Source organism: Arvicanthis niloticus, chromosome X (assembly GCF_011762505.2).
Source record: "Arvicanthis niloticus isolate mArvNil1 chromosome X, mArvNil1.pat.X, whole genome shotgun sequence".
NCBI classification, from domain to species: domain Eukaryota; kingdom Metazoa; phylum Chordata; class Mammalia; order Rodentia; family Muridae; genus Arvicanthis; species Arvicanthis niloticus.
The window spans coordinates 105,132,591-105,204,679 of record NC_047679.1 but is presented as its reverse complement, the minus strand read 5'-3'; the positions used below and the strand labels follow the sequence as shown (position 1 = coordinate 105,204,679).

At 35.6% G+C, this 72,089-nt stretch overlaps 1 protein-coding gene and 1 pseudogene across 1 annotated transcript; one reads left to right on the top strand and one right to left on the bottom strand.

Annotated features, from left to right (window-relative positions):
* Window positions 1-21,870: 21,870 nt before the first annotated feature.
* Window positions 21,871-22,823, bottom strand: LOC117695419 (protein SEC13 homolog pseudogene; annotated as a pseudogene).
* A 37,692-nt stretch (window positions 22,824-60,515) lies between these two features.
* LOC117694052 (DDB1- and CUL4-associated factor 12-like protein 1) lies at window positions 60,516-64,005 on the top strand. The gene is made up of 2 exons (XM_034484783.2): window positions 60,516-62,178; window positions 62,282-64,005. The coding sequence occupies exon 1, from the start codon at window positions 60,650-60,652 to the stop codon at window positions 62,153-62,155; it is 1,506 nt and encodes a 501-aa protein (XP_034340674.1). The 5' UTR covers window positions 60,516-60,649; the 3' UTR covers window positions 62,156-62,178; window positions 62,282-64,005.
* The last annotated feature ends 8,084 nt before the right edge of the window (window positions 64,006-72,089 follow it).

Here is a 72,089-nt window from a genome sequence, read left to right as displayed (position 1 = left end):
CCATATGATCTAAACTTCCAAACAAAAAGATCCAATATGACTTCTCTTGGCTTCTTCCTGAATATCCCTGCTTAGTCTCATTCTAACTTTGGCAATATGTTTTAATCTTCTAGGTCCTTCTCATTATCTAGCTCATTCTGTCATGTGTGTCTAGCTTGTTCTCTCTGCATCCTGTGTCTGTAAAACTGCCATACACACATACCATACCATACCATACCATACCATACCACATACCTTTCTTTCTCCCTCTCCTTCTCTTAAGTAACCTCCCTTTCCTGTGTTGTTGTCATATGAGTTAGATTTATCCTATCTCCGTCTCAGTCTGTCTAATATTTCTCTGATTTGTCATTTTGTCTGACCCTCAATTAGATGTTACTTTCTTGTCTTTTTTATTTTATTTTTTACTTTTTCTTTTTGTAATCAATTATTTTATTTATTTTAAACTTCAAATTTTATTACCCTAACTGTCCACCCTGTCCAGACTTTTCCACATCCCATACTTCCTCCCAGCCCTCCTGTCTCCACCAGGATGTCCCCACCCCCAATCCAACCTCACCAGAACTCTATATTCCCTGGGTCCTCCAGTCTCTTGAGGGTTAGGTGCATCTTCTCTGACTAAACAAAGACCCAGCAGTCCTCCATGTATATGTGTTGGGAGCCTCACATCAGCTGGTGTATGCTGTCTGGTCGGGGATCCAGATTGAGACTACTGGTCCTCCTACAGGGTCACCCTCCTCCTCAACTTCTTCCAGCTTTTCCCTAATTCAACCACAGAGGTCAGCAGCTTCTGTCGATTGGTTGAGGGCTAATATTTGCATTTGACTGTTTCAACTGCTTATTGGGTCTTCCAGAGTGAAGTCATGATAGGGCCCTTTTTGTGAGTGCTCCATAGCCTCAGTAATAGTGTCAAGCCTTGGAATCTCCCATTGAGCTGGATCCCAATTTGGGCCTGTTGCTGAACCTATTTTCCTCAGGCTTCTCTCCATTTTTATCCTTGCAATTCTTTCAGACAGGAACAATTATGGGGCCGAATTTTGACTGTGGGATGGCAACTCCCTCCCTCACTTGATGCCATGTCTTCCTGTTGGAGGTGGGCTCTATAACTCACTCTCCCTACCATTGAACATTTCATCTAGGGTCCATCCCTTTGATCCTTGAGAGGCTAAACCTCAGGAGACTGCACACGTTGGTGAGGATGTGGAGAAAGAGGAACACTCCTCTATTGCTGATGGGATTACAGTTACAACCACTCTGGAAATCAATCTGAAGTCTCCTCAGAACATTGGAAATGGATCTACCTGACGATCCAGCAATACCATTCTTGGAAATATACTCAAAAGATGTCCCATCATGCCACAGGGGCACATGTTCAACTATGTTCATAGCATCCTTGTTTGTGATAGCCAGAAGCTAGAAACAAACCAGATGTTCCACGACAGAAAAATGGATACAGAAAATGTAGTTCATCTACAAAATGGAATACAACTCAGCTATTAAGAATGAGGACATCCTGAGTTTTGTAGGCAAATGGGTGGAACTAGAAAATATCACTCTGAGTGAGATAACTCAGATCCAAAAGGACATGTATGGTATATACTCACTAGTTAATAGATATTAGCCCATAAAAAAGTACAGAATACTCAAGATACACTCCACAGAACTCAAAAGGATCAGCAAGATGAAGGGCCCAAATGAGGATACCTCAGTCCCACTTGAGAGGGAGAAGAAAACAATTACAGTGAGAGAGAGAAGAAAGGACCAGGGAGGGAAAGTGGACAGGGATGGGAAGAGGGGAACCTCATCAGGTATTAGGTGAGGGAAAAGGACTGAAGCGCTGAGGACCAGCAGAATGAATGGAAACAGGCAACTTCAGGAGGTAGGATGTTGAGTGGGGGTTGGGAGCTGGCCTCCAGAATGCACTAGATGTCACTTTCAAACATGGCTGCTTCTTTTACAAACTAAACTTACCTTCATTGTTAAGGATTAAAGGTGAGTACTGAGAGCATGTCTGTATTCCAGCCAGAACTCATGGACCTTGAAAGTCTTTGGGTGTGATCCCTTGCATAATAGCCATGTTGCTGGATTAAAATTCATCTACATACATACAATGGTTTAACATATGCATATGACCTAAACTAAGGAACCTAATATACAGTTAATAACTAAACTCATTTCCATGCATTATTGCTCCTGTATATTCACCATACTTTATCCAATCACCAGAAGTACACATTTGAAACTACAGGATTCCTTATCAAGTTTTAATAAACAATGGCAGTTATTTTCCTCCATAAGATTTTCCTCAAAATTCAAGTGATTCAAAAATAGCATTCAGAACAGGCACAAGATTGGTCACCTTCAATAATGCATTTTAAATAACTGAGTGTTTTGTTAGGCCCCAGCCTTCCCTGAGGATCCAAAAAGTTGCTGCAGAGAGGGGTGTCATTTTTTTTTTTCAGTAGTGTTGCCAGTGGTTAATTTTCCATGTTATAGTAAATAACCTTTCTCTCATTCTGGGGGTAATCTGATTTAAACTCTGTAGATCTCACAGGAAAAAAAAGACATGAAAGTAATAGGAAGAAGCTGAAGACTTTCAGTTAGATGGAAGAAGAAAGACAAAAAATGGCGATTGTGGCTGAATATGATACCATATACACATACAATATTGTTAACTAAAAACAGAATTTTCAAGTACATATTTACTTTCTCCACAGACTCAGAAACCCAGGAACCACATAGTTTATAGGGGAGAAAACATCCCAATGGAAGAGTATCCCGAGACATAGGGCCCAGGAACTCCTCTGGGGTGGGACAGTGTCCTAGTGGAAAGGCATACTGAGACATAGGAGACTAAGCACCACATAGCTCTGAGAGGAAGCCTCCTCAGCAGACCTGTTACAGCTCCCAGGTGAGAGTATTCCCAGATGAGCTCAGAATTCAGGAGCCTCAGCCCTGCTCTTTCTCTTCACTTATTCTCTTCTCTTTATTGCTTCTTGGTTTCCTCTAATGAGAGTCATACCAGATAGCAAAATAAAAGAGATTTATTAGAGAGTCCAGGGATAGGAGGGAAGAATACAGGAGTGGCTGTCTCTGCTAACAGGACAGAACAGACATGGCAGGAAATTACACAATGCATAATACTTATATATAGGTTCTTGGGTGGAGCTATCTGAGATGGAGATTTTCACATTGAGAATTGGTGACATTTCAAGGCCCGAGCTTGGAGGAACCCAGAAATTGATCCCTTTTTCTGTTCAGGGATTGGTGGGTTATTGCACTCAGGGATTGATATGTTTCTGTAGGAAGTTCTGGGATTGGTGGGTTTCCCTGTCTAGGGATTGGTAGCTTTTGTTCATGCTTTCCACCAAAGATTAGCATAATCTTCAGAGGGTACTGTTGAGGAGCTGGAGATGAACTTTGTGACAGTTATGACAGTTAGGGAGGTTTTGAGGAGGAGCCTGGCTCCTGGAGCTCCTTAGGCCTGGTCCTGGGCACTTTTCTACCTTGAGGGTTTACAATTTACACAAGTTCAGCACTAGGAAAGCCTTTCCTGCCACCTGAGAAGTGTGAATATCTAACATAAGAATTTGTTTTTTAACATATATGTCAAGAAGCATAATTTACTGTGTTTTAGAGAGTTTCTATTGGTATGAAGAGAGAATGACCACAACAACTCTTATAAGAAACAACATTTAATTGTACAGAGGTCCAGTCCATTATCATCATGGCAGTATGCATAGCAGCATCCAGGCAGGCATGCTGCTAAAGAAGGAGCTGAGATTTCTGCATCTTGTTCAGAATATAGCCAGGAGAAGACTGTCTTCTAGGTAGCCAGGAGGAGGGTCTCCAAGAACACTACTACAATGACACATTTCCCCCATCAAGGCCACACATACTTTAATAAGGCCATACCTCCTAATAGTGACAAGCATATTCAAACCACCACATTTCCCTCCCTGGTCACAATAGGATTGTTCAAACACATGAGACTATGGGAGCCATACCTATCAATAGCATAAGGAAAAATATATTTAGTCTAACTTCATAAGTCCCATAGTCTGTAGCAGTCTCAACAATGTTTAAAGTCCAAAGTTGAAAGTCTCTTCTGAGATTCAGCCAATCACTTAACTGTAATCTCCTATAAAATCAAAATAAAAAATGCAGATCACATACCTCTAACATCACCAGATTCTAAATTTTACATTACCATTCTAAAACATTATAGTGAGGAAACACTGGAACAAACCAAGATGAAAAAATCAGCTAGGGAAACTCCAAACTCTGCATCTCCGTGAAAGGGTCTTTCATATATCCAACTACCTTCATCTTTTTTGACTGCAACAATTTCTTTCTTTTCGGCTGGTTCCACTGAATGTCAACATCTTTCCTCAGCAGGTATCCCATGGTTCTGACATGTCTAACATCTTAGGGTATCTAAGACAACTTCAACTTCACAGTTTCTTGTTCCAGTTTCCAGGATCCACACTTGATCTTTTCGACTCTTCTAAAGGGCTTGGATCGTATCTCAGGCTCTGGCCTCTATAGCACTCTCTAGCCTCTAGTTGACTCCACTCTACTGCTGCCCTTGTTCTTGATGATCTTACCATAGTACTGGTATCTCCAGTACTGTGGTCTTCCATTGTAACTGGGCTTCACCAGTAGCTTCTCATAGGCTCTCTTCATGGTGCCAGACCTCAACTTCTTTGCATGACCCCTTCAGTCTCGGGTCAGCAACTGCAACTAATCCTGTACCTTCAACAATGACCTTTCCTGGCTTCTCACAAAGTCAAGCTTCAGCTGCTCTCCATGACCCCTTCATGCCTTCAAACCCAGTACCACCTGGGTGATTCTTACATGTTATCAAACCTAGCTGCAGCATGAGGTACAACCTTGGTTATCTCTGAAACAGCTTTTTTTGTGATTTCAGGAAACACTTTACAGAAGATCTCACCTCAGTAACACTGGTCTCTTCTTAATCACTACAAATTTCTTAGCTCCAGCTAACAAGTATCAATTGTCCAAGTAATCTCTTCTACTATTGACTCTAAAGCCAGGGACACAGTGCTGATGCTGCAGAGTTCTGACACTTGCTGGAACTGGAACAAGACCCCCTTTGTTCTATTATATTTTTCACTTCCTAAGCTCGACTGTTCTGGAACTTGCTCTGTAAACTGACAGAGATCTGTTTGCCTCTGTCTCTTAAGATTAAAGGTTTGCACCACCATGCCTGAGGCTAAACTTTTCATGGCCACAATTCCTCAAAATCCTAATCAATAGCCTGTGTCTTCCAGGCTTAAGATCTGTATCACAAGTGTGCCCTTCATTACTGAATTGTTGTTTTGTTCAGATTTTAAAAATCCAAATAAAAACAATAACCAAGTAATAATGACACCTAACATGATATACTCATTCCTTGTTCAATGGCAAATGCATAAACAATAAGTTTAGCTCGGTGGAATCTTTCCCCAATGTCACAACTTCCTTAATCTGTTAGTCTCCTCAAACATAGGATTTAGCATCGTTGTAGTTCCTGGTGCCCTTTTATTAGTTGAACCATACATTTTGTATTTTTCCTTCATAAGCTTGCTATGCTTGATCAGAATGCTCTTTATGAGAGTAAACTAGAGGATAAAGTCTATACTGGACTTTTCTGATAATGCCTTCGTCAATGCAATTAATTATAATCTGTTTACTTTCACCTCAGATAGACTCTTAAGATAAAGGCAAAAAGCAGCCACAACACATTCATCACCAAAATCTCACATGAACACTACATACTAGAATTCTTCTTTGAAACATCTTGAACCAGCAGGCTTCCACAGTTCAAATCACCATCAGCACCACTATCTTCCATATTCCTACAAGGATTGCCCATTAAGCCCCACTTAAACCAATCCATTTCTTTCCAAATTCAAAGTCCCCAAATTCACATTCTTCCAAATTAAAAAAAAAATCGTCAGGCCTATCACAACAATACCCTAGTCCCTGCTACCAACTTCTGTCTTAGGGTTTCCATTGCTGTGAAGAAACATTGACCAAGGCAACTCTTATAAGGGGCAACATTGAATCAGAGCTCGCTTACAGTTTCAGAAGTTCTGCCCACTATCATCATGTCAGGATGCATGACAGCATCCAGTCATGTCCAGGAAGACATAGTGCTGGAGAAGGAGATGAGAGTTTTGCATCTTAATCAGAAGGCAACCCAGAGAAGACTATCTTCCAGGCAGGATGGTCTCAAAGCCCAACCCCATAGTAACATACTTCCTCCAACAAGGCTACAAATACGGCACCAAAGCCATACCTCCAAATAGTGCCACTCAGTCCTTGGGCCAGGCATACTGAAGCCACCATGTACAGTTAATAAAAGGTTTAAACTGTATTTCTTACAGTCATATTAAGAGAGACATATTTTATGCAACTTTCAAATAAACACTGTATCTACTATTGTGTACAGTATACAATAGTAATTAGAGAAAGAATAACAAACCCTGTAATGAATATTTGTTCCCCCCAAAATGTTATTTTGGTACCTTAAGCAAACCCTTTCACCTTTGAGTCTTCTACATACTAAATTCATTACCTGTTTTACATTTTCCAATGGTTATTTTTAAAGTAATATTTTCACAGTTATATTCATTTTTTCCTTTAGCCTATGGAAGTGTGAGGTGAATAATAACTTGGTTGATTAATGTGGTATTTGGGAGACTGTATTATCATATGTTTAAAGATCACCCTTATTAAAAGAAGATTGAAAAGCTCATTGTGGTCTATGATGTCAGCTTCCTGTGTTTTTGATATTTTGCTGTTTCTAGTTAGTGCATGTTATGGAAATTAACAGAGCAATAAGTAAATAATAATCAAAAGTTCTGCCATATTATTTTTCAAATAATCAACAAGATGTCCCAACATTTTATACCTGGTAATTGGTTATAAATTGCTATTTTTGTGACATTGCTTTTACTATATGCTGAAATCTTTGGAAAATGTGTATCTATCTAGCTGCTCCTTTAAAAAGAATCATTCCATTAAAATATTTATTACATTAGGGGTTTTCTAGGGAGGTGAAATGGGGAAATGGGATGGCATCTGAAACGTAAATAAGATATAAAAAATTATTACATTTAAAAACATGGTAGGTTAAATTGTTCTTCATTAATACAATTTATTATTTGAAATGCTTCATCTATTTTGTTTCATAGTATGAGTCATCAAATCTAGAGTTTTATGCCTGATAGCCAATGATTGTCATATTGAGCTCCATATTCAACTTTTTATTTAATTGGTCCGTAACAATGCACCAACAAATCTATAATTTTAAGTATCTGTGTGGCATGTGTTCTTAGAATATTACAAATATATAGTCGTATGGTCTACTTGAGTCAAATGTTATTAGTCTTCAAGTTTTCATGGGGGATTTTTGTTATTGTTTTGGATTGGTTTGGTTTTGGAACATCTGCAATAACTGAAATTCTTGATTAAATCAGTCATCCTTTATTCTCTCACAGAAAATCAGGGTGCATCTTATATTGAAATCAGTATTTCTTGGTGTTTGATTCACTAAGGATACCCTTTCTGACTCAGTTGAAAATAAATCTCAAGACACTTCTAATTTGGGTTTTCTTGATGTATAAAAATGTCAGACTTTGTGTATCCTCTCTCCAGTTTCTTTTTGTGGTACTTAGAGCTATGAGTTTTCGTCTTAGCACTGCTTTCATGGAGTCCCACAAGTTTTGATATGATGTGTCCTCATTTTCATTAAGTCATCATTGTGTAGAGCATTTTTCAGTTTCCACGTGTATGTGGGCTTTCCATTGTTTTTGTCATTATTGAAGACCATCCTTAGTCCATAGTGATCTGACAGGATGCAAGGAATTATTTCAATCTTTTTATACCAAATAATCCTATTTAAAAATGGGGTACAGAGATAAACAAAGAATTCTCAACTGAGGAAACTTGGATGGCCCAAAAGCACCTAAGGAAATGCTCAACATCCTTAGTCATCAGGGAAATGCAAATCAAAACAATCCTGATATTCCACCTCACAACAGTCAGAATGGCCAAGAACAAAAACTCAGGTGATAGCAGATGCTGGTGAGGATATGGAGAAAGAGGAACACTCCTCCATTGTTGGTGAGATTGCAAGCTGGTACAACCAGTCTGGCGGTTCCTCAGAAAATTGGACATAGCATTACCTGCGGACCCAGCTATACTACTCCTGGGCATATACCCAGAAGATGCTCCAACATATAACAAGGACACATGCTCCACTATGTTTATAGCAGACTTATTTATAATAGCCAGAAGCTAGAAAGAATCCAGTTGTCCTTCAATAGAGGAATGAATATAGAAAATATGGTAAATTTACACAATTTACTCAGCTATTAAATTTACTATTAAATTTACTCAGCTATTAAAAAAAATAAATAAGAGAAGTTCTTATGCAAATGGATAAAACTAGAAAATATCATCCTGAGTGAGGTAACCCAATCACAAAAGAACACAGATGGTATGCACTCACTGATAATTGGATATTAACCCCAAAGCTAACAATATCCAAGACACAAATCACAGACCACATGAAGCTCATAAACAAGGAAGACCAAAGTATGGGTGCTTTGGCCCTTCTTAATAGGGGTAACAAAATACTCATGGGAGCAAATATGGAGACAAAGCGTGGGACAGAAACTAAAGGAGGGGCCATCCAGATACTGCTCCACCTGGGTATCCATCCCTTGTGCAGTCACCAAAGGTAGACACTGATGTGGATGCCAGGAAGTGCATGCTGACAGGAGCCTGATATAGCTGTCTTCTTAGAGGTCTGCCAGAGCCTGACATATACAGAGGCAGATGCTCACAGCTAACCATTGAACTGATCATGGGGTTCCCAATAAAGAAGTGAGAGAGAAGACTAAAGATGCTGAAAGGATTTGTGGCCCTTGAAGAGAGCAACAATACCAACCAATCAGAGCTCCCAGGGTCTAAACCACCAGCCTGGGAGCACACAGGGAGGGACACATGGCTCCAGCTGTATATGTAGGGGAGGATGACAGTGTCAGGCAAAGGTGGGTGAGGAAGTCCTTGGTTCAGTGAATGCTGGACATCCCAGTGAGGGGAAAATCACAGGTGGGGAGGTAGGAATGAGAGTGTAGGTGGGGGCATATTCATAGAAGCAGGAGGAGGGGGATAGAATAGGGAGTTTCTGGGTGGGGGGAAGGGGATTACATCTGAAATGTAAATAAAATATCCAATAAAACATTTTAAAAATGCCAGACATTTTACAAATCCTAATTTATCATTAATATTTTTCTTTTTAGAAATATATGTTTAATATACTAGTCCATTTACTTACCTAGATTGTGACATTTTTACATTTCAATTTGTGGTACTCTATATAATGAGGATAATAATCCTCTGTCTGAATATAGTTTGTAAAGACTTTCTCTTTATTCTGCAGGCTGTTTCTTCACTTCGGAGATTATTTGCTAGTCTTTGAAAGGTTTTCTTGTAACCCTTACTTTGAATATAGGGAACAATTTAGTGTGCTCCTCTTCAGATATATAAAAAAGCTACATCTTCAAGTGGTCATCTAACAATTGCAAAATTTCAAGTTTTATATTAATGTCACTGTCAAAAGTTAGGTATCTGTACATTTTAGGCTGCTAATTGCATCCTCTATTTCATCCCATTGGGCAACATACCTGTTTGTGCCAATACCATCTTGTGCATTATTACAGATCTGTGGTATAATTTGAGAATAGATATTGGGATACATCCACCAATATTCTATCTGCTTATGTCAACCTTGGCTCTTCCTTCCTTCCTTCCTTCCTTCCTTCCTTCCTTCCTTCCTTCCTTCCTTCCTTTCTTTCCTTCCTTCCTTCCTTATTTTGTTTCAAAATTAAATTTTCTAATTGATTTTATTCTAGTTCTGTAAAGAGCATGATTGGATCTTAATGGGGATTTCATTCAATGCATACAGCATTTTGTATAATATAGACAAGTTTAGAGTACTTAATTTGTCACACTATGAATAATACTATCTCTTTTCTTTATCAGAGATGTAGGTTTTTGACTGTATTGTTCTTTAAATCTCCATCCAATTAATTTTTGTCCTCTTTTTTATTTGATCTTTTTGGATATTGTTGGTTTTTCTTAATCCTAGTTTGTTAAGAATTTAAAGTTATTGAATGCATTATTTATTTTTATTTTTTTGAATAGAATCACTCATAACTACAAACCTTCCTATTGGATTTTTTTTTAGCTGTATCCCAGTGGTACTATTTATTGGCTTTTGTTTTCATTTGGTTCTAATAACTTTTCATTTTTCTTCCAGAATTCTTCAGTGACACTCTGTTCATTCAGAGGTAAATTGCTCAATCTTCAACTATTTGTATTGTTTCACTGGTTTTATTGGCATTGGTCTCTAGTATTATTCCCTCATGTCCTGATATAGTACAAGAAACAAATTCAGTTCTTTGTATTTATTATGACTTGCTTTGTGACCTAGTATGAACTTTATTTTAGAGAAAATAGCATAATTTTCTCTAATTTTGTACTCTATATCTGTTGGATGGAGTATAAATCTCTAATTTTACTTACTGGTGTAGTATTTTTATTTTAATAATGTATTTATGCTTTGAAAATTTTAAATTTAGTTTATTTTCTATTTTTATGATAAAACATTGACCAAAAGCAACTTAGGAAAAAAAGGATTAATTTGTTTTACATTCTGTTCACTACTGATCAATAAGGAAATTCAGGATAGAAATTCAAGCATGAACAGAGGCAAGAACCATGGAGGAAAGCTGCTTTGTGGCTTCTTCTTCCTGGCTTGCTTAGCATTGTTGCTTACATAACCTAAGACATCCTGAACAAGGTGGAACAACAATGTGTTGGGTCTTCCCACATAAATAACTAATCTCTCTTAATGTTTTGGCTTTAAAGCCCACAAAGCCACTTTTATATTGCCATGTTTGACTGAGAGATTAATGTGCAGTCTTATTAGTAATAGTCATAAACTGGAAACAGTCCAGACTTTCCTCAACTGAAGAATAGATATAGAAAATGAGGTCCATTTACACAATGGAATACTATTCATGTATTAAAAACAAGAACACCATGAATTTTCAGGCAAATGGATGGACCTAGGAAATACCATTCTGAGTGAAGAACTTGAGACTCTAAAGGACATGAATGGTATATACACATAAGTGGATATAAGCCATAAAATACAGGATATACATGCTACACTCCACAGAACCAAAGAAGCTAAAAGAGAAGGAAGGCCCAAGGGAGGATGCTTGAATCTAACTTAGAAGGGGTAATAAAATACATACTTCTACTTTGTAGATTCTCAGGTTGATTCTTTTATTTTTATTATTTTAAAAATATACTAGAGATCAGGAAAGCTTGAGTCCTATATATATATATATATATATATGTACATATATATATACATATATATATGTGTGTGTATGTGTGTATATATATACACACACATACATATGTATATATACATATATATACATATATATATACATATGTATATGTGTGTATATATATATACATACATACATATAATCTCGGAGATATATGTGTACACACACACACACACATATATTGTATTGTCTTCCATCCAATATTTTTCTTTTTCTCTTTGTTTTAATTTCTTTTTGTGATGTTTTTATATGTAGCTAGGGCTGCATTTGGCTTAACTTTTTCTACGTATTTGGATGTCATTGTCTTTGTACTTTTTAAAGTATCCTAGCATTACAACATTGAGTTCCTGAAACCCTTATACTTTCTTTGAAATAATTACTTTTGTCTTACTCTGATTTTATGTAGGTTTTGGATAGGATAATGCTGGTATGTCTACATTATTATCATAGCTTTTCCATATCTAAAAGACATCTTCCCCTCAGATTTCCAGCACAGTTCAGTTCTAATTGAATTGAATAAATATTGGTAAAGGAAACATCAAATATTTACCTAATTATCACAATATTTGCCTAATAATGCCTAATACATTATTTTAAGGATTGCAGTCTAAGTTAAAAATATAAACATATTGTGAAGTGCCTTTATTTGCTATGGCATCTTTATTCTTGTGTGTTTTATTTTGGGAAAGCTGTTTATCATGTCTTAGAAAAATCTCCTAATGATATAAAATGTTATATATGTTATTTAATGACTTTAGAGATTAAATGAGATGTTATATATGAATTTACCACAATGCTAAAAACAATGAATAAATAAAACCTTCATGGTCATCAGTGCACATGATTATTCTGTGAATGATTATTCTGCTTGAAATCAATCCATCCTGTTCAGTAGATATATAGTGAAATTTTTAGATTAATAATAAGTTATTTTTCTTTTTTCTTTTACTTGGCAGTTTAAAACAGAGACCTCTTTTGAGTTTATCTTTTAATTTTATATGTAATTGTTACAAGTTACCTTGTTTATATTTGTTAGCATTAAAATTTTACCATTTCTGGAAACCATACCTTACAACTAAAAGTTAATTAACATTGGGATTGGTAGACTACAAAATTTATAAATTGACTATCTTGTGAGCAGAAAGATATGAGATTTATATCCCAAACTCAAATAATAATGTTGGCTATGGTGATGTGTACTTGTAGTGACAGCATTAGGGAGGCAATTCTGAAGTTCAGGTAAATGAGATGCTCTCTCTAAAAAGGTAGATGGACTTCAGAAGTCCATAGAATTGACGTTACAAACATTTCTATATTAATGTTCATTTTGATTAGAGACCTGTCTACTCCTGACAGCTTTCTGTCTTGGATTCTAAGAAGAAATTGAACATCCTTGGAGTTACTCCAGTTGTGGGGAGATAGCCACTAGGCAGGAATTGCCTCTTTCCATCTACAGACAAATTACTGTCCAGAAAAGGACACACTTGCAGAATAGTCGACTGATTACATCTGAATAGACAGAGTAATCAGCCCTTAATAATTCTGCATCACTAAGGTCTGTCAGATGATTCTGGGCCAGAAGGCTGAAGATTTGATCCTCCAACATTCGTTAGTATAGGGACTATCCAGGTATTCAGTGGTCTCTATAAATTGGCTAAGTTTTAGAAGCTATGCTTAGGGCTTCCCATAATTTCAGTTAACTCAGTCATTTTGGATTTCTGATAGGGTTGAAAACTTATAGTCTCATAGCCAATCCTTGCTATTTACTTTGAGAGAAAAGATTTGAGTGGATGGTTTTCAGCTGACATTCATTCTAAAGCCAAGAAAAAGCCAGGTTCAAAACTAAGTGTTTTAGTTAGGAGAGATGACAGAGGTTCTGGTTAGTCAACATAATGATGAACTAGGTATTAGGACTATCTTGTACCTCACTGGTACAAAATGGTATAATTATGCTCTAATTGTATTTTTGAGAGAAAAGTTTTATTTTAACAGAAAGGGTGATATGTAGGAGGAGCTAAGGTGAGAGGAAGAGAAGGAGTAAGGAGAGGAGGAGAAGAAGGGGAGGAGAAGCTAGGTGATGAGAGAGAGAAAGAGAGGGAGGACATGGAGGCAGATGTTCATGTGTCTCCAGCAGTCAAAGATAGTTGATATATCTAGGTTGGGTATTGGGTTACACTTCTGATTGAGCATTACAAAACTAATAAAGCCTTTGATTAACATTTAAAAAATGTATAAAAGCAAAAAGGAAAAGGGGGCATGGGATAGAGATTTTCTAGGGAGGGGAAATGGGGAAAGGGGATGGCATCTGAAATGTAAATAAAATATCCAATAAAAAAAGAGGTAGATGGAATTCCTAAGTACAATATCTGACCCTCTCTTCTGGACTCCATACTCACATGTACACATATCTACTAAAAGGATTACTTAAGGTCAGTGACATGACTCAAACAGGATAAAAAGGTCATACAAGCTTGATAATATTCTCTGGCCACCAGAACCCACAAAAGCGTAAATAATGTTTAATAATGGTAATCCTAATGCTCAGATGAGAGTTGGACACAAGAGAAGAGAATTGGCTAGAAGTTTATGGGCTAGCTCAAATGAATATACATAATGGTTGAAACATTAAAATAGATTGCATCATTAAGGTAGAAGGAAACATCCTATGTTTTCTAACATCCACCCCCATCTTTCTCTCACTTGCTCACTCTCAGTCACACACAAGCACACACACTTACATATACACAAACATACACACACATACACACAGACACATACAGAGGAAAAATCTATAACCATTTTAAAGAGTAATTTGATCTATATCTATATAATCTATATCTATATATCTATATATGTATGTCTATATTTATATATGTCTTGTTTTGTTATAGATTAAATCTGTTACCCTCAATTTTAAGATTAAATAGGGCTGTGGAAATGGCTCAGAGTTCTCCTTCTGAAGTTCAGAGTTCCATTCTCAGTACCCATATTGTGAGTTACAGCTATCCTTATCTCTGGATCTAGGGGATCAAGTGAACTTTTTTGACTTTTGCAGGCTCTGCACATGCACCCAGAATATTAACATGCATGAAGTCAAATGATTCATACACATAAAATAAAGATAAATTAATCTTTAAATATAAAGCGGATAATGTACTATTAAACCTCTCTATATATGGATCTTGCACCCTGACGTATATTAAGCACACACATGCCCACTGATAATAGAACATATTCAGCAAAGCATTATTTATAGAGAAGCTTTTTTATAACATTGTACATGAAACTAAGAAAACAAAATACTTACCTAATTTATATGCATAGTGTAAATACTTTAAAGGTAATTTTCATGTAGTCTCAACTAAAATTTTACTGCTTTTTCAGTTTTGATGATTTATGCACAATGGTTAAAAAATATTACAGCTTACTCTTATTACTCAAGTGAAAGCTTATGTCATTCTTTCCTGTATGAGTGGATATAAAAATCCTAAGTTTATAAAGTAAGACAATTTCTTTCTCAGTGACTAGAGATTTTGTGTATCTGAATGAGCTCAAAATGTAAAATATTTCCACTGGTCTTCCTAAATTAACAACCTTCCAGGCAATGACCTTCCACTCCCATGTTCCTGATCTTACACTAAAAAACTGAGAGGCTTTGGAGCAAAACAGTGAGAATAATTGTCATATAACTGGTGGGATGTGTGTGTGTGTGTGTGTGTGTGTGTGTGTGTGTGAAATACATAAAGAAAAGAAGGATTAGGCTTCACTACTGGTGTTTAGCAGTTTGTTTAAATTACCATACTGTTTGTTTTCAAGTTCCAGCTATACTAGCATTTATGTAACGTACTTATATAGAAGATAAACTGAATAATACATTATAACATTCGGGCACTTGGTCCTGTGAAGGTTCAATGCCCCAGTATTGGGAAATTTGAGAGCAGGGAGGCAGGATCGGGTGGGAGGGTGGGTGAACACCCTCATAGAAGCAGGGGAGAGGGATGGAATAAGGGGTTTCATGGCAGGGGGAACCAGGAAAGGGGATAACATTTGAAATGTAAATACAAAAAAAATCCAATGAAAATAAATACAAAAAAAATAAAAAAATAACATAAATAAATATGTAGCAGAAGAGACAGACACCTGGTGTCTTCTTCAGTTGTTTTCTTCTTAATTTTAAACTTAGTTTGACTAATCCAGACAACATTGTCTCTGCCTCCTAATTTCTGAGGTTACAGATGAGTGACAGTACATCATTCTCAGTGACTAGACAATTTGTGTGTCTGAATGAGCTCAAAATGTAAAACATTCCCACAAGTCTTACTAAGTTAACAACTTAGAGGTTCAATTCTGTTGTTACAGTCTCAATCAGTATGTGTCTAAAACCCACCCCCACACATGCATGTTCACATGCACATGGAAACAAACATGTTCACACACACTCATCTTATGTGTATATATGTAACTATAAATATATTTACATATATACACATATATGTGTGTATATACATATACACACATACACACATATATATACACATGTGTATATATATACACATATATATGCATATATTGTATTTGGTTTTATGTATACATGTGTGCCTGTCTGTGTGTGTGTACACCATACATGTGCAAGTATTACAAGACTCCTCAAAATCCAAGATTTTTAAAAGAAATGTTAAACATCTATGGACAATAATAATTATAGTGACCAGAGGCTCCCTAAACAACAAAGTCAAATAACCACCATACAGTAAGACCCTATTGCACATACCCTGGAAATAAAACTTAGGGAAACCAACCTGGAACTGAGCTGGCTCATTCCAGGTGTGAGAAAGTAAAACGCTGGCTACCGGGGCACAAAGGTCAGTAACAAAACAGATGCTCATGTTTGTAGAACAAGCATTCCACAAACAGATATCTCCCCAAACTTAAGTATTTTTCATGTAAATTTACCCTGAATGTGGGGGAAATCTTAACATGGACTAGGATCTTGGCATGAAGGGAAAATAAGGAAGAAGCCAGCTGAGCACCAGTATAAAAATATAAAAATATATAATTATGGGATTTACATTTTCAAGTTGATGACATTGTTTTAAAAAAATGTCCTTTTTGTGTTTGCAAAGTGTCTATTTAAATTATCTTATTGATTGATTTATTGTGTGTGTGTATATGTGTGTGTGACAAGTAGTCCCTGTGGACATGGAACTCACTATATAGAATATGGTAGTGTCAAACTTGAATGAATTCTCTGCCTGTGCCTTCAAAATGCTGTAATTCCAGATGAACCACCATGGCTGGCTTCAATTAAGTCTTCTTATATCTTTATTATCCTTTTCTGGATATATGATTTGGAGCTACATTGTGAAACTATATATCATTTTATAATTTTAATAATGCTCTCTAATGATATATGTTTTCAAATATAGCATCAAATCAATTGATTCTTTTATATATCATATTTTTCACTTTATAACTTTTAACATCATAATTGTACTGTAATACAGTGTTAGTGATTTATTTTATGTTTCTTTCCAAAATCTTGCAGCTTTGAAAAAATCTTATTTCCATATAAAATGATCTTTTAAAAATATTGTCTTACTTTCTTATCTTATGTTTATCAGTGTTTATAATTATTTTGATGAGCAGTTCAGAATAGAAGATTGCTTTCCCTGAAACTAAATATCCAGAGGATTTTAAGCTGCCATGTGGGTGGTAGATATTGAAACCAGGTTCTCTGGAAGAATATTCAGAGCTCTTATGCACTGAGTAATTTCTGCAATCATAAATTTTTTATTGTCCTGTTTTTTTCAGATTTTTAAAAAATTAATTTGTCTGTTACTGACATTAAGAATTCTGTTATATTTTGTTACAGATTTCAAGTGAAGGAAGTATTTTTCCTAATAATTTTACTGGTTGTTGAACTTTTTTTCATGGTATAGATATCTTGTTTGTTTCCTCATTAAAACACATGCATACACACAAAATAACATAAAACAAAATACCAAAAATAGCAGACTAGCAGGAATGCAAATTGACTTCTGAAGGCTACATTCTGTTAGGCCTTATATAAACTTTTAATTCTTTATTCTATTGTTGTGAATGGTTGTGAGTCTCATTGTTTAACTGGGTGTATTTTTCTGTGTGCTTCAGAGGCTTCCCGCTTCAGTGACCAATGGCAGTTATTGCAAATATATTTGCTAATTGTGTGTAGTAAATATAGTTAATCACTATATACTAATAACATCAATTTCATGTACAGAAAATTAATTTTGTTTAAAAATTTTATTTTGATCATTGGATGGTTAGAATTCATTTTGTTTTTCTTTGTAACAAATGCTTATGTTAAATAATCCTTAGTAAAATGCCTACAAATTTGTCAAAATACAGTTTCAAATGAATGGCACTTTGTGACACTGACCCAATTGTGTTTTGCCCAATTTAAACCAAATTGTACTTCTTCAAGAGAATAACTTTTTGCTTCAAAGTTAACTGAATAAAAAATTGTCCTTGAGTTTCAGAAGTCTTATCTAATTGGCATTTCAGATGAACTCAGTTTTCCTAATGTTTAAATAAAGATTTTTTTCTCTCATTTGAGTACTAGCATAGGCAAATGATTGTTGAAATCACAGAAACATCAGCAATTTATTAGTGAGAAAAATGTTCTCTTAAACTTCAATTCATTCTTTCAAATAAACACACAATCTATGTAAATTCAAACTTTCTTGCAATTCAAGTAACTTCTACAAGGGAGGAATAAGCCTCTTAACAAGATTGAATTTGCTATTGTGCATGTTACAAGCTGAACAAACAGAGATTGTGGAAGGCTCTGTTCATTCATGTGCCTCCTTTAAAAAAAACAAATACTAGTTTAATATAAATGGAAATGAGGACAACATTAGTGTGAACACAAATCTTGATCCATTGTAACCTAATAATAAAAGCCATACATTTTTTTTTGAGGTTGGATAAATGGATAACGTCATATATTTTAGAATCTGAATCATCACTGTTTTTGTTCAGAATTTCTTCTCTGCTGAATTTTGCATTGCAGGCTGAAATTATGATAAACTCTAGCTCTGTCTCTATTTAATGCTGATGGGCACAAGTAAGAGCTAATCATTACAATTTTGCAAAAAAATCCCTATTTACATAATAAAACCTGAAAGCTTATTTTGTAAAATTGTGACTTTCTACTTTTATATGAATAACAGATTATAGTTGTATGAATTTTTTTTGGATTCAAATGTGTGATCATGGAAACATTGTTTAGAAGTTAGTTTTGTAAGCAGACAGGATTGCAAAGTTTAGTTTAAATTGGAACAATAATGAATGGAAAATACATGAACATGGTTTGTGGTTTCTTTCTAACTCCCAAAGAACAGACTTATTTCCACTTTCTTCTTTTCAAACAATTTCTTAAAAAGAAAATTACAAATAAATTCTTCTATTTCTAATAGTATATATTTTATCCAATAAGACTTTCTGTAAGTTTGTCAGTTAGCCATTTCTCCCAGGTTTCTTTGAAACCTAACATTCTTCTTTATTTTCAACTCAGAAATAACATTAAGCTGAAATTTAGTAATTATAACAAAAACTTGAAAAATAAATGTTGCCAAGAATGTGAGGGAAAATGATCTTGTGTTTACTATTGGTGATAATATAACGAGTGCATACATTGTTAATATAAACATTGTGACAGGTACATTAAAATAAAATGACCCAGTTATAAAACTTCTTGCTACATATTTAAAGGAGATGAACTGAATGCTGGAGAAATGGAGTAATTGCTTAACAAGTGAAGAGCAATGGATTTGATGGCAACTTTCACAAAATAAGATCAAACCCTCATATCCTGTTCACTGCAACATTATGTTCGATGACTGAGCTATGGAATTAACTCAGTTGTATATCCAGTGATAGGATCATAAATAAAATGCTGTATATATGCAAACTGGAATACTAGTTAGGCATATAAAGTATGTAACCTCATCACATGTAATAATATTGATGGAACTGCAGGTCTTTTTGTAAAGCCAAATTGAGCATTTGAGAAATCACTGACATTCTTTTTAGTATAACTTATTCAAAAGTGTTGGCAAATTATATCTTGGTTTCTTCTTTTCTGCATACACATTCAGTAATTAATTGGGTTTGAAGATATACTATAAGTCATTCATTGTAAAATTAAAACTAAATTTTAAACTTCCCACATTTTGTGCTTGCCTTATATACTGTGAAAGTTGTTATTTTTCTTACCTTTATAATTGTGATTTAAAGACTAAGGGAAGTCTATCACACATAATGTGTGTTACACTACTATACCCTAGAGAAACATTTATTCCTGTAAATGTAGTAAAGTAATGTATAAAAAAATATAAAGAATGTGAACAATGCTTAAAGTATAAATTTATCTATGAATATATATGACATTATATATATTTGAAAAGCTCACTTTCCACATTCCAGCAACTCTAATTGGATTGAACCATAATTGAATACTAAATTTTATACCATATTGTGTGTTAAATGTGTTAAACAATTATATTTTTTAGCCGTATATATGGATAGATTCTCTTGCTATCTGTCTTAAAAGTTTGAAAAAACTCAAGGATGCTTATAGTAAAACTTAACCTAGGTTAAGGGGCTAGCAATACAATAGATGCAAATAGTCAATGAACAAGCAAGACAACAAACACAAATAGTCAAAGAAAAAGCAAGGCTACAGCCTCAACCTAGAACTTACCTTAATGCATACATATAATCAAAATGGTATAAAAGCATAAAGAAGGAGGCGGGATGGGATAGAAGGTTCTAGGGAGGTGAAATAGGTAAAGGGGATGACATCTGTATTGTAAATAAATAAAATATCCAATAAAAACAACTTAGCCTGTACTTTTGAAATGAATTACATATAACCACAGAAGTGACACATAGGAAAATGCAGTTTCAACGTTTCTGTGAAGAATCTGAATTTGATCGTTGTCTTTAGTATTCATAACTTCATTATAATTCTGCCATCAAATTAATTTATGAAATATTTAGAGTTCTAAGTTTATAAATTGAAGCTCAGAAAATTCATTAGCTGACATTATTTTCTACTCCAAGTGATGTTTGTTTAATAAGAAGGCATTTTCTACACATACTGATGAAACTTCAAAACTTATTAATAATTTAATAGTTATATGATATTTGCTTTTTCAGTTGTGGATTCCCAAAATGCTTGAGAGGAAATTAATTTTCCAAAATAAACTATTCAAGAAATATTTTACTGTTAATAAAAATCATATTTTTTTTAATTTTAAGATTTTTATACTTTCTTTTTTGTTGTTGTTTTTTGTTTGTTTGTTTTTTGATTTTTACACTTTCTATTTCCTATCTTAATCATTTCTGCCATGGCATGGTTAACTATCATCAAATGATTATCCAAGAATTTAAGAATTTAAAAAAAGTAAATTTTTTATTTACCAAATGGTATTTGAAAAGTTTTGATTGTAATATTAGCCATAGATTTTGAACCTAACTGCTATTTTTCTGTTTTCATTAGTTTATTTTCTGTTTGGATGAGATTGAGCAGTCTATCCCTGTGGTAGTAGCAAACCACAGAACTTCTAACTCTACCCAACTGCATGCCTTTGTGTCCTTTCTTTCACTCTCTTTAGAAAACAAACAGGCAAACAAACAATTAAAAATAAAAGAAAACGAAAGAAACAAACAAAGAAAAACCCACCATGCTTCATAAAAATTACAATATGGGAAACCATAATATATAAACAAAAGACCAGTAAGATAAAAAAAAAAAATGTCCTAACAAAACAACATGAGTCAAAATAAAAAAATAGGCTACTTAATTGCTTTGTGTTGCATACTTTCTGCTGGGCACGGGGCCTACACTTAAATGTGGTTAATATTGCCCATAAGACTCCATCAGAAAGAATTAATTTTTTTCTTTGCAAGCAGATAATAATTTTAGACAGCTTCTTACTTAGGGGTCAGAAGTGGTTTTGACTTCCTAGTCTTAGCTCTGAAACCCAATCTTGCCTAAAGTTGTGTAGACCCTTTGGTTGCTGCCACATCTGAGAGTTCAAATGTGCACTAGTCCTGTTTTGTCTGGACCATGTTTCCTAGGTGAATTGAATATTCCTTTTTTCTTTATGCAATATGATTTTATTAGCTTAGAAACAGCTTGAACCAAAAGATAGTTAAAAATGGCCGAAAATATTTAAAAGTAATAGTCATTTTCTCCTTACATGAATACTTTCAACTGGATATTAAATTGCTAAACACATGGAATCCCAGTAAAGGAGGTGAGCACACAGTGTTGTATGTGTGGACCCTCCTGGTTGTGGAATCCTGGTAGCACTGAGATTCTTCCTACCAGTTGTTTGGAGGTTGTTCCAAAATAGATAGCAGGGAGACCAGGCTGCCTGTGTTGTCACTGCTCATTCTGTTGGACCTCTGTGATGGAGGCTGACACAGAACCTTGGCCCTTAACATCACTGATGTACACCTACGGTCCATCCACCTACTCCTTCCTCAGGGTTGTCTTATTGTCTCCACCTGACACAGCCAGGATGTTTGCTGTGATGGACCAGCTCATGTGCCACACAAAGTCATTGAACTTGTATAGCAATTTGGGTGACCACATATTACCCGACACATCATGGCATGTCCAAATAAACACTCAACTGTCCTGAGAGTAGCTGTCATTGGTGGGCAAGCTAATGGAGGGTACCCAGGCAAAGTCTTGAACCCAGTCACTGTATGCCTCTAGCTTTAGCACCTCTTTCATCTGGCCATCCACCTCATCCCTCCACAGCTTGATGAGGTTGTCACAGCCAGCTGATGCAAACTTCTTGGTGTAATTAGATTTTTGTTCTGATGGTCTATAAGGCTTCCAGGCATAACAGCCAGAAACCAAACGGACAGCATTATAGCCAAACCCGTGAGCATAGTTAATCTTTTTTATTTCCCACTGGCCTTCCCCTGTATAGGTCAGCAGTGAGATGTCCCCATCTGAACTCCCACAGGCCAGGATCAGGACATAGTAATGAGGGGCCCAGCAAACAGGTCACTGAGGAATCATGTCCTGAGTGCTCATGTCTTCTCCTTGGTGCCATTTTTCTTCTTCCAGATAATGATTTTCCAGTCATAAAAACAGGAAGCCAGAATATTACCATACATGGGGTGGGCCCAGGCCACTTGCCACACTGGCCCCTCATGTCTTTGAGGTCTGTGATGAGGATCTGTCCTCCATTTTGCACATCAGAAATTTTGACTGACCTATGCGAGGAGCAGGTTGCTAGGCGGGTACCATAATAGTCCCATCTGTGCATCATGAATCAGGTTCTTGTGAGAGGTGTCCACGGTGTTAATTACAGACACCATAGTTGCAGCAGCAGCAGCAGCAGCAGCAGCGGCGACTCACTGCCTTGAACTTGGCAACTCAGAACTCTTCACTCTGAATATTACTTTATCAAAAGCTCCAAAATAATCTATTAAAGGAATGTCTAAGTAAATTAGGTTAGATATTATTCGTTACTATACATTTGGTTCTTAAGAGCTACAATGAGACAATTAGAATTAAGTAAAATTTTGTTTCATTGATTAGACTGCTTAAACCATCCTGTGATCATCATAGCTTGTGCCTCTGAGAAACTCAGGCCTTTATGATATGACTTGACAGTTTCACAGAATTAATGTAGTGATGCTAACAATATGCATTTCCTAATGGGCATTTCTAACTAGCAGGTCCCCAGTTTTGCTCTAGGACTAAAATAATGGTACATTCCTACGTGCATTATTAGCTGAGGCAAATCTGAGTACTGGCAAGCACTATGACAACATGTTTTTATCATGTTAAGAGAAATGATCATGTACAAGTGCATTTGAACTTCATTCAGAATATAGGCTGGCTAGCAAAAAGACTTTTAAATTAAATAAACCGAATACACAGAGGAAAATATAAAAAACATACTAGAGTATAACCATTAACCACTAAAAATTGTTAGTCTTTTTCCCTAAGATTCTAGTATTTAACGTGTTAATTCACAAACATGTAGTAGTAGTAGGACAAGAAAAGGTAATGTCTGATGACATTTGTTCTGGTTTTATAGGTACAATAAAAACAATTTATGAACTTAACAGTTTCTGTATTTATCCAGAATATTTTTCTAAATTAAAAAAAACCACAAGGGTAATCATTGAATTTCAGATAATAATTAGAGAACATCATTAAAATCTTTGTTAATAAACAATACCTAAATTTGATACGAAGGATTTTGCATCATAATGGTAATTAAAGGCATCTGCTAAGGGTTCAGGAACTCCTTGTTCCATATGGTAGTTTTCCTCTGTGTACTACATCTCTTCCCTAATATCAGCCAGAGGCTTCCACTATTATAACTTAAGTGGTTATTGTTCTGGAGGGTTTTATTTTACCCTCAGTTCAGTATCTGCAAGTTGTAAGTACAAGAAGAATCTCTAAAGTGATGTAAGCATATTAAACAAAATATAGCACGTTGGATCCATAAACATTGATATTCAGGATTAATGTGATTATGACAAAGAGTGCATATTCTTAACCATCGAATGTAGATACTATTTTGGTTTGTGCAGATAGCCTTTTATATCAGAACAGTATTTTATATAGATTTATATGATACTATCATTTTATATGTATTTATATAATATTACCATTTTATGTTGTCTTCTCATACATTGACATCATGTTTTGCGTTGTTGACATGGCATTGCACAAAAATTTATAAGATAACTTCATTGAATGTGTATGAATAAATAATTTCCAATATTTGTAGAAAGAATTTAATAGATCAAATACTTCAGAATTTTACATCCAATTTAAAATTATTTTCTTCATAGAAGTACCATTTGTGTTAAGAGATATATGCAGTATATGCCATACAGTCCTCATTGAAATACATATTTTAAAGTTTATCCTAATTTGGTAAACCACTGAAGACAAAATACTTGAGCACTTAAGCTTTCCTAACTAAAGGGAATTCAATTTGAATTCATTTCTCACATTTCTCAATATATTCAATCACTGGTTATTATTTGTGGAAATATCTGTTCAAATCTTTGTCCATTTTTCTATGAAGACCGTATTACCAGTACATTTGGGAGCTTTTAAAATTATACCATATATGAACTGAGAAGAAAAAAACAGAATAGACATAGCAGGAGGACTGGGAAGGGAACTGGATTGAGGAGGTATGAGGATGATAACAGGAGGGAATAGGTGTGAGGAGGACAGAGTGAGAGAATACTGGGAGACAACTGAAATTGGTGGAACATCTCTGGGACAATCTTAAAACCTGTGTCTATAGAAGTTCCCATCATTCCATGAGAGTGAACCTAGCAGAAACTCTTAGCAAAGGGAATATAAGTTGTCTGAAGTAGCCTTTCCCTGTAGTCAAGCAAGACTTCCAATGGAGGGACTGGGACACCAACACAGACGCAAAACCTTCAACCTTACAATTTGTCCTGCCTATAAATGTGCTGCATGAAGGTGACACAGACAGTATGGGAATAATGAAACAATAACTTTTCCAGCTTGAGACCCATGCCATGAGAGGGAGCCTACCCTTGACCCTGCCTGGATGTTCTTAGGATAGCCCAGATACACAGGATAGGACCAAACAACATTGGCAAAAAAATGTTAATGATTCCTAATGTTATTCTGCTATACATATAAATGGCTACCTAGTTTAGTTGTCATGTAAGAGGCTTCACTTAGAAACTGATGGAAATAGATGCAGAGACTCAGAGCCAAACATTGGGTGGAAGTTAGAAAATACTTCAGAATAAGGGGAAGGATTGTAGAATCCAGAAGTGTTAAGGACAACTAAACTGGGTCTATAGGGGCTCACAGAGACTTGAACCTCCAACCAAGGGCCTGTATGGGACTGACCTTGGTCTTCATGTGGTAGTCCTAACAGTGGAATCATGGGTTTTCTCTAACTCTCTTGCTTTTCTTTGGAACCATTTTCTTCTACTATGTTGCCTTGTTCAGACTTTATGGAAGAGGATGTCCCTAAATTTTATTGCAACTTGATATGCCAGGACTGATTGATATCGTTGGGAGTCCTGTATTTTCTAGAAAGAAATGAAGAAACAGAAGGGGATGAGGAGTAGAGATGTGGGGGAAGAGACTGTGAAGAGTGTACATAAGGGAAACTGTTGTTGGAATGTAAATCAAACAAATGAAGAATAAAAGTTTTTAGTATTTCCCCTCAGCAGGGTATTCTATTCAAAACCACTAAATATTACCTTATGACATGATTATGATTTTTCATGTATATGTATTTAAAACAGTATGACTTCTTATGTATTATGTCTCTATTCTTTACAAATAGCTTTTTTAAAATTTCCATTTTCTTCATAATGTGAACCCATCATAATGTCAAGAGCTTTGAGAAGTTAGTCTGAAAAAGTCTTTGAGCATGACATTAATAGTAATTTTAGAAATTTAAAAAAAATTTCTCCAGTTGAAATTATGTTTTTTGTTTGCTCTTCCCTTTTCCCTTTTATTTTCTTCTGTCATATATTACATCCCAAGTACAGTTTCCCTCCTCCCCCCTCTTCCCAGTCTTTCTCACATCAAATCCCGTTTCCCTACATCCACTCCCCTTTACCTCACCTCAGAAAAAAGTAGGCCTTATGGGAACATCAACCAAATAAAACATAAAAAGCTGCAATAAAACTGAGCACATATTCTCATATCAAGGCTGGACAAGGCAAACCAGTAGGAGGAAGGGGTACTGAAAGCAGGCAAAAGATTTAGAGACAGCACATGCTCTGTTAGGATTCCTACAAGAACACCAAGCTACACAACCATAATATATATATATAGAGAGAGGATCCCAGGTCAGACACACACAGATTCTCCAATCTCTGTGAACCCTGTTCAGATAAATCCTATTCAGTTGATTCTGTGAGTCATATAATGGTGGTGTTCTTGATCCCTCTGGCACCTTCAATAATTCCTCCCCCACAGGACTTTATATGCTCTGCCTAGTATTTGGCTGTGTTCTCATCAGTTTCTGAAGGATCTCTGATCACTCTGATGATTATTATGCTAGGCTCCAGTCCCAGAACATTATGCAGGCATGAGAAACTGTGTGTTGTAGGTTTTGTGTCTGAGTAGGTGTCTTAATCCCTCAACTCAAGACCTTTCTGGGTACAGAGGATAACCAGTTCAGGCTCCACATCCCTCATTACTAGGAGTTTCAACTAATGTCATTCTCATTCTCATAGATTCCATGGGGTTTCCATTGCAGTAGGTTTTTCTTTTGCCCTTGAAATGGCCTCCAACTCCTCTCACCTCTTGCAATATTCTCACATCCTTCCACCCTCACCTGATCTCCCCTGTTCCCATCCCCACTCTACCCATGAAATCTGTTTCCCAGGAAGATTTTTGTGTCTTGCCTTAAGCCCTCCTTGCTACTTAGGCTCTGTGGATGTGTAGATTGAAACATATTTGTTCTTTACATTATATCTAATACCTACTTTATAAGTGAGTATATACAATGTCTTTCTGAGTCTGGGTTACCTCATCTGAATGATATTTTTTTTTCTAATTCCATCTGTATGCTAGCAAATTTTATGGCTTCATTTTTGTAATAGCTAAGTAATACTTCAGTGTATAAATGTACCACTTAAAAAATCTATTCTTCAGTTGAGGGACAACAATGTCATTTTCAGTTTCTGGTTATTTTAAATAAAACTTCTATTAACATAGTCGGGAAGTGTCCTTTTTATAGGACTGAGTGCCCTTTGGTTATATGCCCAGGAGTGACATGGCTAGGTCTTGAAGTAGACTCTTAATTTTTTGCAAAACCTCCATATTGTTCTCTGAAGTGACTGTACAAGTTTATACTCTCACCAGAAAATAAGTAATGTTACCTTTGCTCCACAACATTGCCAACATGACCTTTCACTTGTGTTTCTGGTCTCAGCCATTCTGACAGGTGGAAGATGGAATCTCAAACTTGTGCTGATTACCATTCCCTGGTGGCTCAGTTTGTTGAATGTTTAAGTGTTTCTCAACCATATGAGACGTCTTTGTTGAGATTTCTATGTTTAGTTTTGTATCCAATTTTTAAAGTTGGTTTCTTTGTTTTCTTGATATCTACTTTCTTTAGTTCTTTATATGTCTTAAATATTAGCCCTCTGCTAGATCTAGAATTTGTGATGATGTTTTCCCAGTCTCTAGGCTTCCAGTTTCTCCTTTTAACAGTGTTCTTTGCCTTAGTGAAATGTTAAGGTTTCATGAGGTCCCATTTATTAATTATTGATCTCAGTGCCAGTACTTTGGTCAGAAATTTGTCTCTTGTGCCAATGCATTCAAGGATATATCCCACTTTCTCTTCTATGAGGTTCAGTCAGTGTATCTATCTGGTTTTATGTCAAGGTTTTTGATCCACTTCAACTTGAGTTTTGTGCATGGTAATAGATATGGATCTTTTTTCAGTTTTCTACAAATATATATCAAGCTATACCAACACCACTTGTTAAATGCTTTCCTCTTGCAATGGCTTATTTATACACACACACACACACACACACACACACACACACACAAAGATGTCTAGAGGTATGTAAATGTAAGTCTGTTTAGTTGAATTCCATTGAAAAACTTTTCTGTTTTTATGTCAATAATATTTTGTTTAATTATTGTTGCTCTGTAGTATAACTTAATATCAGGAATAGTGATACCTCAAGATTTGAAAGATTGTATAGGATAATTTTAGCAATCCATAGTTTTATATTTTTCCACATGAAATTAAGTATATGATGTTAATATGAGAAAAGTCTTTGAAAGACCTCTCTATTCAGTAACTTAGAAAAACGTTTCTTTTCAATTTCTCCAGATGAAATTATGTTTTTAATTCAGGCATGGAAATAGATTAACATAACATCTAATCTGACTATATTTATCCTTCTATTACCCCCGCAAAATTGTATAAAGCAACTTGTATTGTCTATAAACTAATCCATTTATGTTATTGTATTATAAGATCTTGGAAAACCCCAAATAACAAAAGGCATTGTACCTGACTATGGTTATAAAACTGGAAACCTTTAATATTTTTAAATATTATTTTTACTAACATGTAGTAACTGTACATATTAATGACCTACTTTGAAATGTGTCAGCACATGTGGATCATGAATACTGATCAGATCCATATAATTAGAAATCAGATATGTACTGCTACAAAGTATGTTTAAGGGTCAGCAGATTTATAATCACTATTAGGAAACATCAACTTCAAATTTTTAGCAAAGGTATGCTCCAGTGATGACAAACCAGGGTTGAAATGTGAAATATTTTCACAAAACTGACTTATCAAGTTTCCCATTGAAGTAAACAAGTCAGGAATAGAACCACAGTCTGCTCTTAATCTAAAGCGAAAACTCAGAACAATTGTGGTCAAATTTGTTGAAAGAAACTTTTTCTATAATTAACATAATTGTATATGATGATAGTTATACGATTACTAGAGAATTTCTTATCTAGAAAGGCAAAATGCAGGGATTTCAAAATTATCTATTACCAAAACCAATTTAATGTTGAATATAGTTTTTTTTCTATATTGATCTTAAGTACTTAAGTTTCAAATTAACATATCTTTATAAAGATAAATTTATTTGGAATGTATTGTACACATGTATAGCTCTGAGGACATGTGAGAGTAAGATCTCTTCTACCTCATGAGGTTTCTGTGGATCATACTCAGGTCCTTAGGCTTGGTAGTGATTATCAATAACCCCCACAATGCTAATCTATTCTCCCTAAAATTTCTTTTTGCAGTTGTTGTTGGTTAAATGATTCTATCGATGTTGAAGAGAGTATTACTTATTAATACATATTTCTTTTGATAAGTTTACTTAATATACTGAAGGTACAAAACTTTTAAAATGTTGAATTTTCAAATGGTTTGATATTAGAAAACTTGTGAAAATATTTTAGCTATACATGTTGAATAATCTCCTTAAGCTTAAGTATTTACAAATTTCTTTCCAGAAATTAACCAATTTATTCTCCATTTCTCCTCATGTTAATTAACATAGAATGTGAAATGCTGAAAAATAATTTCTAAAAGCGATTCATGACATTATCCATTTGTAATAAGAGATACTGAGGAGGCTAAGACAGAGAAATCACATGTTCAAGACAGGTTTAAGCAATGTTTAATATTTGCAAATTAAAATATAAAAAGAGGGTTGTAACTATACCTTAGTGGTAGCACATTTGTCTACCATGTCTAATAACCTCTGTTCTATGCATAATACTTCTAAACTTCAAAGAACAGCACCACAATCAGCCTTCCACAAATGTATTAAAGTATAATTTAATTTTGTATTTTGATTGAGTGACTATTTTAATAAGTTGTATATTTCCAAATGGTTATCATATATATTTTGTTATTTTCTATATGAACAAAATGACTAATGAGAACAACTTAAAGTAGGAACTATTTGGGCTCACAGCTTCAGAGAGCTACAGTTAATCACAGCAAGGAATGAGTGGCAGAGATCATGGCTGTGGAAAGGCGTAGCCTTTGCTCCTCACAATGTGGAACACCAGAAAGGAGAGTAAGCACCTTCTGAGGCTTAACTTTAGTTACCTCCTTCCACCAGTCACAGCTCACTGCCTGATGACTCCAGAGCTTCCCACACAGGTCAGGGAGCATGTCTTCAATTCAGGAACTTGTAACCATAATTGAAGATTAAAGTCATAACAGTCTCTTACTCTGAAACTTACATTTGTATTTCTCCTGATCATTCTCATCATATATGACCTTTTTCATTTGTTTTTGTTTTGGTTTTGGTATTTTTTTTTTACTTTAGAGCATGATATTTGTTGTCATTACTCCTATTAAATTATTATTCGTTACAAACAATTTCTCCATTGGATGTATTATGTGTTTTTATTTTTTTAATATTAGAAACTTTTTATTTATCATCAATCTATGGTAGAGAATTGAAAATATGTTAGTTTTCAAGTAGTCAAACATATCAACATAGACTATGCAGATATCCTTCTGTATTTTTATTTTATCTTAATAATTTTTCTAAATTTTATTAACTGAGCGTAAATATAGAATCAAAACTTTATGTTCTGATCGATTTACATGTGCTTTCTTCTGTATACATTTAAGTGAATTTTAAGAAACAAAATGAATGGATGTATTTTCTGTGGAGCCCACCCCTGACACTGTTAAAGAGATTCTGCTATACCTTCAGACAGAAGCTTAGTATAACCATCATCAGAAAGAATAACCTAGGCCCTCTGCTCATATGTAACAACTGTGTAGCTTGGTCTTCATTTGGTACTCCTAACAAAGGGAACAGAAGCTATCTCTGACTCTTTTGTCTGTCTTTGTGACCCTTTCCCACTACAGGGATGCCTCATCTAGCCACAAGAGATGTTCCTAACCTCATTGAAACTCGATATTCTAAGGCTGGTTGATATGCATGGAAGTCTTCCCTTTTTCAGAAGTGAAAGGGAGAAGGAGTGGAAGGTGCAAGGAAGGGGAGGAGTGGGAGAAGAGGGGAGGGAGAAATGTGGTGGGATGTAAGTTTAATTAATTATGAGGCCTCTGCACTACCTCCACTCTGAAGACTAGCCTTCAGGGCAACAAAAGGATTGATGGAAGTTTCTGTTTTAATTTTAAATAATTTTACATAAGATTTTTCAACAATTAGAAAAAAAAAGAACTAATGTATACAATAATGGTACAGGGATAGATAATTTTCTTGCCAGTAGTGATCTGTAGGATGAAGTAGGAAGAATACAATATGACCAAAGAAAATAATTCTCAGGAAAACTATATACTGTTAAAAGGAAAACTCAATAATATAGTAAAGGGGAAAAAAAGCTAATTTATCAAGTCACTAGCTACTGAAGAAGACATTGAAAGGAAGAGAAGGGATTATTTTAGTGCTTCTGAAAACATATTTTAAAGCTTTTAATATGAAATTCTAACAAGGTACAGATCAGTGGGGAGAGTAGGGTATACTTCTGTTTGAAACAGTCTACTGATGATGGAATGCCCTAGCACTGAGCAATGTACTCTAATCATCACACTTGGCTCTCACATAAATAAAAGCTGGTATTCATGTGTCAATTGTCCTTTAGAATTGCTAAGGAATCTGGAAGTGCATATGAATAGAATTTCTAGAACAGCTCTGAGGAGGGCAAGATACTTGTTCCCAGGTGTCAGACTTGAATTCCAGCTGTTTATCACCAGTGACAGGTTGCAACAAAACAGAATCACCAAGTTGCTTCAAGATTACATGGTTAAATATAGCCTGGGACTTAATTTTAATACAGTACTCTGCTTGTCTGTATGTTCTGTTGGTTAGTGGCAATGCCACCATATGGTACTGGTTGCACCAGGAATAACATAAGCACTTGTTGTTGATGTCTCTGTGATCCTTCTAAGAACTAGTAGTATAAATGAGAACTTAAAGAAATGAAAATTTATACCAATAGAAATATTGCTTATGACAATATGTGGACTGTGTGCCTGAAGTAAATAAATTGTTTCTCCAGAAACAGGGACTTCTGGGGGCAACCAATGACAATATCAATAACCTGCAATATATTGTTTTGCAGTGTCTGGGAAAGCCTTGACCAAAAAATCAAAGAGGAATTTTCATGATTGGCGTTGGGGTTTTTTCCTAGATGGAATTTGGATTTTGGAGGGAGCATTGTCAGTCCAAATTAGAGAATTTCAGTTAAACTATGTGTGTATATATATAAATAGATGTATGTGTTAATATATTTTTTGTTTTAAAATATAAATAGTTAATATTATGACTTTTTGTGACTTTTTCTGGCACCCTTACTGTTATTTTATCCTCCTCATTCTGTATTTATCTCTCTTCACAATTAGAGCCTCCTCTCATTAAGCAATAAAATTACTTGTGTCTTGAGTTATGTGTGTGGGGAGGTAGGGGGAGGAAAACAGGACAATCAATCTCTAAAAGTATGACTATAAACCACAACGACCTGCATGGCATGACAACCCTAAAGACACATTAGTAAGTGGCATATGTACCTTGGTCCTAACCAACTGTTCTCTAATTAGATTGCAGATCCACTCAACAAGAAGGAGATCATTACTAACAAACTACTCAGGGTTAGTAAATTCATAGAACTGTCAAGCAACAACTTCATAGAAAGCATACATTTTTTTTCATCCACAGAAATAAGGGTAGTTCATCATGAAACTTTTTGTTGCAACAGATGGAGTTCATTACAGAAAAAAAAAAAAAAACACAACCAATCAAAACATAGTCCAGTCACACTTGATTCATCTACCAGAGAACTCCTGCAGTTAAGGTACAGGGAACACTGCACAAATGGGCTAGGAAAGATTGTGAAAGCTAGAGGACCAGGAGTTTGTCAAGAAATTGTGTTTCTTACTAATATAAGAAGTTACATTAGTAAAGTCTTATACCAACATACATGAAGAAACCAACAATAAGAAACATACTAAAGTGTTGGGAGGAAAGCACCTGAGACCTCAGCCCTACACAAAGAACTCCAAATATGGAATGCTGAGATTAGTGGAATTTTTTTTTTAACCGGAAAATGCCCCAGCTGGTTATCCATTACTAAATGGCTAACCCTGAAAACATATATACAAGTAGCATTGTAAAGACTATGAGGGTTATACTTATATTCTTATATGCATGTTACAAAAAATAAAAAAGAGGGCATGGATTTGAAAGAGAGCAAGGGGCGATATATGGAAAGGTTTGGAGGAAAGAAAGAGAAGGGAACATAGTGTATAATATTATAAACTGAAAAATATAGATTTTTTAAACAAATAAAATGCTACAAGAATATTTTTATTAAAAATAAGGGTTGGCCTGGCTGGGGAAATGGCTTTGTATTTATTTATTTTTTTCATTCAATGTCAGAACCCACATAAGTGCCTTGTATGTTTGTGGGGAAGGGCACTTATAATTCTATTGCTGGAAGGTGAACACTGAATCCACAGAGCATGTCAATGTTGTTCCATTTTCAAGGGGAATGTAATTTAATCTTCAAAGATGTCTGTTAGACGTTTTAGTTCAGCTAGCATAGCATAACATTAAGTGCAAAAAGTTCACTCTTGTTCTTCATTCTCTTACAAACTAACCTATAACTTTCGTTTGTTGAATTTCTCAGGCCACTAAAAGTGTTAATATAGGAATTGGAGAAACATCTAAATGGTTAGGAACACTTTGTGCTATTGCAGAGGACACTAATTCAGTTGCCAACACCAACATGACAACTCACAACCATCTGTCACTCCAGTTCCAGGGGATCCGATTCCCTCCTTTGAACTCTGTGGACTGGGCAGTAGTCATGCATGTAGTTCACAAACTTCTGTTTAGGCAAAACACTTATGCCTAGAACATAAAACAAATAAAAATTTAAAAATGCTTAATGAACAAACAGTCACACAATTTTGCTTAAAATGACCCACATATAAATTAGGCACTTTGAATTGACAAAAATTGAGTTTGTATAAATATGCTAATATAATTTAAATTATATACTTATTTTTTATTTAAATTATGTATGTGTGTATAAATTATACATAGCATCTGACAGACTCAGAGAATACAAGAATCATTGCATAAATATTTACATGTCATTTCATATGGGCTAGTAACTGAGTTTACTGTGAAAATTACAAAATGTTCTTGTTTTAGTTTTACTCTGACAACTTATGAAGGAAGGAGAGAGAAGAAATTCGAAGGGAGAAGAAAGTCAGTTCGTTATCTTAATGACTTCTCTTCAATGTTCCAAAGAAACTAGATTTTGTTCTAAACCACACTTCTTTTTCCTTTGATTCAGTCTAGGGACTCATACTATAGAGTGAAATTACTCTCAGTTAAAATGAGTTTGGTTTCTATAATTAACTTACTTGATAAAGCCCCTTACATATATGTCTAAAGGTTTCTCTACTATGTATTTCTGGATACTCATGATAACAATTAGAATTCACCCATCACAATTTCTGCATTTGGAAAGTTAAGACGAACAATGATTATCACAGTGCTTCCTTAAGGATTCCACCCATACTGTTCCCAGCTTTCCTCAGTTGGTGGTGGATTTTGTGTAGGGTTAGTTAATGCCTTGTAAGGTTTCAGTGATAGTCGTACTTATTGGAGGAGAACCTACAACCATTTATTTGATAAGGCAGCATAATTCTAAACAAAAATCAGTAAACATTTGTCCTTATTCCCACAGAGAAATGTAGTCTGTACTGCGTCAATGACACTTCTTACAACAGAGAGCATTACAGAAAACTACAACCAACAAAAATGCAGAATTTTGAAGTCTAGTCCCAAAGGATAGATCCACAAAACAACTTCTGCTCTTAAGGCTCAGTGGACATTGGAGAAGAGGGGCAGAAAACTTGTAAATGCCAGAGGATGAGGGAGTTTCCTGTAAGATTGTATATCCTAACAACATCAGAAGCTAAATACATAAAGTCTCATCAACATGAGTGACAAAGATGAGCTGATCAAGGACAACACTTATAGAATCTTTAAATATTACTCTTGTCTGTTTAACTTATTTAGATGTAAAATAAACCAAGAGTCATTTCTCTGGGTGGCTCTATGAGAGTATTTTCAGGAAAGAGTAACTGAGAGGGGAAAGGCCATCTAACAGAGTAATAGCTCTTTCTGACAGTGGCTCAGTTATAAAGAAGGACTAAAGCAAAACTAGTGCTGCTTACTTGAACACATATGCTTCTTGAAGGACCATTTGCATATGATGTTGCTTCTCCTAATCTTTGTTGCCATGAGTGCTGATCTTCTTTGTATAGGGTTAATCCTAAAATGCCTTGTAGGATTTTAGTGTTTCTCATGGTTATTGTAGGAAAACCTACAACCACTACTTTGATAGGCCAGAAATAATGTCTAACAAAAATCTATAAACATTTGCCCGTATTCCCACAAAGATGTAGTCTGCACTACATCAGTGCCATGAACTGAATTCAGACGTTTTCCCAAGAATCCTACAAGTCTTTGCTGTCAAATTGGAGCTGCTGAAGCATACAGCCTTATAGATTGAGAAGCTACATGATTCTCAGTGTTTCTATTCTTCAGATAGCCATTTTAGTCTACATATCTTGTGTATTGTAAGATAAGCCAATATATCTTCTTATGAAATACTCATTCAGCAAGTTTTGTTTCTCTAGACATGTCTCACTAATATACAATTGCATATAAATTTTAAAAGTCTACATCAAGCTACAGTACTTCCTAAGATTTTCTTTCTCTTTCTTGACCTTAAACATTTTGAACTTGAAAATTTATGGGATTGACTAGGCAGGTTTTGTGTTTTAAAATCTTTCTGGTGATATTTGCACCAAATATTTTGGAACTAATATGATAGAAGATAATATATTATCAATATTTTAATACATAGTATTAGGTGAACAGAAAGTTCCATTTCTTATTCTCCTGCTAATGCTAATGTTTCTGATTTGATTAAAGAGACAATGACAATTTTTATTACCAAATTACACATTCATTGTATGTTTAATATAAATTGTAAGACAATATTATTGCATTCCATATACTCTTTTCTAATCATAAACCCACTTAATAGTATGAGTAATCACTGAACTTTTATGTGTAAATTATAACTTTGCTTCCTATCTGGTGACTTTCCAAATTACTTTTTCTTCTAGAGTTATTAGTTACCTTTCAATTGTATAGAATTTTTTTTTCTTTCCTTATCCTTCCTCCCTTCATCCCTTCATTCCCCATTTCCTTTTTGACTTCTACTTTACTTCTCTATATGTAGTGGTTAATTTAAAGTTGATAGGAGTTAGAATAGAATTGAAAGAATATCTTCAGATATATCTGTGAAGGATTTTTTAGATCAGGCACTTGACATCAAAAGATGTACCATTCATAAAAATCGATAGCACAATTCCATGGGTTGGGGTCTCTAACTGAATTAAAAGGATAAAAGGATCTGATGTGAAGTGTTCATCATCTCTTCCTGCTTCTCAATTAACAGGGAATAATATGCTGACAGCTGTCTTAAGTTCCTGAGGCATGATTTCACTGCTATGATAGACTGTACCTTGGACCTATGAAAAACAACCACAAAATCTCTTCTTGAGTTGGTTATATTAAGTGTCATGTTGTAGCAATGAGAAAGTTAACTAATATGCTGTGTTGACATGGATCATGAATTTAATATTTAATCTGTCTACAACATCTGTCTACCTATCTATTATTACTGATTTGGGGACTCATATTTTCCCATGTCTCTTCCACAGCAATCTATTTAGAATGGAGTCTGTGCCTATTGAGACATTACTTTCATTTTTAAAATAATTGCTTTCTTGACACAATATTTTTTTCTGTTTCATCTTGAATTTTTCTGCCCTCCTCTCACATTCTGTTTTCCATGAAGGCCTGATTCATTATTTGGAAGAGCAATAGGTGAAAGCAACATTAAAAACCACACTATAGGGTATTTATATATTTATTGCTCTCAGGACTTGCAAATAGAAGTTTTAAATATTCAAAATATTTAAAATTTTAAAACTAGAGATTTTATTAAAATATCTCATTCTAAGTCACATTTACACTTTTCCTAGTCTAGTTGCTTGGAATTATTAAATTGAGTTTTCTCCAGCTTTATTTCTATATATTTGCCACTTTCAGGGCATGTTGTAACCTCATGCAAACTCCAAGAACTCTTAAGTACAGAGAGAAGATACATGTTTTGTAGTGAAGAGCATAATTAAGTGATGATTTTAAAATGTTTTTTCGAAATGCTAGAAAGATTTCTCAGGAGTTAAAAGTGCCACCAGCACTCTTCCAGAAGACTGGACTTTGATTTGCATCATCTGTTGGGGGCCGACTTTTAGCAGAAAGCAGCTATCAGCTTTGCAGCCATCTTGAGCCATATACCCTGACATGAGACTTGGATTACAATAGCCTACAACAGCTGAGCACACTCCGATAATCTTGGTTTAGATACGTTGAGATTAAAGGTGCGTGAGATTAAAGGTGTGTGAGATTAAAGGTGTGTGACTTAAGAGTATAACTTAGAAGTATAGAGATCAGTGTTAGAGACAAGACCTAAGGGCATGATTAAAGGTGTAACTTAGAGGCGTGGCTTAGAAGTGAGACATATAAAAGGCAGAGACAGAACAGATCAGAATCAGACTGAGATCAAAGAATCAGACACAGCAGACAGAGGAGACAGAGAAGGAGACACTTATAGGAAGAGAGACTGAAGAATAAATGGGATTGAATCACACCCTGTCTGGTCTCCATTCTTCGAGTCTGCCCTCACCCTCAATCTTGCTGAACCCCGACCGGCAGACCTGAGTGATCATCCATGTGGCAGCTCACAACTATGTATTACACTCTCTTTTTGCATCTTAATACACAGACATATATGCAGACAAAGATATATATATATATATATATATATATATATATATATATATATATATATTAGTAATTGAGAAATACCTAAAAAAGGCAAAACAGATGTGCATGATCCTAAGGGGTTCACAATCTATTACCATTAATTATAAGAAAAAATAAATTAAATCTTAAAACACTGTTAAACATTAAGTCTACTTTAAGGAACTCTTTATAATCTTGTGCTTAGAAACAAGTGTCTCAGATTAAGGTACATACTATAATTCTGATAAATATAGAGTCTAATAAGCTAGAAAGCTAACAACAATTATTAGATGTTAATTAATTTTTAACTGTTTTATATACTGAAACAGAACTATCTTATTGTTATATGGCCTTCCTCTGGTCATTTAAATTTATCTTTAAATGACATCATTTAGGAGACATTTCTCTTAACAACTCACTGTGGTTTACTTTACTTATCCAGTCATTAACATTATTTTATTTTTATTTTTGGTTATTATATTAACGTTATGATATTTTTCCTTCCAAGAAGGCCTACTCCTAGTGCAGTCTATAGGAAGTCATTTTGACATTTTGTTGGTCTGCATGCCACTGGCATGTCACTCTTTCTTACTTTCTTACTTTTGCTTTTCAAGGTTTAACATGCCATAAGAAAGAGAAGAGAGAGAGAGAGAGAGAGAGAGAGAGAGAGAGAGAGAGAGAGAGAGAGAGAGATAGAGAGAGAGAGAGAGAGAACTGGATTTGGAAACCGTATTGGAAGAAGATTACTTACCAAAGGTTAAATTAATAGAGTATGTCTGTCCCTGGGTAGAGATATATGATATTCAAACCTGACCAAAATATAAGATTACTTTCCCCCTCTCCCTTAAGACTTAATCCAGAGAGGTCTGTCTATCAATTAGATAGACATCATCTTACAGAAAGGTGATATACCTGAAGGCATGCTCATAAGATGGGAGGAATAACGTACCCTTAATTAATGTTTTCTTATAACTTTCACTGTTCTGCTTGATTTATTTTCTGAGTTCTAACACAATAACCCAAACTTTCCTATTCTTTCCTCCTTTCTATCTTTCCATCAGAGAGAGGACAGAATCCTATGCATTCTTATACTGTGTGCATACTCAATCTAACTAAAGCACTTATACTCCTCACCTGAGAGCTCCTTGTTCACCTCTATCACTGAGCCTGCCTGTCTTCTTGGAACTAACTCAAAAGCCATTATACCTCTCTTTTCCTTTTATCCATATCATTCTTTCTACCACTTGACAACATTCACAAATTTCCTGTCTTGTTTTTTTGGTTTTCCCTTAAACTCAAAACAAACAAACAAACACTGATTCTGATTTTAAATTATTATATTCCTGATGATGATCATATGGCATCTATTCACTAAGCAAATATGAATGTTGCCAAATGAGCACACACATATTACCATTTTTCAAAAAGTTTGCACAACTTTATGAAGTCAAGTTATCAAAGTTACACAAATTTTGTAGGCGTATCTAGCACTAAACAGCTGGTTGATAGAATGATTACATGAACTACAAAAAACTTGCCTACGTTTTATTACCTGTTAAGTATATTACACCAAAGAGTGTCCTGTTAGATGGAGGGAAAATCATCTGGTAAGCATTTTTGAAAGTCCAAATTTTCTCACTTTCCAGACTTCTTTCTACTACTCAATCATGGATGATAGTTCCCAGAGCACTTCACAATAAATCACATACATCTCAGTGACTATTTCTTTGAGACATGAACTATGACTCTCATAATCCAAAAACAATTCAACAGTAATAAATCAAATTTTATTTCAGAAAGTAAAGAAGGTTTGCAATGGGAGAAAAATATTTGATTTTCTCATGTACTGTAAGAAAACAGATACTACTTATGAGTACCTCATAAAAATGGTAGAAATTTCAAGGGGTCATTCTACAGATAATATAATATCCTGAGGGCTGTCTGTAAAAGAAACAGAGTTTTATATTGTTACACATGCCTGAATCCTCATTGAAGCTCGTAAATACATTTCCATGTGTATAAGAATAAGATTATATTTCTCCAAATACACTAAAGAATATTGATTTTCATTTATTACATATTTTTTATGGTAATCAGGCATCATTTGTTAAACATGACCATGCTTTATGATATTATAAAATGTCTCTACTTTCATTCATAACTTACAATACTTATTATTCAATACACTTAAGTATATTAGAATCAAATATTTTGAAATAAATTGCTCTGTATCACAACAAAAGGCTTTAGAAGATTTACACTGCATATTTGCTATGAGTTAATCAACCTTTAAACTTTTCCTTTCTCATTGTAAAATTAACTATCTTGTAAGAATGCCAAAAATAAAGATGAAATTGTTGGATTTCTTTTAGCTAGTCTGCCAATTGGAAGTTGATAGCTTAGCATAAGTGAAATCTGGAATGTAAAAGAAAAATTAATTAGAAATCTTCACTTTTGGAAGATAGACAAACACACAGTTTCTTATCTTGTCCTTTTGACCACAACTGCCTTTATTTATTTGAACACTGAACATAAAAGAACACTATTTGCAGATATGCACCATCAAAAGGCAAGTTAATCAGAATATATTTACTTTTGCATTCTGTAAAAAGTTTATTAGCTGAAGAAACAAAAAACAAAAAACTTCTATTAAATTGAAAATAAGTTGTAGAGTTCAGAAAAGTTTTAATTTTTTTTATACATTCAAAATATTCTTGAAGGACCTTCAGTTACTAGGAATAAGACATTAAGAATTTCTTCATATTAATGCCTGGAATTGCATATACAGAGTAAGTTGCAATAAAGCAAAATATCCCAGAATGTTCTCTGGGGCAAGGCTTCTAAGTATAAGAACATCTTATAGCCAACAACATCAAAATAAGTTGTTTTTTAGAGTCTTCCAGAACAAACTGAGGAAGCTGAGGTTTAAGTAAACTGGAATTTCCAATTAAAACTTTTTATGGCCCAGCTTCCAGCTTCTTTTTTAAACCACAAGATAAACAATAGAAACTTTTCTTGGAATTTATTTACATTTTAACTGTTTTTAAGAACATGATTTTTTTTTAACTCAGATTACTTTGCTCTTCCTTTATCTCCCCATTACAGAACCCAGGGGCCAGCTTTATTTTCAGACAAAGGACCATGGAGGGGACTTTGAGAGAAACATGTTCAAGTTTAAAATTGGGGAGAGGCAACCCCATTCTACAGCCAACTCTTCAGTGATCTCAAGCAACCCTTGGTACATTACCATTTACCAATATGATATATATATCACACTAGGTCCTTGTGTCATTATAAGAAATTTCTATATCTATTATAACATGCATGTAAATTTATTCAATGCATTTTAGGCTAAATGTAATCACAGATTACTTAAACGTAAAGGCATGGCTGTTTTCTTAGAGACCTGTCTTACCTGGTTAATTTGGCTATCTCTTTTACTGTGGTGAGATCTTTGAATTGCATTCTTTGTTTACTTCACCTTATTGATTGAACACATTAAAATGTTTACATAATAATTTCAATGACATTTTTTTTTAAATCATGGCATGCCCCACTGAAGTAACTAGGGACCAAGTTTTGGAACCATGATGTTATTCCTGCTTGGGATGGGTGGATGTATCCTTCCCTAGGGTAGACACTAAAGAAAGGCTGAGCAAATGGCATTACTTACTCACTTTGGCTTATCCAGAGGTTCTGGATGGAACAAGGTGGTCATGATGATTAAACGGTCATAACCCTTAGTATTACTTGAAGTTTTAGGGACTGGTGCTTTGGAAATTTCAACCTTAAATGAACAAGAACCAAAGAAGGTGATATTTGAGGTCTCATTTTTATGATAAAGCATCAATATTTAAGTGGTTTGTAATTTTAGCTGCTCTTTCTTGTTTTTGTTTTTGGTTTTTTTTTTTTGTTTGAATTTTTTTTCTGGAAAACAGAATTTAATTCTTAGAGAAGTTCCTCTAGTTTATAGTTTCATTCCTGTTGATCAATTGTTCCTTTTAAAATGACTAAAGCTGGTTCATGTGAATGACAGCTCTTTCCTTGTTTATACATTCCTTTTGAGTATTCAAGACCTTGTAGGTGACCAGAGATAAACTTAATCAGTGGAGATTCCTTAGGGATTAGTCTTAGGGATTTAAGATAAGCCCCATGGCTCCTTTAACATTTTCTATAGTGGTTTTGTTATCTGTAGAAATGCCTTAGGTGCCTGCTGAAGACAAGACTTCCTTTGGAAGTATGGGAAAGTTGTCCCTGTCCATTGAGTCTTCAGCTTACAGGATGTGTGCTATATAAAGTTGAATCTCCAGAGACTCTATGATCTGTCTAATAAACAAGACAAATGATTTACAAGCAAGGGTCTCATCATCTCTGAGTTCTGGCTGACCTTAGAAGGGCTAAACTATCAGTTGTACTTTTGGATCATCTTATTCTCATTGGCAAAAACTTTCATGAATTAAAGCTTTATTGTAAATTTAATCTCTAGCAATATTTAAATAAAGCTTGAACCAAAAAAAATCCCCAGTTTTAAATAAATCCTGATTTTATTAAAAATCAGTATTCTCAAATGGCTAAAGCCTAACAAAGACACTAAAAATAGTCATTTCCTTGATTAGATTGTTATATTTTTATATATCAATTCTTACTAACTAACTAGCTAAAATGAGTACATCAAAATTTTGGGAATATTAATAACCTTTAATAATCAAACATATACCAACTCTAAAATATACTATCTCTAAATCCCATCCTCTAGGAACTTTGTGTTATTTCCTCAGATCTTGTGTGGTTTAGCTATCAGGTATTTTTGTTGTTGTAGTTTTTCTACAAAACTCGTTTTTCTAAAAAAAAAAAAAAAAAAAAACATTTTTTTTTTTATTAAAAGTGTGTCCTCATACTCCTCCCTTCCCTTTTTAATTTAATCATTTTATTTGCTTATATTTCAAATGCTATCCCACTTCCTGGTCACCCATGCACAAACTCCCATCCCATTCCCCCTCTACTTTTTCCCTTTTGCCCCTATGAGGATGCTCCTTCACCCTATGAGGATGCTCCTTCACCCTATGAGGATGCTCCTTCACCCACTCCCCCAGCACCTGACAAATACAGATGCAGATACTCAAAGCCAACCTCATACTCCTTTTAACATTTTAAAAACCTATTTACTGTTTCTCTTTACTTTATTTTCTTAAACAATATATGACACCAAATTATGTACTTGGTTTAAATTAACTATAAATATATTATTAAAGTCCTAAGCTATTTTTTCAGTGTTATAAGCCTCCTCACTGTTTATATTTATATACCCTTCCTTCTACTATGGTCTTTCAGGGTTTGGGAGTTAAAGTTTTACATTTTAGCAAAGACCTACTGAGACTATCAGTGACCTTGAGCGGTGAACATTCTCTGTAAACAAGAAAATGCAGAACAGAAAATATGAAGAGCACCAAAAAATTTTTTACATATTAACCTTGTAATCTCAGCTGTAGATACAGAAGACATTTGCTTCTTTTGTTCCAGGTTGAAACATAGAAGGCTGGGTTTTTATGGGCTACATCCTCACTCCCCTTCTTATAGGTCAGAATCATTTTATATGACTCTTTTTATGTGTTTTAAGAGTCACTCCTTCAAAACAGAAATGGTATTTTGTAGAACCTGTATATATACATGAAAATATCAGCAAATAAGTAATGTTTCAAATCAGGTACTTACATTCATGCATCAGAACACACCAGTGGAAGCCAAAGCAGTCATCTGAAGCTTTTTCTCCATGAACTGGCTTCCCATGGCTGAAAGATAACTACTTTCCCCATTATGGACAGTTTATAATACTTGGATACATGATTTTAAAGATACAATGTTTTTTATCTTGAGCTCTTTTGCTGTTTTTCCATTACAGAGTCAGGAGGACCAGCACTTGAAAGATACTTTGAGACAATTACTTGGGTCTAAGGTGGGAAAGAGAGTGGTTAATTCTGATTTTAAAGTTGGCCTTTCAGTGAACAACACATAACAACTTAACAATATAATGTATATTACAGAGGAGTACTTATATTTTTTTAAAACCTCTTGGTGAGGTTAGCACTAACCATACATGTTTCAAGACTGTTCTTTTTATTAAAACTGTTTGGTAATTAATTCAATCCCTTTCCTTTTTCTGAATCTATTTAAAGTTTACACTTATTTTTAATTCTTTCATATTAGATTATGTGCTTTTAGCAATTTGACTTTACCTCTGGCATCAAATTTGTTGATAGACATTTTCCTGTATTGGTACCTTCCTATAATATAATATTTTAAAATTATATAAAAATATACAATTGTTATTACTGATTTTAGTAGTTTGAGTTGTGTCTGTTTTGCTCATTCTATCTACCATCCCTTCTTTCATCACCAATTTTAACAAAATAATTTTTATGCTTTATTTTTATTATTCACAATCTCATTGTTTTATTTATTTATTTATTCATTCATTCATTCATTCATTTACTTACTTAGAAACACAAATTCATGTCACTCAAGATACCCAGATGTTCTCAGGTTTTCTACATAGCAGAAGACAGACTTGATCATATGAGCTCAGTCATGCTATAATCCTCAGACCTTAAGAGGCTAAGTAACAAGGAGGGCTCTGGGAAGGGGGCACATAGAGGTCTCTGGGAAAAGGAACTATAATAGATTTTCTGGGTATACACGGAACATGTTGGGATGGGAATTTGGGGGGGGTGTCATGCCGGAGGGAAAGGGTAAGTGGAGTTATAACTAGAACCTAAGTGTATTTAGGGGCAATGTGAAAACCTAGTACAACAAAAACTCCCTGGGATCTAAGATTGAACCTAGTGAGGACTCCTAGTAATTGAGTATATTGAGTCTGTACCATACATCTTCTGTAACCAGGTAAGTCTTCCAGTTTTGAGTCTGAGAACTACCAACAACTATCTATCCTGGCTGAAAGATGTACTAGGACATTTGGGGCACAGTACATATAGAAGTAGTCAATCAGTAACTGTTCTAATTTGAGGCCCATGTCAAAAGGGAATCCTTACCTGACATTTTAGGATGACCAGGAACCAGAGGATGGATATCCCAGAGTACCAGGATAGAAAAAAACAAAAACAACAATGTTAAACACTATGCTATACTCATAGATTGGAGCCTAGTCCAATTGTCATCAGATAGTCTTCCTCAAGAAACTGATGGGAGCCAGTATAGGGACCCACAGCCAAATACTATGCAGGGAAATCTCACAGATTGGACTTCTCCACTACATCCCTCCAATAGGATCTCAAAAAAGCTCACAGAAAAGGGGAAAGATGAATTATGGGAGCCAGAAAGGTCAAGAACAGCTGGAGAGCATAGCCTGTGGAATTAAGCAGCACTCCTAGGGGGCTAAGAGACTAAAGCAGCAACAGTGTTGAATGCACAGGTCTGAGTTAGGTTCTCTGTGTAACACTATGGTTGTTGGCTTGGGTGTTTTGAGGAGAGTCCTAAAAGTGGGAATGAGCGTGTCTCTGACTCTTTTTGCCTGATTTGTGAACCCTTTCCCTTCTACTGGGTTTGCCTTGCCAGCCTTGTTGTATTTTTTCCTGGTTATATCGTATATTGTTATGCCATGTTTGGTTGATGGCCCTTGGCTGACTGCTGTTTACTTTGGAAAGGAGAGGGGAAGTGGATCCTGGCTAGCAGGGAGGAGGAGGAAGACCTGAGAGATGCAGAGTGAGGGGAAGCTGTGTTCTGGGTGAGAGATGTATGAGAAAAGAATAAATAAATAAATAAATAAATAAATAAATATTTACTTCTTTTGGCAGACTCCAGACTTTGTCTTCATTGTGTATGCTTTCTGTGAAGTCACTGAGACCTTTCTAGTACTCTCATTCACTGATGTCACATGTATAGGCAGATTTTAAAGATTTGAAATAAACTTCATGTCATGCATTATTTGCTCAAAGTATGCTTTTACTTGTGGCAGTGTATGACAGGCATAATTATCAACACAAGTCTATTATCAGTATCAATATGCCCTTGAATAATTCAGACTCCTTTTGTCTTAATGTACTCTCTCCTTTTTCTTTCTACAGTTTCCTCAGATATTAGACCATCTGTCACACAGATATTTCACTGGATTTTATCTAGTATTAATCAATTATATGTCTTTGTTAAGATTTGCTTAATAATTATTGTGATACCTAACATTGGTGAGTATGTTACAGAGGCAACTGAATTCATATCACACATGGTTTCTCTCCTAAATTCAAATCATGACTAGTAATAGCCACAACCAGAGCAACACACGTGTGGGCAACAAAACAAATGTTTCCTCATATGCATAAATAATATTGTTGATTAAATTATTTCTTAAAATTTGCCCACATAACCCCCTCCCAGGCTCAGGGAATATTGTTGGGGGTGATTTAAAAAATCAAGAGCTAAAATGACAGGGAAGTGGGCCAATCATGTAGCATTATCTTCTGAGTATGATATTGTCAGTGATAATATGAACTTAGAAAGGCTGCTGTATACACAGGACTGGTATAAGATTAAGCTAGAAAACCCTGAGTAATTGATGAAAAGGGGACTCATAGGTCCTCATCTAGAGATGCTTATAAGAGTTGAAGTCTTCTAAAGAAGAGGAAGTCATTATATGCAGTAATGCAGACACTGCTGAGCTCACATTCCATTGGATGTCTTCACACTTCATACTCAAAAGAGTCCTGGTTAAACCTACTGGGTTCCAAAGCAAAAACAAATGGAAACAAACAGAAAACCTCCAAAGTAATGAAAATATGCCTGGTTCTTGATAGAAGGAATGGTTGTGAGTGAGACTGACATGAAGATAAGAGAAAATAGAGTGGCAAGTATGGCCAGAATGAATTATATCAATACATAAAAAAATTAAAGAATAAATAAATCTATAAAGTGAATATTTCTTTCTTTTTAGATTTATTTTAATTTTTAATTATATGTGTATATGTATGTTTGTGTATGGGTATGTGTACATGATGTAAGTACCAATGGGGCCAGAAATAGGAATAGCATCCAATGGGGCTGTAGTTATAGGCAGTTGTGTGTCCTTGATATGTGGGTCATCTACCTGCATATAATAGTACCAGGTACAAGAGCAATACCTGTTCTTAACCAATGGGTTATCTGTCCAGCCTCTCAAAGTTAATATTTCACATTCAATAGTAATAAGGAGAAAATTATTATTTTACAAACTGTTTTGTTATATTATTCCATATCTTCCAGAGTCTATATTCTTATATAAAAAGAAATCCAACATATGAATTAGTATCCTAAATCTACCAATTATTAGGACAGTTTTAGTATAAGTTTTTCCATCTTGGAAAACACATTACTTCTTTCAATATGTTCATTCTACTTTTTTCTACTGGTGACTTTTCTGGGATTCATACTTTTTTCTTTCATGCCTATAGGCCCTCAAAATATATGCTATTGCTTAAATGTCATAGACAACTTAATCTATAGAAATCTCATAACTATATAAGCAGTGAAGTCTTCCACTAGAGATTTTTTTCCTGGAAATTGAAAACCACACTAAACACAAAATAAAAGTAATATGTATAAATTAATGTGTTTAAAATTAATTATTTTATAGAACATCTCATAGTATGGGTATTCTCTTAAGACCATTTCACTGTTAACATATACATCATGATTTTTATTCACTTTACTTATGATTGGAATAATTCATATGTTTTGCAAACATAGTAGTCTTCATCAGACTACTCAAGCTCAAATCAGAACAAAAGATTTTTCTGCAAATTTCCTGGCAAATGAGATTATATGGTTTAATTGAGATCCAGTATTCAGCTTGTCAAATCTAAGTATCCTGAGTCTATTAGAGTGAATTTTAGTTTAACCTAAATTACACAATTGATTTAGTAATTTTATTTTAATTAGTTATATTCACTTAGTTGTTTCTTGGTATGTCATGACATTTAAAAATGGGGCTGTGGAAATTTACTTCACACTTTGAAGGTTTTTGTGTGTCTTTTAAAAAATTCATCACTCTCCTTTCAAACTTTATGTAGAACAATTAGATAAATGAATCTTTTATAATTGAATTTTCCATGTAAGTTTGTTTTAAACAGTGGGTACCATGCACTGTAGTATTATAATCTACTCCAGTCTATTGTTTGTAACAGTCTCCTAGATAGTTAAAACCATATATAATGATAGAGATATATTTCACATATCTTTCCTTTATCATTCACATTATAGAATGGCTAACATCATGATCAAAATACTTCTTGTGAGCCAGATCTTGAATATTTTTTAATAGGCCCTAAGTGGATGGATGAGTCTTCTTGATCCTCTAGTCAATGCATGCTTCCCAATCTTCAAGATATAGTTTAGGTTCCACATCTAGTGATCTAGCCTAGTCTGGAAATTCCTATTTGTCACATCCTAACCACCATCCTCCTTCCAGAAACTCAGCTGCTATGTCCTTGTAAGGCTTGCCCATTCTTACCCAGTATCTATTCTCTTAGCCCAACTGACTCTTGCACACGTCATATCAGGGTCTAGCATTGTGAGTATGTCTGATGCTACCTTCCATACACCATACCCAATCTCTCAGGTCTAACCTAGTACACCAAGTGATTCTGCCTAATTTGCTTATCCCTACAGAGCAAGCCACACTCTTACAGGACTCTTACATGCCATATATTTTTTTCTTTCTGGGTATATGTCAGCAGTGGAACAGCTGGGTCTTGAGGTAGAACTATTCTAAGTTTTCTAAGAACACTCCAAATTGATTTCTGAAGTGGCTGTATAAGTTTGTGCCCTCACCAGGAATGGGAGAGTGTTCCCTTTGCTCCACACCCTTACCAGTATGTGCTTTTGATCTTAGCCATTCCAATGAGTGTAAGATGAAATTCGGGGTCATTTTGATTTTCATTGCCCTGATGATTAAGGATATTTATTTCTTTAAGTGTTTTTTTTTTTTGGCCATTTGAGATTCCTCTGTTGGAAATTCTTTGCTTGAAGCTGTACCCCATTTTTAATTGGGCTATTTGTTTCATTGGTGTCCAGTTTCTGGAGTTCCATACATACTTTGGATATTAGCCCTCTGTTAGATGTTGGTGGAGATCCCCTTTCAGTCTGTAGGAGGATCCATTTTGTTCTATTAATACTGTCCCCTGCCCTATAGAAACCTTTCAGTTTCACAAGGTCCCATTCATCAATTCTTTTTTTCCTTTTTTATTGGATATTTTATTTATTTAACATTTCAGATGTAATCCACTTTCCCCATTTCCCCTCCCTAGAACCCCTTATCCCATCCTCCCTCCTGCTTTTTGCTTTTATACCATTTGAATTACATGCATGTATTCAGGTCAGTTCTAGGTTCAGGAACTAGCAATACAATAGATGCAAATATTCAAGGTACAAGCAAGACAAAAACACATAAGAACAAGCAAGGCAATAAACAAAGTTTTGTGAACACTCTTGTGTGATCACTATTTCTAAAGGCTTATCAGGATGACCAAAATATCTGAGCCTACTTCCCTGTTCTAGCCCAAAATAATTTTCATGTTTGAAGCCTAAAATTTAGATTTCTGCCTGAAATTACTTCTTTGTTCTGGCCTAAGATTTAGATTCCTGCCTGAAGCCTACTTCCTTGTCCCTGGCCAATGTCAAATTTCTGCCAAGCAGCCCATTTCCTTGTCCTTGACCTATGTCAGATTTTGGCCAAGCATCCACAAAGGCTCTTTGACTCCCTTCCTTTTCTTGAATATCTGTCAGAAATGTTACATTTTTTTACGATGTTGCACATCTCGTGAATATTTTAATTTATGTTATTTTTATTCACATTACAGCCTGATGGCAGCCCCTCTCCCTCCTCCCCTCCAAATCTTACTGTCATCCCTCTCCTTCACAGAAGGAGGGCTTCTCCCTCCATACCAACCTACCCTGGAACACCAAGTAGAAGCTGGATTCCCACTGAGACCAGGCAAGGCAAACCAGATATAGGAAAGATATCAAAAGGCAGGCAACAAAGACTAATGGTTAGGGAACTCACATGAAGAATAATCTATACATCTGCTACATATGTGCTACACACAGCCTATTCATACTCTTTGGTTGGTGGTTCAGTCTCTGTGAGCCCCCATGGGCTCAAGTTAGTTGGCTCTATGGGTTTTCTTATGGGGTTCTTGATCCCCCTGGTTACCTCAATCCTTCCCTGGACTCTTTCACAAGCCTCACTGATCTCTGCCTAATATTTGGTTGTGGGTCTCTGCATCTGTTTCCATCAGCTTCTGGTTGGTGCCTCTTAAATGACAGCTATGCTAGGCTTCTTTGTGCAAGCATAGCAGAGTATCAATATTGTCAGGGGTTGACTCTCTCTTATGGAATGGATCTCAAGTTGGGCCAGCCATTGGTTGGATTTCCTTCACACTCTGTTCCATTTTATCTCTGAACTAATTGTAAGCAGGACATATTTTGTGTTAATGATTATGTGTGTGGTTTGGTGTTCCTGTCCCTCTACTAGAAGTCCAGGCTGCCTATAAGAAGTGACCATTTCAATCTCCATACCATATGCTGGTAGAGGTATCGGTTTGAGTCTCTCCAATGAACTCCAGGAAGCCTCTTCTGTCCCACTGACGCAGCCCACTGATTTCTGTTCTCTCTCATAGTCTTTCTCCTCCTTGATATCTTACTTTATATTTTATTTTGTGAAGATTTTTCAAAAACAATGTCTCAGTGTGAAGTTCAGCCTAGCCTTAAACTCTAATTCTCTGGCCTAGATTCCAGATTTCTAGGAATCAATACATCCAATTTAATATTGAGAACATATATGCATTATAAAATTAATCAGTGCTCATATGAAATTGAAATCTATGTGAATTCTTTGTGTTCTACCTATTGGTATTAATGTTATATGAATCATTATACTAATTTCTAGACTGTCATGTAACTCAATTTGCAGAGTATTTTATTAGCATTTAGGGAGCTTTTAATTTTATTCCAGGAGTGATAAACCTAGGAGTGGTGATTTACATCTGTAATCATCTGTAATAACAGAACTTGTGAAATTGAGGCAGAAAGACCAGAAGCTCAAGGCCATCCTCAGCTTCATAGTGAGTTTAAAGGTAGCTCAGGCTACACAATATCTTGTCTCAATAACCAAAAGAAAAAAATCTGTCCTAGATACTGCTTCTAGAAAATTCAACATAATTTCTTGCTTATCATCGACTATATTTAGTTACTTAGTTTTAAAAATAAATTTCATTTTTACCATTATTTAATAAACAAACCATCACACTAGAGCTCTACATTTGTTTTGTATATAGTTAGAAAAAAGCCACAAAACAGAAGGGCTATATGATTGTACTTTAAGACTATTTTGATACATTGTAGTATAACTAATATTAATTTTCATTAGGGGTGACTTTATATAAGATATATACAATATTTGCTTTTTATAAAAATAATGTTTCCAAATTTATCATCTTCCATTTAATGTCGACAATATGCTAAAGCATTTACAAATGAAAACAGACAATTTCAAAATATCCACAATTAATTTCAGCATTGGAAATTTACTGGCAATTGATCAATTTGCAATTGTAAACAAGGTCTCCTTTAAGAGAGTTTACAAACAAATAGTCAAATTCATTCTATCTTCATGTGATTTAGTCCTGAAAAAATTTATAGATTACAAAAGTAAATGTGTAAAGCTCAGAGAGAAAAAAATCCCATATTTTCTATTATACATAGAACCACATATTATGTACAGACAGGTGACGTGAACCAACAAAGAGGTTATTTAGGAAGAAGGGAAATAGTTGGAGAGAGAAAGGTGGGCAGGAAAGAGTTATTGTATACATATGGTGAATATCTGTGAATTCATGACATGAAACCCATCCCTTTGAACATAAATATAAGCTAACATTTTTAATGCAAATTGTCACATAAACAAAACAGCACTGGATTCCAACCGTATTTCAAAACTTCTCTAAATAAGGAACTTCAAAATACATCAACTCATTGGTAAAAGTGCAAGTTGTATCTCATTAATTGGCAAGTATAGCTGAAATGCTTAAAGTAAAATATTTACTAGCTTAAGTTTTATTTAAACTGTCAGACTCTACAGCCATAGACTCCCATCAATATGACTGTCTAAACATGAGCCCCAGAGGGAAAAGAACAATAGGCATGCCAAAGTTGCTAGAGAAAATAAAAGAAAAAAATATCCATAACTATTGGCTAGAATTAAAATATTCATGACTTAAGAAAACCAAACACAATAAGCTGTTTCTTATTAAACCTCTGTTATTTTCTAAATATTTTGATCTATGACAGCTATTAAACTCATAAACGAAAACAGTTTTTAAAAAATAAAAAATGAACAGAAAAAACAAATCTTTGAATGGCTACATCATCAAGTATTCTCCAATTTTAAAGTGGCAATAAAATATTTAAATTAAATCAGTATTCTTTCATGGTAAAATTCATTTTTTCATACTATAAATTCAAAGAATATATTCAAATGTTGTTTTATTAATTTATTATGCATAGTAAGCTGCTTTTGTGTACTTGATAGTATATACAATATACTAATAGAGTAATTTGTGTTCTTTACATTTAAATAAATTGAAAATAACAAGAAATTTTGATTAGGAATTTTCGTTGTGTATATTAAACTTCTCTGTAGACTACCCTGTGAAACTTCTAAGCCATTTATTTGATCTCATAAAAGATATGACTAAACACAATATTCATCCCAAACCCTTAATGTGCATTGACAGAAATAAATACAACTAATTTATAATAATTTCAGTTATTGGAAAATGGCTCACTGAATAAGAGAGCTTGCTGTTCAAGCCTGAGGAACTGAGTTTGAATTTCTAACACCCACATAAACAGTGTGGCAGGGTGTTAGCCATTTTCAACTGCAATACATTAAGAGGTGAAAGCACATGTATCACTTGGGATAGCTGGACACCCATCTAGATCCAGGCTCAGTGAAAAACCTTGTCTCAAAGGACAAAATGGAGAGTAATAGAGTATAATGTTGAATGTCTTTCCTGACCTCTGCCTGTGTTCAAATGGCTGTAGAGACAAAATAGTGCGAGCGTGCACACGCACACACACACACACACACACACACACACACACACACACACTTATGATTTTGAGATCAGAGAAATGGTTCAGTACATAAAGGTAGTTACTACTGGGACCAGTAAGAGAGAGGCAGCTACCTGTAAATTGTCTACTGGAGCCACTTGAATACCATGACATCTTGCACACACAAGCGTGCATGCACACAAAAATGTACAGAGACAAACAGGCACACAGGTACACAGGTACACACAAATACACACACACTCTCTCTCTCTTTCTCTCTGTCTCTCTCTTTCTGTCATCCTCTGTGTCTCTTTATATCTCCCTAAAATAAATAAATGTGAAATGAAAGAAATTTGCTTTAAACTAATCATGATTTCACGACAACACTGAAGTCAATTCTCAGCCTTCTTGAGTTTTCTTATGAAGTAATTCTAAATATGCTGTCTCTGCTCATTCTACTTATGACTGGCAGTTGCATATGGTAGAGTGAATTCTGTCAATGAGGGAGAGTGACATCTGTTTATTTGGTATTTTCCTCCCAAGTGTCAAATGTTCCCATGATCCCATGGTCCCTTACAAGAATTGAAGCCTAACCACTGCAGCAAGAGTGCAACATGATTTTTGTTACACCTATTAACAAAGGAATAACTTTTTTCTTTAATGTTTTTCCTCTTTTTTATTTTTCAATACTTTCATATATCCATCTTGTTTTTTAAAGGTGTTTCACTTTTAATGGTTGATGAATTTAGAATACAAGAGAGATCCATTTTAGTCAGTTTTGCTCCAACAAGGAAATTACAGGATACTAGCCCTGACAAAATAAACATGAGAAGCATTTCTATTGCAACAGTGATATCTCTGTTGTCCTTTTCTAATTTAAAAAATGATTTTGCATGTATGTGTGTTTTAATTGCTTTTATGTCTCAATGTATAGTGCCTGCTAAGGCCAAAAGAGAGCATCAGATGCTCTAGTACTGAAGTTAGAGGTGATTGTGTGCTGATGTGTAAGTGCTGGGAACATAAACTGGATTTTGTGGAAGAGCAGTCATCATCAACACAAACACTAATTTGTTATCTATATAATGTTGCCATTTTAAGAATACAATTGTAATTTGAAGTTAGGGACATGGCTCAGTGGTTTAACAATTATCTAAAGGTGGTGAGACCTTTGGGTTCAATCAAAAGCACCATAAAAGTGTACAGTGGTCTCTTAAGTTTATATAAGATTAGTTGACTCAGTGTATGTTCCTTTCCATATAAGTTTTCTAACAAGCTTATTCCTATATAAAAACATATATTTGCTAGAAATTGCAGTAAAGCTAATAAGCAACTTTATTAATACTTATATTTTGAGTATGTTGTTTTTTCTAACACACAAATGTTATATTATGGTATTTTTACTAGACACATTGTGCCTGTACTTTGTGTAGATATATTTGTAATTATTTAATTTATTTTTAGCTATATAAAGTTCTATTTTTAATGTATCCATAAACATTATTTAGAGTATGTTGAAATATGGATGGCCTTTGTATATTAACCTTGAATTCTATTCCTTGGATATAGTTCTGCAGGTATTTTGGTATGTTATTGGCAAATGGAAAGTCTTATTTAATTTCTGTTCATAGGCCTCACTTCTGTTTCTTGCTTTATTGGATTAGAAAATTTCAGTTATACTAAATAAAATAATAAAAACAGAAATCTTTGTCTTGCTTTTAATTTAAGAGGCAAAGTAGCTAATTTCTCAAATTTAAATTAAATGTTTGCTTAAATGTTTCATGCATGTTCTTTTGGAAGTTCTTCCTATTCCTAATTTGCCAAGAGCTTTTATTGGTAGGGGTTGGATTTTGTTCAATAGTATTTCTGTGCCATTTAAAATAATATGATATTTCTTATACTGTTGACATTGTTGTTTACATTGATTCTTTTTGAATGATGAATCACTCTTAAACAACTGGGATAAATCCAAACTGATCATGCTGCACAATTTCTGTTTATAGATTTAATTTGCCAATATTTTCTTGAGGATTATAGAATTATAAAATATATTGGGATGTATTCCTTCCATGCTAAAAAGAAACATGTAGATCTCAAAATGTATATATGAAATCATTGAAACTTATGAAAATAGACAGTTGGGGAAGTAATTCAGTTGGTAAAATACTTGAAATGTAAACATGAGGGTCTGAGTTTTAGTCCCCAACACCGACATAAAAGTCATTGTGAAGGCACAGACTTGTAACACTGCTGCTGAGGGCACAGGACTAGAGAGATCCCTGGGCTGACTCGCTATGCAGTCTAGCCCACTTTGTAAAGTCCAGTCCAGTGAGAGACCATGTATCAAAAATATTGGACATTATCTGAGGAAGACCATCAGAGGATTATCTTCTGGCTTGCATACATACCCACACCCCCACACACAAACATACACACAAAGAGAGAGAGACAGAGACAGAGAGAGGGAGGGAGGGAGGGAGAGAGAGAGAGAGAGAGAGAGAGAGAGAGAGAGAGAGAGAGAGAGAGAGAGAGAGAGAAACAGAGATGGAGACAGATTTTATATGACCATGTGCATAAAGTGTTAAAGGATATTATAAATGTAGTATCTTAGTCCATTAGACTGATTTAAAAAAAAAGCTCAAATTTCTCCCCATTCTCACAAAAATAAAAGTCTCGTGAGCAAACTCTCAGAAAGTGACTTGGTTACAAGCTCATTGATAAGTCATCCGACATAAACCTATTTTGACACACATACTAGCCTCAGGGAGTAAGAAAATAAATCCCTGTTTTCTGAGATATTTAGTCTACTAGGGTATTTTCTTACTTCAGCTTGAACAATTTGGTTATTTTGTTTTTATTTGTGAGGAAAATGTATAAATTTAGTACTAAGGGGTTTTTTGTCTGATACAAATATCTGCAGAAAATAGTTATGCTGGGATATCATTTCTGTGGGACTTCAAATTAGGAATTCAAGTTCATGAATAGTGACACAGTATTTTCAAGTTTCTATTTACAGTTTGGTTAATGGCAACTAACAAGATCACTACTACAGTATTGCAGAAAAGGTCTTTTATTAGCACCTTTCGGGAAGCAGTCCATTTACCTTGTTTGTTTTACTCATGTATCTAACATTGCTTACAGCAGTCTTTTATCATACCTCTGAAGTCTACCAGGCTATAGTTATGCTTTCTACTACACTTCTTCCCTTCTATCAGGCTTAAGAAGTATGGATCAATATATTTAGCAATTTTAAAGAATGCCTTTTCTTTTTATCATTCCCTTGCCTTGTAATCTTCATCTTATTTCATTTCTACTTCAATCTTTATTATTTCCCCTTGCTTACTTTGTACTAATATTGCCTTTGTATAAATGAAAATTTAAGATTATTCATGATCTTTCATTAGTGGAGTGAAAAATCCTTGTGAATTATGAGTTTCGATAGGTTCTATTTTCCTCTTTATCCTTTCTATGCTTTGTTCTCAAGGATTTGAGATTTTTCTTACCCATGAAACATTTAGTTTGTTTTTTAGTATTAGAAATTATTCCTTTAAAATTTATTATTATTATCTTATCTAATTCTATTAGTTTTATAAAACACTATATGTACTTAGCATTTAGAGAGTTTGTTTTTTCCAACCTAATATAATTTATTTTTGTGAATGTTCCTTGTCTACTTGAAAGCACTGATGCCTTATAAATATTATCTTAAGGTTTTTAAGAATGTAATTAATATTAAAGAACCATATTCCTTTCATTCAGTTTTCTGAATTTCTACTTGTGGGAACATCACTGTTTCCTGAGGGTAAAGAGTAGTCCCACTACCCACATCTTCACTCAGTCTTTTTTGCATTGACAGGATATGGAAGTCCATTTCTCTGCTGCTACCAGGGATGGCTGAGAGTAATATGCTGACAGCTCACTCTGTCATTGATTCATTAATACAAGGCTGAGTGGAAGTTCAGCTTTTCACCGAGTCTTCCTTCCGCAATTAAATATTTGGTTAATAAATATTTTTCAAGAGGTATTATTAAATCTATTTCTTGATTAAGTTTATGTGTAGGCTTAGTTCAATATTGGACTATACTGACATTAGCCCTGCTGAAGAGACTGTAACTTTAGTTCCTTCCTCTGATACAATGGGTTATCAGCTTCCCACTTGGCGCCACAGTAATAGTGTGTGGGAGAATGAGATAAGGTAGAGCGTCTTGGTGTCGGGTTGGAGTAGGATATATATTGCCATAAAAAGTTTTCTATTGTTACCCTTACAGTTTCCCAGACCCATTGCCTAGAAAAAAAACAGGTCTTCTAAGAGATTTTATCACCTGCACTAATGAAAGTTTCTGGGTTGAAGGCTTCTGTTGTTTTTTGCACAGGACATATGTGACACAGTAAGGTCAGAGGAAGATCCAGTACCTTAAATATTCTTCTAATGACAAGGTTCAGCATCCATTTAATGTTCCCTATCATGAACATATTTCTATTATTTGTCAGTTGTGCTATGTAGAGGATTTTTATGAAAACATATTTTTGTTTTTGCTTTAAAAGGAAGAACTGAAAATTTCTACTCCTATATTTCAATAGTTTGGACATTTGTCATACTTTCTGTCTCTAGAGTGAATGTGCTACATGAGAACATTATATTATGACCTGTGGAATGACATTAAACATCTCAAAGGTTACCACTTTATCATCTGTACTATATCAGAAGTCATCTTATTTTTTTTCCTGAACCCTACCTTTTACTAGGGAAAGGAGGGAAGATTCCTCACACTCGATTTTTTTTTTTTAACTTCCAAGCCAAGTGATGTAGAGTTTAATCTGAAAATATCTGCTGGCAGAAAGTCAAATATCTAAAATTTAACGTATTCCATCTTCTATCTATGGGATTTTTATTAGACATTTGGAGCACACAAGTCCTTAAGAAAAAGACAGATGTGCTCTGTATTTCTTCTTGTTTTATGAGTATACTCCCACTGTTTGTTCTCCTAGATGATCACAGAATGATCTATAATAGTCCCTTTTAGTCTGGTTAGCTGCTGTTCTGGAAGGGCATTACCAGTGGCCTCAGTGTAAGTCTGTGAGTCCACAAAGCTTCTCATAATTTTTCTACCCCTGGCACTCAACTTTTACAAATATCTCTTCCCCTTGCCCTGTTATTTTGAAATCTCTGTCACTGGAATACATTTTCATTCATTTCCCCAACCCCAATGAATTTAATAAGAAAATGAAGCATGGATTCAACCTACTTTAGTCCATGTAACAAGTCATTCATTTCAGTCAAAATTAGAATCTTTCCAAGTCTAGATTTCTTGGTGTACACAATGGGGATTATAGGAAATGTTTAAACAGGATAAGAATTACAATGTCCTATAACAATGACTGATAGTGTGCTAGCCTTGTAAACTGTAAGATGAATAGTAACTTGTAATATGCTCTGTATCTTTAATATCCTATAGCTAGAATTCACTTACCTAGACCACTATACTCTTGCTTGTTTGTCAAGTCTTTCACAGTATTCACCTGGAAAGCTTCCACTTTAGTAGCAACACTGAGGCACACTGTAGAGTGCAATCTCCTAAAAAATCCTGCTTCCACTGGAGTGAAAAAGAGCATACATGAGCTTTTCTGAAAGAATGTTCCAAGTCACCTGAATCAAAATATTGAGGGTTCTATTCAAGGTTGGGTGCCAACTTATGAAATTGCTACTGTGAGATTGAAAAAACACTAAATTCCATAAGTTAGTTACTTGTATACAGACCTTGAGCCTGTTGACATAATTTGATTTTTTTCTTATTCATCCTATTCCTACCAGCAGAAAGAAAATTGAGTCTCTGGGCCTCCTCTATGAGATGCTTACCTATTGTTTCTCATTGAACACACTGATTTCACCATGTCTGCCATAAAATGGATAACAGGGGAAAGGGTCAGAACTCTAGTTCTGGGGAGTACAAACATGGGAAAGATAGACTGGAATAATGAGAAAGAAAGACTCAGAGGTTGCACTTGGAATTCATACAAAGGTGCAAAATGTACTAGAAATAAAATCAGCAAAATGTGATAGTGTGTTTAAGGAGAAAGCAACATAAAAGTGTTTTTACAGTACACTATGATTAGTCAGAATATATGAATTCATGCCACTCCCAGTACTCAACAAACTACTTTCTGTGGAGGAGGATTATGATATATTTAGATTCTGTATTAGGCAGTAGCCTCTATGCGGTGTATCCCTGGCTAATTAAAGTCAGTGTTACTTAGGGACCAAGTATAGATGTGTCATGGTATGTGATATCCTGAAGCTTAACAAAACTAATGCCAAAACAAACACACAAACAAACAAAAGACAACAACATATTTTATTGCTTTTAGAAAATTCTCTTTATCTCTCCATCTGTGCATAAAACTTCCGGTCATCCTTTACATTCCTATCCCAAGTACTCAGAGTGCTCTATCTAAGGTCATGGGCCTCTAGAACTGGCAATGGGAACTTTTGTCCCCAGCTCTTCTGTTGCAGTGTTCTATCCTATTCCTTTAATTTTCTGAGCTAAAAGAGATTTCCAAAACACTCAGCTTCACTTCCTCCGCATCTACCAACAAGTCCTGGGCATAATCATGGACAGGCAGAATCTGAACACCAGTGATCTGTCATTTGATATGGTCTCTTCAGATGATGCTATTGCAACAGCACAGAACATTTAATTTAAAGACAGCAGGAAAAAAATGATTCCTTGAAAATGAACTGCCACCAGCTGAAGGGCTGTTCAAGAGAAAACTGTCATTTTTAAACAATTTTGTTTTCTGCCAAGTTATCTCAGTGAAAAGTCTCCCTGGATTACAACAAGCACATGGTTTTTTTTTTTTTTTCTTCCACAGGGAATAATGATAAAGGCCCTGCCTCCTCCCAAGATTGACCATGTTGGGTTTCAGACTTTAGTAGGAATATGAAAAGTATTTGACTGCTGTGGTGAGGGGTGGCTGAGTTTGACTTGTTGGATCCTGGGGGAATGCTGGACCACTAACCCTAGAGTAATGTCTCCCTTCCCCTCCAAGTTCCTTTTGTGCTTTTGTAGCCCTCTTACACCCTGTAGGCTTCACTACTACCTACCGCCCCCTTCTGGCTGGGCATGAGATCCCTACCCTTGCCTTGATCTCCCAAGCCCTAAAGTTCACCCTTGCACACCTCCTATCACATCTGTCATTTAGTCAGCCCGTCCCGCCCCCTCTTCCAACACCACCGTCAGAGCCTCCCTCCTCCCGCCTCTAGTCTTTATCCTCCACGGACTTGTCGCTCTAGGTCCAGAAGTCGACACTCCTGAGCTGGCTGGCAGCAGAGTCTATTTACTCTCTGTCGCTGTCGCTGTCGCTGTCTCTGTCTCTCTCTCTCTCTCTCTCTCTCTCTCTCTCTCTCTCTCTCTCTCTCTCTCTCTCTCTCTCTCTCTCTCTCTCTCTCGCCGCACCTTCGGCCCCAGCGCCGATCCTCCCGAGCTCGCTCGGCTCTTTCCGCCCGACCTCGCGTTGTTCGCCGGGTCACGCCGCCACCACCTCCTTTGCCGCCAAGGCTCTCCGGACTCGGTAGGCTCCCCGCTGATCGGTCGATCGCCCTCTCCCTAGCTCCCTAGGCTCCAGCTCCCGGTGATATCATGCGTCAGGCCGATTCGCAGACGCAGCCCTCTCCCGCAGAGCAGGAGACGCCGCAGCCCGCAGGGCCCTCCAACCGCTCGCCGCCCACCATGGGCCCGCAGCAAACAGGTAGCAGGAAGCGGAAAGCCGCCGAGGTCGATCAGGGCGCCGGGACTTCTTCATCGCCAGGCCCCGCAGCGCCGATGGCGACAGCTGGGGAGGGCAACGCAGAAGGGTCCTTGCTGCTGACCAAGAGGCCGCGGCGGCCCGTAGCTCACCTCTCTATGGTGAACTACCTGAAGGGCCGCGCGCTAGGCGCCGATGGCCACCCAGGGCTTGCGGGCTTCGAGGGCGATCTGCGCAGCTACGGGGTCCTCAGGCTGCCCGAGCTGCTGAGGGAGCGCCAGCTGACCCTGGGCCCCCTCAACAAGGTGTTCGCATCGCAGTGGCTCAATGCCAGGCAGGTGGTGTGTGGCACCAAGTGCAACACGCTCTTTGTGGTTGATGTCAAGACCGACCACATCATGCGCATTCCTCTGATGCGCGACAGGGTGCCCGACCTGTCTCGTGGCCCACCCTCCTGTGGCATTCATGCTGTGGAGCTGAATCCCTCCAAGACCCTCTTGGCCACTGGAGGTGAAAACCCCAACAGCCTGGCAATTTACCAATTGCCCACTCTGGATCCGGTGTGCCTAGGAGATTGCCAAGGCCACAGGGACTGGATCTTTGCCATTGCATGGATGAGTGACACTGTGGCTGTGAGTGGCTCCCGCGACGGTACTGTGGCGCTTTGGAAGGTAGATCCTGACATGTTCAATGGCAGCATTGCTTGGCACAAGGATGCAGGGCTTCCTGTGTATGCCCACATCAGTCCTACAGATATGGAGGCCATTCCCAAAGCCACTACCAATCCAGGTAACCGCAAAGTGCGAGCACTCGCCTTCAGCAACAAAAACCAGGAGCTGGGAGCTGTGTCCCTGGATGGCTACTTCCACCTGTGGAAAGCCAGAAGCTCCCTGTCCAGGCTGCTGTCCCTGAGGCTGCCCTACTGCCGTGAGAACGTGTGTCTCACCTACTGTGATGAGTTTTCCCTCTATGCTGTGGGTTCCCAGTCTCACGTTTCATTCCTGGATCTCCGCCAAGGCCAGCAGAACATCCCGCCACTGTGCTCCAGAGAGGGAGGTACTGGCGTGCGTTCTCTGAGTGTCCACCAGCATATCGTCACTGTGGGAACAGGCCATGGTTCTCTGCTCTTCTATGACATCCGTGCCCAGAAGTTCCTTGAGGAAAGATCCGCAGCCAATCCAGACATGTTTCCTGTGGCCTCTGGAAGGAAGCTCAAGCTCACCTGTGGCAGTGGCTGGATCAACCAGGATGATCTCCTAGAGAATTATGTTGCTGGTGTCGAAGATTTCCCCAACGCACTCTACACTCACTGCTACAACTGGCCAGAGATGAAGCTCTTCGTAGGTGGAGGACCACTGGCCTCAGGCCTCCATGGCAACTATGCAGGCCTCTGGAGCTAAGGGTGACAGGATTCCTTCTCAAAGTATGGGTTTATCTTTTAGTTCCATCTAGTTGTACATCATGTTGCAAATGCTGTTTTAACTCTTGTCTTTTTCTGTTTTTTTTTTTTTCTTCGTTTTGTCCAGGTGGAACTGGCCTAGAGTATCCAGTCTGCTTCTCAGCAGCGAGAAAGAGATGGAACCCTCAGAAGTTGGCTTTGAGAATCTTCTGGACCTCCCCACCGTTCTTTGGATGTTCCATGCATATACTTTCCACTAATTCCTAGCTGTGTTGTTTTTGAGTGAGTGATCCATGTAGTCTATTATGGAAGAAAATCCTGTTATGGTGTTAGAATTGTATAAGTGTTGTGTTACTATTATTAGCAGTTTTAAAGCTATTATTTTTAGTTTTCATCACGTGTGATATATTAAGAATCTTTTCTAATAAAGAGAGTTTGCACATCTGTTCTGGAGCACTAATCATAGTTTTGTAGTGTTGTTCCAGTTGTATAAAAAAAAAAAACATTCCATGTTCCAGTTTGCCTACTTTTGGAAATATGTCACTCATGAATTGTGATCATGGTGTATGTATATAGTTTGTATGTTGTTGGTGCAAAACTCACTTTTCTAAAAAGTTTATTATGTGGAAATAATTGTCATAGAATCTTGTGTTTATATCAAAATCTCAGCTGATGGGGATGGTTTAGGTATTCAAGTATTCTGCTCATTTGAGTGTTGAAGATTAATCCAAAAATCAGTGTTTTTCTTTCAAGCCTTATTTTACTTTCAACGCTCTGTCTTCATCTTGATCAAAGAATGTACTTGTTTTCACTTCTTGCCTTAGTACTATCAAGACTTGTGGATATATTTGAATGCTGTCATTTGAGTAAATTTCACAGAGTTTCAGTGCCATCATTCGATGCAGGGATATTAAGTACATAAATGTAGAATGTATGGCAGACGGGGCAGAAAATACACTGCTCTAAGGTATAGACTGGATATTTTTGCTGTTGCTATTTTTAATACCAAATGTTATATTTGAGCATATTTTAAACTTTCAAAATCTGCTTATGAGTTCAGTTGGAAGAAAAAAGTGCAAAGGAAAAAGTATGAGCCCATCTAACTCACTGTGAGAGAAACTCCCCCTCTTTGTAAGCTCCAAATGTTTTATTTTGTGAACTTGAAAGATTCATACTTAAAGTAGAATAGCTATGTTACTAAAACTTCTGGTTCTATGCCTTTAAATGTGATAATATGGGATGGTGACAATGCAGGATCAAGGAGCTGGGGATTAAAAGGATAGGTATGATTAAAGGACTTTGTAGTTCAGACAAATAGAGATAATGGGATGCTGTGCAGATGTATTAGTTTTCTCCCTAGGTGAGAAGACAGAAAATGAAAAAGGAGCCAGACCTTGCTCAAAGCTGGCTATGATGTGTTAACCCTGGATTGGTATTGGGTCATGTTTCCTTTTTCTTAAACATCAAACATGTATTTTGCATTGGTGTTGATACACTACATGTTGTTCAGTACTAAACCTAAATTGTTGAAAGGATCTAAAGGTGAGCCAAGAATACACAGTGGTCAGACTTTTTGTTTATAAAGATTATGCAGGTCTATTTCATAGAATTATAAAGTTTTGCAACTTATCTGTGCATTTCCTTGCATGCATGTATGTTTCCATCTCTGCTGCAAATGATTCAAGAGCAGAGATTATAAACTGCCATTTTTTTCTTTCTTTATTTGTATCCTAAGGCCAAACAAAGGCTATCAGTGATTGTTTGATGATTTTTCTTTTGCCAATGTAAACCTGCACTTCAAATTGTAATAAATATTTGGTGTTGCATAATAAAGAACCTTCTTCAGTGTTCCCCACCTGTATTTTTCTTCAAAATTTCCTAATTCATTTACAGATCTTGCTATATGGTACTACATCCATTCATAAATGAGGTAATTAATATATGATACTTAAAAGATGAACAAATATTTATATTTCATATATAACTGGATTTTAATTCTTTAAAATGAAAAAATGGGATTTGAGGATTTCTTTAAAACATTTGGGTTATTTTTAGAGATAAATTTGATTTTTTGCTTATATGATTTTTTAAATTTAAAAATGTATTTGTTGTAAAAATTAATCAAACTGTAAGCTGCCTGCTTTCATATGAACAGGAGGGTGTTTAGGGGGTGCAATTTATACAAATTGGGAATTTCAGGAAAAAAATCCTTCCACATTGGATGAGATTTTAGATACAGCATAGAAGGCAAAGCTTTAGTGTGGTTTCTCCTCTGACTTGATGGAATTATCACCAAATCACTTTCAGTTTATCATATTATAAGGTGTTCTTTTTGAATACTATCAGGTGGCTTCGCTGAGTTTTAATAACTAAATACCTTAGTTGTGATTGTATTTCTATCTTAGAAATATGTAATTGATTTTTAATTATTAAATTCTAATATTAAGTGGTCTACTGCATGCCTAAATTTAGTCAAAATTTTAATATATATATATATACACATATATATACACAGAAAGGTATATATATGTGTATGTATATATGTATATATGTGTATATATATATACACATTTAATTAATTAAATTAATTTAATTTATACATATATAAAACATATCTTGATCAAGTCCCCTCCAAATTTTTTTCAGAATTAGAAATAATCCTCACTGTATTTCCTTACAAACTTCACATCCTCAAATTTTATCCACTGAATGTATTTAATCCTGCCAGTATGTACCAGGGTGTTAGAACATCCACTGGAACAATGGGTCTGAACCTGTGGGTTGCAACCTCTTTGCTCTTTGCAGGGAGTGGTGGTGGGGGGCTCGCATAGCACATATTTACATAATAGTAGCAAAATAACACTTATGAAGTAGCAATGAAATAATTTTATGGTTGGGGGTCAGCACCACACAAGGGACTGTATTAAAAGGTCACACGATTAAGAAGGGTGAGAACAACTGTTACTAGAGCATAGGCCACTCACTGATCAGGAGCCTCAGTCCTGAAGAAAACTGGCACTCCGTTCCCCCAGCGTCCTCAGCTCTCAATAGCTTCTCAACGACATATGGGCATTTATGAACCTCCAGTCCTTCTCCCACACTTCACTTAAATTCTAAATGAAATAAAACATGTACGAGTTACCTAGCATTGCTGTGTGAAAAATTGTCCATAACCACTCATTTATTTCCGTATGCAAGCATTTTTCTGACTTAAATGTTTATGCTTTTCTGTTTCACCCTTTGAAATAAATTAAATTCTGTTTTTTGTTTTTGTTTTTTTTTTTTTTAAGTTGGAAGAAAAAAGTTTTTTTGAAACAGACTTACCCACTGAGGAGCTGAGGAGATGGCTGAATGCATAAAAACGCTGCTCTGCATGTACGAGGATTTATTTGCCTTTGGAACCTTGGCATTTATAGAAAAATCCAGGTACATGGTTGATTGTGGAATTCTGTAGCTGGATTGGGGGGGGGGGTCAGAAATAGACAGATCCTAAGATCATAGTGGTCATTCTATCCAAAAAGGCTAGACTCTGATTATAAGGTAGACAACAATAGAGGAAGTCACCAAATGTCTTTCTCTGGCCTCCACATAAATTAGCATGCCATAGAACACTGATGCACATACACCATATACATTCACTGTGTAAACACCACAAACATATACACACACACATAAACACACACCACACACACACACACTCAACATATACCATAAACATTCATCACACACAGATATACATATCACACACAGATACCACACACATAAACTCACTGCACATACCACACACACATACATACACTCACTGCACACACACCACAATACACACACACCACATATACACACAGCACATACATAAACAAACTCACTGTATACACACACACCACACATACACCACACACTCATAACCTCACTGCACACACACTTACCATATATATACATACACACACACTCACCACACACACACTTACCACATATACACACACCACACACACATAAGTAAACTCACTACACACATATCACACACACCACACACATACACACACTCACCACATACACAAACACCACACACACATAAACAAACTTACCAAACACACATAAACACCACACACACATAAACAAACTCACCAAACACACATACACACTCAACAAACACACACTCAACACACACAAACTCAACACACACATACCACACATACTCATCACACACCACACACACACTCAACACACACCACACACACTCATCACACATACATATACACATACCACACGCACTCCACACACACACACACACCACACACACATAACGTCACTGTACATGCATGTACTCACCACACACACATACACACTCACTGTACACACACACCACATACACTCACTGCACACACACACACACATAAACTCACAAACTCACCACACATGCACAGACACACACACATAAAGAAACTCATTGCATACACACACCACACAAACACAGACACACACACACACACATAAACAAACTCACTGCATACACACATTCACTACACATACATAGACACACACACACTCTCACAACACACACACACACACTCACTACACGGGGGGGGGGAGAGGGAGGGAGAGAGGGAGGGAGGGAGAGACCCCACAAAAGCCAATGAAAGAAACAAAAGTGCCTCATCTGGCAAAAATACATGTGATTAATTTAATTTTAGCACTAATGACAAACAAAATTGAATTATCCAGAGGTTGATTCAGTCTGCCTATAGTTAATGTTGAACTAGTTGTTAGAAACATTTGATTCATTACTAATTTAGAGATGTTTCTGAAAAACAATTCTCCAAGCACTACTGGATGTTTTTCTGAGAGCTTTTCAATCTCTGCAAGTACGTAACCTAGCTACATTAATCATGTACCCAAGTAAGTAGCTCAGGGATAGACTTTGTGTAGCAAGAACATCTTGTACTAATAGGAAAGAGAGAATAAAGATAGTACAGACCACAGGTGCTTGCTTTCAGGGTTATGGTTTTTAAATCATCTGAAAAGTCTGCCCAGAATTACTTCTCACTACTTGCTCTGTTGAAAACCTACAAACATCTATCTAGCCTTAGAGTTTGACATCAGTGAAAGGGTACAGTATTTGTAGGAGTAAGAGTGCCACAAATTAAACATATTCATAGGAAGCAGGGATCTTTAAATGTTCTTTGTCTTATAGAGGCAATGATTTTTACTACATAGGTCCTTTCTGGTTTTGTTTTTCCCTGATTATAATTTTGTGAGTTCATGTACATAGAGAAACCCTTATTCAAGCATTTGTGATGCTATTTCATTATTGTTATTATTATTACATTTACCTGATTGTGGTGGAATAATCACTTGAGTGTCTTATGTACACTTTCCCTCCCAGTGAATGTGAACTTTGTCATTCTGACACCTAGTAAAATAGGCTGAATATATGTGATACTAAAGTATTCAGTAAAGTGACAAAAAAAGAACAGTTCCTGTCATAAATAATAATAGTAGCAGTTATTATTGTGGTTGTAAATTTGAGATCCTGGGAACTAAATCCAGGGCCTTGTAATTGCTAGAGAATTGTTTTATCACTGAGCTCCATCTTCGAGACCTATACTTACTTCTTTTGTCTAGAAAAGATCTAATTAAGTTGTCTATGTTAGCTTTGAACTCACTTTGTAGCCTAGACAATCTTTGATATTGCAGTCCTCTTGCCTCAGTATCAGAGTAGCTGATATTAGAGGTCTGTTTCTTCAGGCAAAGTTCATGAGTTACGTTGAGAGAGTATTGATTGGTCAATGTTAATTGCTCAAGAATGGGGCAAGGTGGAAAGATGAACACTATAAAATAGGGCCCTTATTAGTGTCATGCTGATTCATAGCACTGAATAATGTGGATAGGACAGCAGACTGATTATCTTATTTTCTTGTTGCTTAGGTGTAATATTGGATTTGGTACATCAAAATGAAATGAAATTATGTTGTTTTAAAACCATAAAAACACGGATTGGAGTCCCATTGATGTCATTCATCTATTGAGTAACCATCATTGTGAATTTTCCAAATTCCCTAAGCTTAATATTTTATCGCTAAACTTTTCATAACCTAACATTTTGGCTAATGGACATGGGCATTGTTTTGATATTAATTATATTCCTAATTGTCAATCAATTCTGCTAGAGGCATATGCAGTTTAACTTGACCATTATAATAGTTTATCCATAATTTGGAAAACTAGACACAAAATAAAAGGATAAAAACTTTTCCAATAATTATAGATTAATTAGGGCAACAAGTCAATATCCATCATGTAAGGTATTTTGTATACACACACATGCACACACACACACACACACACACACACACACACACAATGTATGCTAATGAATGCAGTTGCTACTCTGACAATATTTTGTATAAATTATAATATAAGCTCATTTTTTGTTATTTTTATCCTATCTGTCCCTGTCAATTAATATTCATCTAATTTAACAATTAAGGTGAAATTATTATTATTATTATTATTATTTATTATTATTACACATATGTGCATACATGTGTATGCACACACAGGTGCATATGTGTCTCAGCACACATAAAGGAGGGAGGAGAACAAAATGCAAAACTTCATACACTGGGTACTTTCCTTCTACCAGCTGATCCAGATATTGAATTCAGATTGTTGGACTTGCTTCACAAGAAATTTTACCCATTGAGCCTTAGGATATTTTAAAGTGTACAGTTGTAAAGTGGAAGATTTGAGGTATGCAACAGGTTACTCAAATTATTAGAAATTATTCTATCGAAACTTTAGATACTTAACCAAATATGACACTGTATACTAATGCCTCAAGAATTGATAACAAGCACCGAGTGGCATCAATTTCACTCTAGGTATATGGCTAATTTTGTTATTTCCATATCAGTAATAATTGCAACCTCTCATACAAATTTTTCAAATCAGATGCTTAAGCCTTGATCCAGACCCACCACTTTATTTGACTCTTTTCAAATTACTTTAAACAAAATTAAACAAGAAAGTTGACAAAATTATTACCTTAGGAGTTTATAGGATACCAAAGAAAGGAATGATTTATCATTCATAAAAATTCACTAATTGTAAAATAAAGTTAAATATTTAATTAAGAGTATAAAGGGAGTATTTGGGGAGTAATTAACTTTTCTCAGATCTGCTCATGGAGGTTTCCCAAATGATCAAATGCTTGAATTGTTATGGAGAGAAAAATAAAGATAGTGATGAACAACTACTATTGGCTTGAAGGACAGTGTAAGGCCTGCAGATGAATAGATGCATATGTTCATTTGGAGTTTTTAAGATTAGTCTTTGTAAAACTTAAAATACATGCCAATTTCATATACAAATGGATCTAGAGTTTGTAAGAGTGGATTAGAATAATCACTCCATAAAGATGTTATATGAGAGAAACAGAGTATATAGTAATATCCCATGAGGTAGTTTTTTTCATCCTCAATGAAAACTAGTCACTTTAATATATCTGGATATTGAAACACTCATAAGTTACTTCATACTGGACACAGATAATTAGTAGCTTGCAAGTTGAAGGTCAAATGAAGTGCCCATGTAGTGAGTAGCAAGAGCTACCTCACCGTCTCTAGAAACAATATTTCATCTTTGTTTGCTATTGACTAACTTTTAGCTTTTCATTGTGCAATCATGATAACCCAAAGAAGATAAATGTATCAACCATCACTGTGTTTTAAATTAGGTAAAAAAAAATCACATTTTATTTATTGTGTTGTTGCATTGTTTACATAATATAGGTAATTCCATATTTGTACAAGATGAAAACTAAGTATGGATAATGTCTTCCTTACAAATGATGATTTTTTCCCCAAGTGTAGAGCGAGAGTTCACTAAAGCAAACACATTGAAGGTGTCAATGAGAGTAATGGTGTTATTCTCACCTTTTCTAATGTCCTTATTGTCTTTCTCTTCATTTTAAACTAAGGCATCAATATTTCATGATGATTAAATTTTAACATAGAAATTGCCCTTTTATGTTAGACACAAATGACAAACTTGGATCCGTTTGGGAGAGGGAAGAAATATAGTTTTGTTTAGGCTTCTAGTAATTTTATCAAATAAAATACTCCTACAGCTCAGAAATAGCTCATTTCTGTTTTGTCTTTATTTCCTTATCCAGAAGAAGAGGGCTTAATATAAATTTTAATGTTTAAAATTATACCTTTACCACACCACCACACCTGATCCTGCCCCCTTCCCCCCCATTCTTCCTTGAAAGTCCTCCCCACCCTCTACCTCCCATGATTTTGTTCACCCTTTTAAGTAGGACTGAAGCATCCACAATTTGGTCTTCCTTCTTGAGCTTCATATGTGTATTCCAAGGTTTTTTCCTAATATCCACTTATCCATGAGTGCATACCATGTGTGTTCTTTTGTGACTGAGTTACCTCACTCAGGATGATATTTTCTAATTTCATCCATTTGCCTGCGAATTTCATGAAGTCATTGATTTTAATGGCTGAGTGGTACTCTATTGTGTAAGTATACCACATTATTTTTTTTATCTATTCCTCTGTAGAAGGACACCTAAGTTCTTTCAGGCTTTTGGCTGCTATAAATAAGGCTGCTATGAACATAGTGGTGCATGTGTCCTTGTTATATGTTGAAGTATCTTTTGGGTATATGCCCAGGAGTGGTAAAGGTGGGTCCTCTGGTAGTACTATGTCCAAGTTTCTGAGGAATGGCCAGACTGATTTCCAGAGTGGTTGTACCAGCTTACAATCCCACCAACAGTGGAGGAGTGTTCCTCTTTCTCCACATCTTCACCAGCATCTGCTGTCATCTAAGTTTTTTATCTTAGCCAAACTAGATCGGGGAGATGTACAGAGGATCAGGAAATTGGACAGAGGTGTGTAGCAATGGGGGATGGGGAATGGAAGTGGGTAGCCAACAGAAAGTCCCAGACACCAGGAAAGCAAGAGGCTCCCAGGTTCCAATGAGGATGACATTAGATGAAATACCCAAAAAAGAGGTGAACCTGTAGAGACTATATCCAGAGACCAGACCCCCAGAGCTGCCAGGGCCTAAACCACCATCCAAAGAGTACACATGGAGGGACCTATGTGCATATGTAGTAGAGGGTGACCTTATCTGGCATCAATGGGACAGGAGCCCTTGGTCCTGTGAAGGCTTGATGACCCTGCATAGGGGAATGATAGGACAGTGAGACAGAAGTGGGAGGGTGGTTGGAGGAGCACCATTTTAGAGGCAGGAGTAGGGGTTAGGATGGGGGTTTTCAGAGGGAAAACTGAGAAGAGTGATAACATCTGAAATGTTAATAAACAAAATGCCCAATTAAAAAATACCTTACAGGACAAAAAACAGATCCCATTTTATTTAATAAATGCATTCCTTGAAAACTGTATAGAAAATACACTTTTAAAAATAGAGATATATTCCCCCATGCCTGTCTATCTATCTGAAGACTAACTACCTCACTATACAATCCTTGCTAACGTTTAACTCAGTGATTCTAGTACCTCTGTTCCCTGAGATCTGAAATTATGTGCATGACTTTTTCTGGTCTTACTTTTTGAAATCAACCTAAACAGATGGTTTTGACTTTTAGATACCCTAATATAAAGACAAATCATTATTTGCGTTTCCTCACTGTTTAAAACTTTACAAAGAAGTATTTAAATTTATTTTCTGAAAAAGAGACTAAAAGTACTGTTTATGGATCATCATGTCATGCTAGACTGGAAATATGGCTTCCTAAAAATAGGGAAATAAGGTACCATAAGGTTGCCTTAAATACTTCATTAAAGATCATAGACTCTGAAGTGTTTGATAGTAGTAAAGTACTTGTAACTTAAGGGTTTACTTCAGCAGTATTAAATATTTTCACACTGCTTTGTAAACAATTTCCAAAAACACTCTTG

Coding starts and splice junctions, on each gene's coding strand:
- LOC117694052 (XM_034484783.2), top strand. CDS start 60,650: ATGCGTCAGGCCGATTCGCAGACGCAGCCCTCTCCCGCAGAGCAGGAG.